The 65,475-nt window shown below is 58.6% G+C and overlaps 5 protein-coding genes across 11 annotated transcripts in view; 3 read left to right on the top strand and 2 right to left on the bottom strand.

Annotated features, from left to right (window-relative positions):
- Nucleotides 1–7,391, top strand: part of PLXNB3 (plexin B3) — a 15,950-nt gene extending 8,559 nt beyond the window's left edge. The window contains exons 15-36 of the mRNA XM_028094391.2: nucleotides 1–88; nucleotides 389–494; nucleotides 978–1,108; nucleotides 1,356–1,532; nucleotides 1,643–1,838; nucleotides 1,969–2,208; nucleotides 2,295–2,456; nucleotides 2,550–2,701; nucleotides 2,832–2,932; nucleotides 3,012–3,235; nucleotides 3,357–3,535; nucleotides 3,840–3,906; nucleotides 4,103–4,430; nucleotides 4,618–4,721; nucleotides 4,814–4,907; nucleotides 5,223–5,401; nucleotides 5,567–5,727; nucleotides 5,919–6,066; nucleotides 6,269–6,333; nucleotides 6,401–6,476; nucleotides 6,594–6,668; nucleotides 6,969–7,391. The exon at nucleotides 1–88 is cut by the window's left edge and continues 64 nt beyond it. Of these exons, the coding sequence (XP_027950192.2) occupies nucleotides 1–88; nucleotides 389–494; nucleotides 978–1,108; nucleotides 1,356–1,532; nucleotides 1,643–1,838; nucleotides 1,969–2,208; nucleotides 2,295–2,456; nucleotides 2,550–2,701; nucleotides 2,832–2,932; nucleotides 3,012–3,235; nucleotides 3,357–3,535; nucleotides 3,840–3,906; nucleotides 4,103–4,430; nucleotides 4,618–4,721; nucleotides 4,814–4,907; nucleotides 5,223–5,401; nucleotides 5,567–5,727; nucleotides 5,919–6,066; nucleotides 6,269–6,333; nucleotides 6,401–6,476; nucleotides 6,594–6,668; nucleotides 6,969–7,073 (3,158 nt within the window). The 3' untranslated portion in view covers nucleotides 7,074–7,391. The remainder of the gene's footprint in view (nucleotides 89–388; nucleotides 495–977; nucleotides 1,109–1,355; nucleotides 1,533–1,642; nucleotides 1,839–1,968; nucleotides 2,209–2,294; nucleotides 2,457–2,549; nucleotides 2,702–2,831; nucleotides 2,933–3,011; nucleotides 3,236–3,356; nucleotides 3,536–3,839; nucleotides 3,907–4,102; nucleotides 4,431–4,617; nucleotides 4,722–4,813; nucleotides 4,908–5,222; nucleotides 5,402–5,566; nucleotides 5,728–5,918; nucleotides 6,067–6,268; nucleotides 6,334–6,400; nucleotides 6,477–6,593; nucleotides 6,669–6,968) is intronic.
- A 1,552-nt stretch (nucleotides 7,392–8,943) lies between these two features.
- SRPK3 (SRSF protein kinase 3) lies at nucleotides 8,944–13,761 on the top strand. 3 transcript variants are annotated; one of them, XM_028094369.2, is made up of 16 exons: nucleotides 9,016–9,068; nucleotides 9,152–9,282; nucleotides 9,492–9,600; nucleotides 9,738–9,825; nucleotides 10,032–10,119; nucleotides 10,522–10,628; nucleotides 10,710–10,875; nucleotides 10,979–11,004; nucleotides 11,695–11,824; nucleotides 11,906–11,953; nucleotides 12,053–12,145; nucleotides 12,263–12,363; nucleotides 12,738–12,845; nucleotides 12,915–12,984; nucleotides 13,065–13,157; nucleotides 13,299–13,761. In XM_028094369.2, exons 1-16 carry the CDS (start codon nucleotides 9,016–9,018, stop codon nucleotides 13,481–13,483), a joined length of 1,596 nt encoding a protein of 531 aa, XP_027950170.1. In that variant the 3' UTR covers nucleotides 13,484–13,761. The 3 variants fall into 3 exon arrangements, with proteins under 3 accessions (XP_027950169.2, XP_087884717.1, XP_027950170.1); XM_028094368.2 differs by having other exon boundaries at nucleotides 8,944–9,068; nucleotides 11,906–12,145; XM_088028591.1 differs by having other exon boundaries at nucleotides 8,944–9,068; nucleotides 11,906–12,145; nucleotides 12,915–13,157.
- A 39-nt stretch (nucleotides 13,762–13,800) lies between these two features.
- On the bottom strand, nucleotides 13,801–23,731 carry IDH3G (isocitrate dehydrogenase (NAD(+)) 3 non-catalytic subunit gamma). 2 transcript variants are annotated; one of them, XM_028094370.2, is made up of 13 exons: nucleotides 23,590–23,731; nucleotides 19,644–19,682; nucleotides 19,306–19,317; nucleotides 18,978–19,075; nucleotides 18,435–18,547; nucleotides 16,903–16,963; nucleotides 16,672–16,804; nucleotides 16,398–16,531; nucleotides 15,957–16,059; nucleotides 15,721–15,867; nucleotides 14,409–14,503; nucleotides 14,265–14,325; nucleotides 13,801–14,000 (listed from the first exon to the last, which is right to left on the bottom strand). In XM_028094370.2, exons 1-13 carry the CDS (start codon nucleotides 23,668–23,670, stop codon nucleotides 13,899–13,901), a joined length of 1,179 nt encoding a protein of 392 aa, XP_027950171.1. In that variant the 5' UTR covers nucleotides 23,671–23,731; the 3' UTR covers nucleotides 13,801–13,898. The 2 variants fall into 2 exon arrangements, with proteins under 2 accessions (XP_027950171.1, XP_087884719.1); XM_088028593.1 differs by lacking the exon at nucleotides 19,306–19,317.
- A 251-nt stretch (nucleotides 23,732–23,982) lies between these two features.
- Nucleotides 23,983–27,987, top strand: SSR4 (signal sequence receptor subunit 4). 2 transcript variants are annotated; one of them, XM_028094397.2, is made up of 6 exons: nucleotides 23,983–24,101; nucleotides 26,061–26,176; nucleotides 26,923–26,997; nucleotides 27,164–27,253; nucleotides 27,561–27,626; nucleotides 27,818–27,987. In XM_028094397.2, the coding sequence occupies exons 1-6, from the start codon at nucleotides 24,035–24,037 to the stop codon at nucleotides 27,920–27,922; spliced, it is 519 nt and encodes a 172-aa protein (XP_027950198.1). In that variant the 5' UTR covers nucleotides 23,983–24,034; the 3' UTR covers nucleotides 27,923–27,987. The 2 variants fall into 2 exon arrangements, with proteins under 2 accessions (XP_027950198.1, XP_027950197.1); XM_028094396.2 differs by having other exon boundaries at nucleotides 23,988–24,101; nucleotides 26,058–26,176.
- A 3,480-nt stretch (nucleotides 27,988–31,467) lies between these two features.
- PDZD4 (PDZ domain containing 4) lies at nucleotides 31,468–59,577 on the bottom strand. 3 transcript variants are annotated; one of them, XM_028094399.1, is made up of 8 exons: nucleotides 59,518–59,577; nucleotides 36,595–36,848; nucleotides 35,514–35,604; nucleotides 34,969–35,067; nucleotides 33,989–34,051; nucleotides 33,548–33,649; nucleotides 33,137–33,247; nucleotides 31,468–32,985 (listed from the first exon to the last, which is right to left on the bottom strand). In XM_028094399.1, the coding sequence occupies exons 1-8, from the start codon at nucleotides 59,575–59,577 to the stop codon at nucleotides 31,468–31,470; spliced, it is 2,298 nt and encodes a 765-aa protein (XP_027950200.1). The 3 variants fall into 3 exon arrangements, with proteins under 3 accessions (XP_027950200.1, XP_027950199.1, XP_027950201.1); XM_028094398.2 differs by having other exon boundaries at nucleotides 36,613–36,848; XM_028094400.1 differs by lacking the exons at nucleotides 35,514–35,604; nucleotides 36,595–36,848.
- Nucleotides 59,578–65,475: the final 5,898 nt, after the last annotated feature.

The raw sequence follows: 65,475 nt of genomic DNA, 5'->3' as shown, positions 1-65,475 counted from the left end.
GCCGGGACTTTGCTGAGGTACAAGATGCCGTGAAGGTGGCTGGCCGCCCCTGCAGCCCTGAGCCCTCTCTCTACCGCACCTCTGCCCGGTGAGGCATCCGAGCTGCCGGGGGCTGAGGGACGCCCTCCCGGGGAAGACCCTCGGAGAGTGGCTACCCAGAGAGAAGGGGGGCTTGCAGCCAAGAAATGCGGGCCCAGGTCAGAAGCGCCAAAGGAAGACCAGCCAGGGGAGGGAGAGAGAGGGGAGCAGGCAGTGAGAGGGGTGGCAGCAGGGGCGGGGCGGGGGGGGGGAGGTTCTGGGCGTTGGCTCGCGGGTGGCCCACGGCTCCCCCTGAAGATGCGTCTGGTCCATGGGAGCCCTGAGCAGCTCCTGGGCCTCCATTCCCCAGGATTGTGTGTGTGACATCCCCCGCCCCTAACGGCACCACAGGGCCAATCCAAGTAGCCATTAAGAATCGGCCACCAGGCATCTCAACCCAGCATTTCACCTACCAGGTCAGCACCACCCCAGGGTGGTACCCATGCAGGGGATAGTAGAAGAGAGGGGCAGGAGGGAAACCTAGGTGACGTCCAGGAGGAACACCATGGGATCTGAGTGATCATCCCGGCCACCAAGTGGAGGACCGGCCGCCAGTGCAGCAGGCGGGAGGTGGGGGGTACTGAGGGAGAGCAGGGACACCTCCAGGCACTAGCCGAAGCCAGGAAGCCCCAGGTTGGCGATTGGATCTCAGGACGTAGGGCTTGGGGGGCCTGGGAGGTGTAAGCCGTGGCGGAGGAGGAGGCCGTCCCGAGGGGCAGAGGCGCAGTGAGGAAAGAAGAGCCCCCTCGGGGGGCCAAGGGCAGCTGGGAGGCTTCCGGGAGGAGGGTGCGGTCAGCTGTGGCCCGCAGGATAAAGCCGCAGTGCCTGGGGACTGGGGCCTAGGTGAACAAGTGTCAGGCCAGGCTGCCATGGCTGCCCCAGCCTGCTCTGTCCCTCAGGACCCCATCCTGCTGAGCCTGAGTCCCCGGTGGGGCCCCCAGGCAGGGGGTACCCGGCTCACTATCCACGGGCAGCACCTCCAGACAGGAGGCAGCATCAAGGCCTTCGTGGGTGGGCAGCCCTGTCCTATGTGAGTATCTCTCCTCCCGGCCCCAAGCTGCTGGCCGTCAGCCCCCCGGGGGCCTCGCTACCTCCTTGCGTACGTGGGGGCAGTGGACTCAGGGCTCCCTAAGGCCCCCACCAAAGTCCAAGAGAAATGGTCACTGTGCCCACCCTTAATGGTCTCTGCCCTCACTGAGGGAGGCAACTTGGGTCTCTGGTGAGGTAGCCAGGCCCAGGCTCGAGCCCAAGATGCCAGACCCCTCTCCACCCTGCAGCCGGGAGCCGGTGTGTCCTGAGGCCATTGTGTGCCACACCATGTCCCAGGCCAGCCCAGGAGAAGCTGTGGTTCGAGTGGTCTTCGGCCACGCCCAGCGCACGCTGCTCACCAGCCCCTTCCAGTACACTGCCAACCCGCAGCTCGCGGCGGCGGAGCCCAGCGTCAGCTTCCGGGGGTGAGGACCTCGTCCGCGGCACGCAGCCTCGGCTCGGGCCGGGGATGTGGGGCTGGCCCGGGCCACCCGCCGCCCCCCACCCGCCGCGGCTAACTACTGTCCTGACATAGGGGCGGGCGGCTGATCCGCGTCAGGGGCACGGGCCTGGACGTGGCGGAGCGGCCCTTGCTGTCTGTGTGGCTGGAGGCCAAGGCGGAGGTGCAGGCGGCAGGGGCCCAGCCCCAGGACCCGACCCTGAGGAGGAGCTGTGGGGCCCCTGCTGCGGCCCCCCAGGCTTGTATCCAGCTCGAGGGGGGCTTGCTGCAGGTGTGCACCCCACCGGCAGGTGGCAGGGCTGCTCTTGCCCAGTGGGCCGGGGGATAGGTGGGGGGGGAGCCACTTTGCCCCCTGGGAGCGAGCCAAGAAGCCCCAGCTCACCCCTCCTTGTCCCTCGCAGTGCTCCACCGTCTGTTCTGTCAACTCGTCCAGCCTCCTCCTGTGTCAGAGCCCCGCTGTGCCAGATGGGGCGCACCCCCGGCGGGTCTTCTTCAGCCTGGACGGCGTCCACGTAGACTTTGCCAGCGCCAGTGGGGGCCAGGACTTCCTGTACCAGCCCAACCCCCGTCTGGCCCCCCTCAGCCGCGAGGAGCCCACCCGCCCCTACCGCCTCAAGCCGGGCAATGTCCTGGACGTGGAGGTGAGGGCGTCCTGCGGGCCGGCTCTGTGCAGGGACCGCGGGCATGGGCCGGGCGCCCCGGCTCAGGCCCCTGGTCTCTCTCCCAGGGCCAGGGCCTCAACCTGGGCATCAGCAAGGAGGAAGTGCGCGTGCACATCGGCGATGGCGAGTGCCTGGTGAAGACACTCACGCTCACCCACCTGTACTGCGAGCCACCCTCCCGGGCCCCGCAGCCCGCAAATGGCTCCGGTACCCTGCCACAGTTCGTGGTGAGGCGGGGCTCCGGGCGCAGAGGGGGCTAGGCAGCCAGGGCCCTGAAGGCCCGCACTCAGGAACCCTGACCGCCCCCCCCCCACCATCAGGTTCAGATGGGCAACGTGCGCCTGGCCCTGGGCCCCGTCCAGTATGAGACTGAGCCCGCTCTGTCCGCCTTCCCCGTGGAGGCCCAAGTGGGCCTGGGTATGGGCGCTGCTGTGCTGATCGCCGCCGTGCTCCTCCTCACCCTCATGTACAGGTGAGAGGCTCCTCCCTGTCATGCACGCGCCTGCGCAAACTTCCCACTGCGCTTTCCGAAAGGCTTGGTGGCCTCGGGGCCCTGGCCGGCGCGGGCCTGTGGCTCACACCTGGTCCCCCCGGGGCTGCAGGCACAAGAGCAAGCAGGCCCTGCGCGACTATCAGAAGGTTCTGGTGCAGCTGGAGAACCTGGAGATTGGTGTGGGCGACCAGTGCCGCAAGGAGTTCACAGGTGGGGAGAGGGCGGTGGGGAGGGGCACAGAGGGCCCACCTGGGCCTGAGCCCACATCTTGGTGGCTCCTGGCCTGCAGACCTGATGACCGAGATGACCGACCTCAGCAGCGACCTGGAGGCCAGTGGGATCCCCTTCCTGGACTACCACACCTACACCGAGCGAGTCTTCTTCCCAGGGCATGGCGGCGGCCCACGGCAGCCAGCACTCGAGGGGTCTGGGGAGGAGGGCCGCCGTGGCCCCGTGCGCCAGGGCCTCACGCAGCTCTCCAACCTGCTCAACAGCAAGCTCTTCCTCCTCACAGTGAGGGCTGTGCGGGTGGGCGGGCCTCGAGGGGCATGGAAGTGGGGCTGGGCGCGGGCTGGGCCGGGCAGCAGGTACGGGCACGAAGGTGGGACGATGTGTGGGACGCCCCTGCCCCCAGCTCATCCACACCCTGGAGGAGCAGCCCGGCTTCTCCCAGCGGGACCGCTGCCACGTGGCTTCTCTGCTGTCTCTGGCACTGCACGGCAAGCTCGAGTACCTGACTGACATCATGAGGACGCTGCTGAGTGACCTGGCCGCCCATTACGTGCACAAGAACCCCAAGCTCATGCTGCGCAGGTCGGCTTGGGCCGGACCACGGGCCCGGAAGCAGGGGTGGTGGCTCCCCGCTGAGCCACACCCCACCCTCCCCCACCCCGGCCCGGTCCTGGGGTGGGCAGGGCCAGGAACGCCCAGGAGGTGGGCTAGGACAGAAGCCACTGGGAGGGAAGCGGACGGGCCTCTCTCCCAGGGACGTGGGCACGAAGGGCTGACAGGTGGAAAAGCTCTGCCTTCCCTTGTTTGCCCAGCTCAGCCCGGTGCCGGGGGGTGGGGGGTGGGGCCTGCAGCAACACCTCTCTGACCTGGGGCCCGCTCCCTGCAGGACAGAGACCATGGTGGAGAAGCTGCTGACCAACTGGCTGTCCATCTGTCTCTATGCCTTCCTGAAGGTGAGGGGCACCCTGGCTGACGCCTTCTCCCCTCGCCCCATTTCAAGGCTGCTGCCTGGGGCCTCACCGACCCAGGCGCGCATTCCCCCGGGGCCCTGGGGTACGAGGCGGCGTGGGAACGGGCAGGGCTGGGGGTGGGGCCGAGGCCGGGCTGTCTTCGTCCTCCCTCCGCACAGCTGACTGCCCCTCCCTGCAGGAGGTGGCTGGTGAGCCGCTGTACATGCTCCTCCGGGCCATACAGTACCAGGTGGACAAGGGCCCCGTGGATGCCGTGACTGGCAAGGCAAAACGGACCCTGAACGACAGCCGCCTGCTTCGGGAGGACGTGGAGTTCCGGCCCCTGACGCTGATGGTGCTGGTGGGCCCCAGGGCCGGCGGGGCGGCGGGGAGCAGTGCTGCGCAGCGCGTGCCCGCGCGGGTGCTCGACACAGACACTATCACCCAGGTCAAAGAGAAGGTGTTGGACCAAGTCTACAAGGGCACCCCCTTCTCCCAGAGGCCCTCAGTGCACACCCTAGATCTTGGTGAGAGAACCAACCACCCGTCCCTGCACGGGGCTGTCCCCACCCGGAGATGCTCAGCCCTGCGCTGCTCCACGCGGTGGGCGGCGGGGCGGGGCGGGGCGGCTCCGGCCTTGTCACCCTGAACGCACGACCAGTGCAGACTCGGGGAACAGGCTGTAGGCTAATCGGCTTCACTGGGTGTCCCCAGAGTGGCGCTCGGGCCTTGCTGGCCACCTAACCCTGTCAGATGAGGACCTGACCTCGGTGACCCAGAACCACTGGAAGCGACTCAACACCCTACAGCACTACAAGGTGCCAGGCTGACAGGGGCTGGGGGGGGGGGCGGGCCCCCACCTCTGGGTCGGCCAGGGAAGGAGCCCAGCCTCCACTCACCTTCCCGCCAGGTCCCGGATGGAGCCACCGTGGGGCTCATCCCCCAGCTGCACAACGGAGGTGCCGTCTCCCAGAGCCTGGCCCAGAACTGCCCCTTGGGGGAGAGTGAGTCCTCTGGCCCCAGAGCTGGAAGTGGGCAGGCAGGAGTCCCGGGCACGCCGTCTGCCTCGCCTGGGTGTCCCCGACACCTTGCCAGGGGGCGAGCCCAACCTCTAGGCTGGGCCAAGGGCCTGGGGCGGATGAGGCCAGCAGGTCGTCCTGGTAGGGGAGCTCTGGGACCATGGGGGGGCGGTGGGCTGAGCTCTTTTCCCCTGCCTTCCTCGGCGCCCGCCACCCTGCCCCGTGGCCAGGTGTCCCCAGCCAGTGGTGTGGGATAGGGGACCGGGGCGGCGGACTGAGGCCAGACGTCTGGGCCCTCAGACATTCCCATGCTGGAGGATGCTGAGGAGGGTGGGGTCCGCCTCTGGCACCTGGTGAAAGCCTCTGACGAGCCGGAGGGAGCGAAGGCGCGGCGCAGCAGCCTGAGGGAGCGGGAGCGAGAGCGGGCGCGGGCCAAGGCGATTCCGGAGATCTACCTCACCCGCCTGCTCTCCATGAAGGTCGGTGTGGCCGGGGGGCTAGGTCCCTGACTGAGCCGTGGGGGAGGGAGTGGTCCTGAGGGCCAGAGAGGTGGCCCGACCCCCTGCCGGGGATCGGCCCTGGCCCACACCTGCCTCCCACACAGACCGTCCCCCCCCCTCCCCCCCCCCCCCCCCGCCTTCCAGGGCACGCTGCAGAAGTTTGTGGATGACACCTTCCAGGCCATTCTCAGCGTGAACAGGCCCGTGCCCATTGCCGTCAAGTACCTGTTTGACTTCCTGGACGAGCTGGCCGAGAAGCATGGCATCGAGGACCCGGAGACCTTGCACATCTGGAAGACAAACAGGTACGTCGCCTGCTGGCCCCCAGCCCATGCAGATGGGACGTGGAGTCGCAGAGGGGTAAGGGCATGGCCCACGAACCCAAGCTTGGTGGCATCCACCCTGCATTTCTGACACGGACCCGCAAGACAGCTCCCTGGGGAACTCAGGTCTGGGGCCCAGGCCAACGGTGCCCATGGCTGGTCTGTGTCCCCAGCCTGCTGTTGCGGTTCTGGGTGAACGCCCTGAAGAACCCACGGCTCATCTTTGACGTGCGGGTGTCAGACAACGTGGACGCCATCCTCGCCGTCATTGCCCAAACCTTCATTGACTCCTGCACTGTCTCAGAGCATAAAGTGGGCAGGGTAAGGAGTGAGGACGAGGGGCTCCCGGGGTAAGCCATGGAGGCTCAGCAAGGAGCCCTGAGTGGGGCTGGGAGGGGTGGTGCATAATGGGGGCCAGGAAGCTGGGGCAAGGGGGCACTGGTGGTGCATTCAGGGTGACAGGGCCGGAGCTCCCCCCCGCCCCGCCCGCCTCCCCGCTCAGGCCCACTCCTACCCGGAGCAGGATTCCCCAGTGAACAAACTGCTCTATGCCCGGGAGATCCCTCGCTACAAGCAGATGGTGGAGAGGTAGGTGTTGGGGCATCAGGGCTGGGGGGTGGCGGCTGCCTGGCCCTAACTGTGTCTCCTCTGCCAGATACTACTCCGACATTCGCCAGAGCTCTCCCGCCAGCTATCAGGAGATGAACTCGGCTCTGGCCGAGCTCTCTGGGGTGAGGCATGGCCCAGGGGGCACACCCCTCCACCTTTGGATGGGTGCAGGGGGGAGGGGGGAGGGTTGGGGTTTAAGGTCCAGGCTGGAGCCTCACCCCTCCATGTGTGGTCCCCAGAACTACACCTCTGCTCCCCACTGCCTGGAAGCTCTGCAAGAACTCTACAACCACATCCACAGGTATTATGACCAGGTGAGGCCCAGGGTCCTCCGGGTGGGGGGGGGGGGAGGGGCACGCCCCCAGAGCCCAGAGGGAGGCCCCGGGAATCTCCCTGGGGATGGAAGGAGGTGTCTAGGCCAATCTGGGCAAGAGGGGAGGAAGGGCCCAGTTTGGGGAAGAGGCGTGGCTTCTGTGCAGATGCCTCAGGGAGGCCTGGGGCGGCCCCTGCCGGATCCCCAAGCCGCTGCTGAGATGGACTCAGGGCTGGGGGGCCCTGGGCTAATGGGCAGAGGGCAGAGGCCTCAAGCGAGGCGCCCTCCTCTGCTCTGGCAGATCATCAGCGCCCTGGAGGAGGACCCTGTGGGTCAGAAGATGCAGCTGGCCTGCCGTCTGCAGCAGGTAGCAGCCCTGGTGGAGAACAAGGTGACTGACCTGTGAGCTTGGGCCCTTGCGGATGCCCAGGGCCCGCCAGCCTGGAGAGGAGCAAGCAGGACCTCCCACCGCAGTGCCTTAGGGCCCCTGGAGGGAGACAGCAACTGAGGAGGGGCCGGCGGAGAGCGGAAGGGGGTTGTGCCCACCGAGGGGCTCCCTGCCGCCTCCCACCCACCGGCCCTTCGCCCGGCTGTTCCCCTACCTGGGCTTCTTTCTAATTTATAGTAGTCCTCACCTCTTCCTCTCCACCTCCCCCACGGTATTTATTTGCTTGCTGGAGAATCACATCTGGAAATAAAATAGAAAAACATCTTTTTAGAAAAAGTCCAATCCCAGCCCCTGCCTTTCCCTGCGAGTCTACTCAGTGCTCCCTTGCTTGGCCCTCCCCTTGGCCCCATGGCTGTGACCTCTGCCTGAGAAAGAGGGATCGTCAGGCACCCCCAGGCCATGCTCTCTCTCCCTCGCCTCCCCTATGCCCCCCCTTCCCTACCAGTTCTTTCCCGGCCCAGGGAAACAGGACCAAGTGTCTCCCACCTTGGGCTAACCACAGTCACTGCCGAGCCCCCTTTGCTTCTTTCGGACTCCCTGACAGTCCCCAGCTGGACTCCCGACTCCACACGTGTCCCCCTCTGTTCCCTCCTGGTCGCAGCCAGAGTGATCTTTCTAAAGAGCAAAAGTGCCCCTCAGCCTCCACGGGAATCTCACACTAGTGCCCACACACACTAGTGCCCACGGGCTCCGGGTAGGACCCTTAGCTGCCCAAGGCCTTCCCGCCTCTCTCCCACCCCCAGCCACTCTGTGGCCAAAGAGGTCTCCCGTCCATCCAGCTGTGGGCCTCGCCCCAGCCAGGCTCTGCGCCACCCTGGAAGCTTACCCACCCATCCCTTTCTGGAGGAGTCGACTCTTTCTGGTCCCTTGTACGTGGCCCCAAAGTCCCAGGCTCCAGAGGGCTCTGCCCGACCCGGAAGTCCCTCTGTCACCAGCCTGCCTGTTAGAGCTAGAGGAGGACCCCTGAGGACAGGGCCAGGGTGGATGGTTCCCTGTGCTTCCCACAAGGACCTGGGAGGGAGGCCACAAGGTGTCAGCGCTAGAGTCCTGAGCGGGCAGGTTCCCAGGATCCGACAGTGTCCGGGCCCCTCCGGGGGGAGGACCCAGTTGCCTTCAGCTCATGCCCCTGACTCAGTCAGCCAGAATCCCCGGCGACAGACACCATGTTCAGAGAGAGGAGAGCTCCAGCCTGTCTAAGGGGTTAATGAGCCTCAAGAGAAGTGGGAACCTGGCTGAGAGGGGGCGGGGAATGGGGTACCCATGGGAATGGGAAGCGTCACCTTTGGAAAGGCTACAACAAAGGCCAAGCAGGAAGCCAGGGAATGTTCCAAGAGTGTCACTGGTGCAGTAGGGCATGTGCGGTGGGGGGCGGGGGGGGGCTCAACATGAAGACCAGGCTGTCCACTGCCCCCCTCAGCTGACTCCAGCTCTGGAGTGTGGGGACGGAGCCCAGGAAGCCGGTCGCTGACACGTCCCCACTCAATGGGCCCCCTCTGCCACCCCTGGGGCACAGGGGCTGAGCCGAGGGACTGGGTAGCTGCATTCTCTCGTGGCTGCCCCCTTGGTCCTGGGGCCCCCCTTGGGACCGTGTGGGGGTCCCCCTTGGCGCAGGGACTTAGCGTGGAGGCTGGGTCGCGCCACGTCCCCACCGTGGCCCCCTATGCCAGCCGTGGGGCGGGGGCGGGGGGGGGGGCGGCTGGTCCTGGGGGCCAGGCTCTCCTGGGCCACCGTGGCCGCACCGCCTCCTCCCCGCCGCATACCTTGCCCACAGCCGAGCAGCTGGGAGGCTATTTATAAAGGCGGGTGAGATCAGCGGCCGAGGCTATAAATGCGCGGGCCGCAGCCGGGCCCCACAGGAGCAGCCGCCTGGGGCGCGGGAGCTGCGGGCCGTGCGGCCGGGATGAGCGCCAGCGCGGGTGGCGGCGGCGGCGGGGACAGCGGCAGCAGCAGCAGGTAGGGCTCGGCCTGGGCGCCCGGGTTGGGGGGGGGTGTGCCCGGCGCCGCGGCCACTCACGGCCCGCTCACCCCACCCGCAGCTCGCAGGCCTCCTGCGGGCCCGAGTCCTCAGGCTCCGAACTCGCCCCCGCCGCGCCGGCGCCGCGGATGCTGCAGGGGCTGCTGGGCTCCGATGACGAGGAGCAGGAGGACCCCAAGGACTACTGCAAGGGTGAGGCCTGGCCTCGGGTGCGAGCGGCCAGGTGGCGGCTGAGGGACACAGGGGCGGCGGCGGAGGAGGAGGGTGCTGAGGCCGGCCCACGTGGGCCCTGGGGCCGGCGGGGCTGGGCTCTGCGGGGGCGGGGCGGGGCGGGGGGACACCCAGGCAGGCGACACCGCCCACCGCGCCACCCACCGTGCCGTCTGGGCTCCCTTCGCCAGGCGGCTACTACCCCGTGAAGATCGGCGACCTGTTCAATGGGCGGTACCACGTGGTGCGCAAGTTGGGCTGGGGCCACTTCTCCACTGTCTGGCTCTGCTGGGACATCCAGTAAGTGCCCCCTCCAGCCCTCCCCCCCAGGGCCCAGGGTCAGCTAGGAGCCTACCCCTGGGCTTGGGTGGGGCCACCACAATGTCCCCATGGGTCGGGCCGGGTGGCAGCCGACGACGCAGAGCTTGGTGTTGCAGGCGCAAGCGCTTCGTGGCCCTGAAAGTGGTGAAGAGCGCGGGGCATTACACGGAGACCGCCGTGGATGAGATCAAGCTCCTGAAATGTGTGAGGCGCCTCCCTCCCGGCTCCCGGCTCCCGGCTCCCGGGCAGGGCGGGGTTCCCGCAGGGGCAGGCTCCAGCTGGCTCAGCCCGCGAGGACCTGCAGGAGCAGGCCAGGGAGGGGGAGAGGAGGGCCAGAGGTGTCCCGGGGGTGCCGAAGGGAGAAGCTGGTGAGGGGCAGGTTGGAGCCATTTGTGGCCCCTTTGCTCCAGGTCCGAGACAGTGACCCCAGTGACCCCAAGAGAGAGACCATTGTCCAGCTCATCGATGACTTCAGGATCTCAGGGGTGAATGGAGTCCGTATCCTTCCCACGATGAGCCGAGCCATGTGGCAACAGCTGCCGTCCCAGCTGCTAGGGCCTCAGTCTCCTGATCTGCACGACGGGGGCTTACCCCTCCCAGGGACACTAGTCTACACACTAGCCCACCGCTTTGGGGGTTTGTGCCTATGTGGCGGGGGTAGGGGGGGCGGATGACCAGGCTGACACCGGTTACCCATGGGCATTGCTGACTTACCCCCACACGGCAGGGGCCGCCTCTGTGGCGGTGCCGTCTCAGGGATGAGCACAGAAGGTCACCATCCCAACTGGCACACGGGAGAGGGACAGGGACGGGGACACTGTAGTGACACCGGAGCCTCGGGTGGGTGGCACCTGCGCCCCAGCTGTGTGTCTGCTGGCCACCCTTCACTCCGGGCCCCAGATGTGTGCATGGTGCTGGAGGTCCTGGGCCACCAGCTCCTCAAGTGGATCATCAAGTCCAACTACCAGGGCCTGCCCGTGCCCTGCGTGAAGAGCATCGTGAGGCAGGTGAGCGTCCTGCACTCTGCGTGAGCAGGGTGGGAGGCAGCCGGCACAGGGCCGCTGAAGTGCAGGGGTGGCTCTCCCCAGGTGCTGCACGGCCTGGACTACCTCCATACCAAGTGCAAGATCATCCACACAGACATCAAGCCCGAGAACATCCTGCTGTGTGTGGGTGACGCCTACATCAGGCGCCTGGCCACCGAGGCCACAGAGTGGCAGCAGTCAGGGGCACCACCCCCATCCCGCTCCACAGGTAGCAAGAGCCTGTGTGGGTCCAGGGTGGGGCCTGTGGGCCTCAGCCCCTGCCTGAGTCTCTGCTCCTTTCTCTCCCCCCAATGCCCCATCTGCCCCCCCAGTCAGCACTGCCCCCCAGGAGGTCTTGGTAAGTTGGGGTGCCCCTCTTTTCCTGGGCCTCATCTCCCCATCTCCTCAGAGCTCCCTCCTCGGCCTCTCTGGTCCCGCCCCCCCCACCCCGGGAGGAAGGTGATACACAGGGTGGGTCATATGCCCTAAACTGCCCTTGGTGGCTGCTGGGCTTGCTACTGCCTCGGTGGAAGGACACTGCATCTAGGGCCAGGAGGGGAGGCCAGCGCCCAGCCAGAGGCAGGCCCATCAGCTCCTCCCCAAACTCGAGCTTTGGGGGGCAGAGTGGGGGAGGGAGGCAGGAGGCAGGTGAAGGGCTAGTGCCAAGGGGTGGGCTGGAGTGGGTTGGCACCACATTTACTCATCCAAAGTAGCCCGGGGGGGGGCGGTGCCTGGGTGGCTACGTAGGTGGAGCGTCTGCTTGTGGCTTGGGGCTCAGGTCATGGTCTCAGGGTCCTGGGATCAAGCCGGCTCCCTGCTCCGCGGGAAGCCTGCTTCTCCCTCTGCCCCTCCCCCTGCTGGTGTTCCCTCTCTCGCTGTGTCTCTCTCTGTCAAATAAATAAATAAAATCTTTAAAATTAAAAAAACAAAGTAGCCCTGGGGCCCGTTGGCCTTGGCCCCCGTGAGGCGAGCAGGCCACAGGTAGAGGCTTGGGCTGGTCAGGGCGTGGGCGACGCGAACCCGGGGCTGACCCTGGCTCTGATGGCAGACTGGTAAGCTGTCGAAAAACAAGAGGAAGAAGATGCGGCGCAAACGGAAGCAACAGAAGCGGCTGCTGGAGGAGCGGCTGCGGGACCTGCAGAGGCTGGAGGCCATGGAGGCGGCGGCCCAGGCTGAGGGTGAGGGGCCGGAGCGCGCGCCCAGCAAGCGCAGGCCACCAGGGCCAACTGCTCACACACCGCCTCTGCCCATCTCCCCAGATGCTGGCTCAAGGCTAGAGGGGGGCAGCGGCTCCACCTCGTCTTCCGGCTGCCACCCTGGGGGGGCCAGGGCCGGCCCCTCCCCCGCCTCCTCCTCCCCGGCGGCCGGGGGCGAGCGCAGCCTCAGCCCAGGCTCCCAGACCTCAGGCTTCTCGGGCTCCCTCTTCTCTCCGGCCTCGTGCTCCATCCTCTCAGGCTCCTCCAACCAGCGGGAGACCGGGGGCCTCCTGTCCCCCAGCAGTAAGTTGGGCAGGGCCTGCGGGAGGGCTTGGTGGGAGGATGGCAGGGAGCTGGCAGAAGGGGCTGGGGGTGGGGCCCGGCCAGCTCAGTCTCTCCCCCCTCCTCTTCCTTCTCCAGCACCGTTTGGTGCCTCGAACCTCCTGGTGAACCCCCTGGAGCCCCAAAACGCAGACAAGATCAAGATCAAGATCGCAGACCTGGGCAACGCCTGCTGGGTGGTATGAGCTGGCCTGGAGAGCAGAGCTGGGCTCCCTGCTGTGAGGGCAGGGCCGCAGGCCCGCTCCTGAGGCGCCCCATGGGGCCTGCAGTGCCACTCGACCAGCCCCCAGGGTCTGCCTCATGACGCAGACCCAAGACTGAGCCCAGACCAGCGTCGGTCCCATCCGGTCAGCGGAACTGGACCCATTGCAAGGGGCGGGGACCACTGGGAAGAGGCCGGTCCCTTTCGGGACCTCTGGGGACCCTGAGGCTCAGAGCGAACCCCACTGAGCTCCTTGGGTACATGGCCCAGAGGAGGTGGGAGATGGTGGGGGCCGGTGGGGGCGGGCCAGCGGTGGCCCCGGCTCCTCCCCAGGGCTCCCCTTGCCTCCAGCACAAGCACTTCACCGAGGACATCCAGACTCGCCAGTACCGGGCCGTGGAAGTGCTGATCGGAGCGGAGTACGGGCCCCCGGCCGACATCTGGAGCACAGCGTGCATGGTACGCCCCAGCTGCTCCAGCCTCGGGCCGGCCCGCCGGCTGGCAGCCTCACCTTCTCCCCCCTTCCAGGCCTTCGAGCTGGCCACCGGCGACTACCTATTCGAGCCTCACTCTGGAGAAGACTACAGTCGCGACGAGGGTAGGGGAAGGCCGGCCCTGGGCTCAGCCTCGGGGCCTCCCAGATGCCCAGCCGTCTCCCAGCCTCCTCTCTGTCCACAGACCACATCGCCCACATTGTGGAGCTTCTGGGAGACATCCCCCCAGCCTTCGCCCTCTCAGGCCGCTATTCCCGAGAGTTCTTCAACCGGAGAGGTAGGGCCGAACAGGCTCAGTTAGCCTGGATGTAGATGGTAGGGCAGGGACCACAGGCTCCAAAGCAGGGGGAACACTGCATCCCGGAGCCAGAGGCCTTCCGGGCAGAGCCTAACACACGGCCCGCTGACCCGCCCCCAGGAGAGCTGCGGCACATCCACAACCTCAAGCACTGGGGCCTGTACGAGGTGCTCATGGAGAAGTACGAGTGGCCCCTGGAGCAGGCCACGCAGTTCAGCGCCTTCCTGCTGCCCATGATGGAATACATCCCGGAAAAGCGGGCTAGCGCGGCCGACTGCCTCCAGCACCCTTGGCTCAACCCCTAGGCCCCACGGGCACTTTGTGCAGCTTGAGGCAGGCCTGGCTCACCCTCAAGCCCCTCCCAGTGCCTTCAGGGAAAGCGGGACGCCTCCTGCCACCCGGCACAAGCTGCCCTCCTCCCCCCACTGGGTGCCAGCTTCCTCACAGCCCGTGGCAGGGCAGAGAGATGCTGGAGCCAGGCCCACCGTTTAGAATTCGTTCTGCCCCCAACCTTCACAACATGCCCTGAGTGGGAAGTGTGCGTATTTCTTTTCTTAATAAAGCGTGAACTGAAACGTTGGCATCCTGGAGTGACAGAAGCGCACCGGCCGAGGTCGAGAGCTGGGACAGAAGCTGATTTATTCTGGGGCTGCCCACCAAAACCGGCCAGAGTGCTGGGAGCAGGAAGGGAGAGTGTGTTGAGATGGTCCCAGGGACAGCCTAGGCCTCCACGGCGCGGCCATTGATGATGCGGATGTGGCGGATGATGTCCTGGATGGCTTCCGATGTAGTGCCTTGGCCCCCGATGTCTGGGGTGTGCATCTGCGGGACACACGCAAACTTGAGCACACACCAGGGGCCCGCCCATGGTCTCCCATGGCTGGCAGGGGCCGGAACTGTCGGCAGGAGGGCAGCGGTACCAGCTAAGGCCCAGAAAGCCCTACCCACCCTGGTCCCACCCTCCCCTTGGGGGCAGCAGGAAGCACCAGGTCACCACCTCCAGCCCCTCAGGTGACACACCAGCTCAACCCCCATTCAAGGAGGGAGTTGGGTGGAAGGCAGGGGAGGGGAGAAGAGAAGCCTCACATTTTCGTTGTCCATGGACGCCAACACGGCCTTACGGATGGACGTGGCATAGGAATGGAGCCTAAGGAGGGAGAGCAGCTTTCAAGCCCTTGGGGCCTAGGGGCTGGCCGGGGGCTGACAGCTAGGCATCAAGAAGTGGCTTACTTGAGGTGGTCAAGCATCATGCAACTCGCCAGCAGCGTGGCTGTGGGGTTGGCAATGTTCTTATTGGCGATACTCTTGCCCGTGTTCCTTGTAGCCTAGAAGGGACCAGACAAAGGTGGTGGTGAAGGTAAGAATGTAGGGTATGTGATTCCACTGGTGTGAAGCATCCAGAACAGGCGAATCCACAGAGACAGAAAGCAGATCAGTGGGTGCCAGGGGCGGGGGCCAGGATTGGGAGTGCTTGCTAACGTGGCCGGAGTCCCCTTTCAGGGTGCCAGGAATGCTCTGGAACTAGACAGAAGTGACGGTTACACAATACTGTGCGTGCACTTAATACCCCTAAATTGCTCACTTTAAGTGGTTTCACCCTGTTACGTAAATTTTGCCTTTTAAAAAAAAAAAAGACTTAAAAACAGAAACTAACCAATAGATCAATAAAATGTGGCCTCTTCATATGACGAAATATTATTCAGCCATCAAAAGGAACGAAGCTCTGAGCCGTGCTACAGTGTGGATGAGCCTTAAAAATACTACGCTGGGGTAAAAAAAAAAAAAAAGTGCCAAGAGAAAGAAGCTAATCATAAAAGCCCACATGGTATAAGACTCCATTTGTAGGGACGCCCGGGTGGCTCAATCCGTTAAGCATCCGACTCTTGATTTTGGTTCAGGTCATGATCTCAGGATCCTGAGATGGAGCCCCCCGTTGTGCTCCATGCTCAGCGTGGAGTCCCCCTTTCCCTCTGTTCCCCCCGCAAGCGTGCGTTCATGCTCTCTCTCTAAAATAAATAAGGGGCGGCTGGGTGGCTCAGTCGGTTAAGCATCTGCCTTGGGTTCAGGTCATGATCCCAGGATGCTGGGATCAAGCCCCACGTTGGGCTCCCTGCTCAGCAGGGAGTCTGCTTCTCCCTCTCCCTCTGCAGCCCCCCCTGCTTGTGTTCCCTCTCTCGCTGTCTGTCAAATAAATAAATAAAATCTTTAAAAATAAATAAAATTAAATAAATGAATACTTTAAAAAACAAAAACAAAAACCCTCCATTTACAGAAGACAGACAGAAGAGGCCAATCCACAGGGACAGAAAGCAGATGAGTGGTGGCCAGGGGCCGGGAGGAGGGGCATGGGAGTGACAATTAACAAGTACAGGGTATTCTTTTTGGGGGGGATGACAACATTCTGGAATGAGACAGTGGTGATGGTTGCACAACCCTGAATAACCTGAAAGCACCGAACCCTTACACTTTCAGTGAACTGGATGATACACGAGCTATACGGCACAAAGGGTCCAGGAGCCCCGGCGCCACCGGTGCCACTCACCGTCTCGAACACAGCGTACACGTGGCCATAGTTGGCCCCAGCCACGAGGCCAGGGCCCCCGACCAGTCCTGCGCAGACATTGTTGACAATGTTACCATAGAGATTGGGCATCACCATGACATCGAACTGCTGGGGCCGGGACACCAGCTGCAGGACAAGGAGACAGACGGGAGCTCGAGCCCGGGCGGCCCACGGTGCCCGAGGCAGGTGGCTAGGGAGCCCAGCAGGCCAACTACCTGCATGGTGGTGTTGTCCACGATCATATTCTCAAAGGTGATCTGGGGATAGCGGGCTGCCACCTCCCTGCAGCACTGGAGGAAGAGCCCGTCGCCCAGTTTCCTAGGAGGGGGGCATAAGACACCAGCTTGGCCACTGTTAATAATTGCCACCTGGAGGACTGGGGCGTGCAGATGGCCACAGAAGCGGGGCTGTAACCTCTAACCAGTCCCCCGTCTGTAAGACAGGCATGATCCCACTCCCCCTCCCTGAAGCGCACACTGTGGTAAACCCGTATCTAGGAAACAGGCAAGAGGGCAGAGCCCTGAGCATGGCCCCTCAGCGGGCAGCCGGTGTTCTGGGCCCCAAGTCCCTGAGAGCAGGCCCAAGGAGGGTGTTCAATTCAGCGGTTTCACAACTGCTTGCAGAACAGGCAGGAGCACAGCAGGGGTGGGGCATACATGATGTTGGCCTTGTGTACAGCTGTCACTTTCTTGCGCCCACTCTCCTGGGCCAGTTTGAACGCATATTCAGCAATGCGCAGGGACTTGGCCTTGGTGATGATCTTCAGGCTCTCCACCACTCCAGCCACACTCTGGGACAGGGACAGGGAAAAGAGACCCTCTGGCACAGGTTTCTCTTTGGGTCTGGCCTTCCTTACTGTAGACCCTAGCAAGGCTCATCCCCAGCCCCCACGACCCAAGGGGTAAGGGGACAAGCCCAGGCCTCACCCACCTCGTGTTCTAAGCTGCTGTACTCGCCCTCTGTGTTTTCCCGCACAATGAGGATATCTATGTCCCTGTGCCGGGTCACCACTCCTGGCAGGCTCTTACAGTGGATGACATTGGCATAGAGGTCCAGGCTGGTGCTGGGGACACAGAGAGAAGAAAAGCTGGCCAATGCCACAGCTGTCTGCTGGCACGCTCCACCCGCACTGAGCCCCGACCCCGTGCACCGGGTTCTCACCGAAGGATGTTGTTTCGGGATTTGTGGGACGGTGGCAGGTTATGGTTTGTTTCGATGTTGCCTGCCAAGACAAAAAGAAGACAGGCTGGAGAGGGGGCCCCCAGGATCAGCCACGCCACCATACTCCCCTTCCTGAGCAAGGGAACACGTGCCAAAGGCAGCTCCAACCCAGGCAGAAGATGGCTTTCATCAGCAGGAAGACTTCACAGAACGCCCGAGTGTAACATCCACCGTAAGCCCTGCGAGGACGGGGGGGAGGGGGGTGCGCGCGCTTCGTTCGCTGATGGCTTCAAAGGACCTAGAGCAGCACCTGGCATGTAGCAGGCACTTGACAAATACTGACTGACTGAATGAACGAACAAATGAATGAACAAGGGTTGGCAGCTAGCCAAGAGATCTTGCCAGACCCTGGGCAGGAAATGGCAAGATCAGGGTCTGGCTGGCTAGAAAGTGACCACTCCTGCTTACTAACAGGCTGGCTAGCCAGGCTGGCGCCAGCAATGTGACCTTGGCCAGCGTCACTGTTAGGCCCCACGTCGAGGTGCCACGTGAGCCCCAGCTCAGGGGCAGGTGGGGGCTGCCTGGGAAACACTATAGCTTAGCCTGGGCTGCACCCAAGGCAAAAAGAACAGGAGCAGCAGGGGGCCAGCAGTCGCCAGGAAAAGGCGGTCCATCAGAGGGTGCCAAGTAGAGCAGGCTTTTCTCAGGGCCCCTTGGGGCCATCACCCCCTCCGAGTCACACCCTGCCTACACTGCCTTCGCCCAGTGTCTTAGGCACCTTGCAGTTGCCACGTCAGCCCCTCCCTCTGGACTGCCAGGGCCTGGGACTCAAGCTGGATTCAGCTTTGCTCACACAGAGCAGGTGATGGGCTCTAGTTTACAAAATGAGTAATACAAAGAGTTTAAGAACGTGTACCAGGGCGCCTGGGTGGCTCAGTTGGTTAAGCGACTGCCTTTGGCTCAGGTCATGATCCCGGAGTCCCGGGATCGAGTCCCGCATCGGGCTCCCTGCTCGGCAGGGAGTCTGCTTCTCCCTCTGACCCTCCCCCTCTCATGCTCTCTCTCTCTCTCATTCTCTCTCTCAAATAAATAAAATCTTAAAAAAAAAAAAAAAATGTGTACCAAACCACAGCAAACTCAGGAAGAGCTAAAATTCCTGTCTGTGACACCCACAGTTATGCTGGCTGGAGCTGAGGCAGCGGGCGGAGGGCTAAAACTGCATCTCTGTGACAGCTGGTTTATGAAAAAGGTTCTGAGGGTCAAAGCTGACCCCAGCAGAGGGGCTGCCCCAGGAGAGAAGGGAGTGGGAGGAAGCCCTTTACTGAACAGGCTCCCATAGAGTCTACTGCCACCAAGATCCCAGAATCGCAGCACGGACTGGATCCCAGAAGCTTCTGTTCACTCTCCAAGCACAAGGGTCCTCTCTAGCCAGAAAAGCCCTGAAGTCGCAGTTGGGCGGCCCCAGGGACAAGCATTAGCTTGCAAGTGAAAGGAACTGCGCATGGTGTCCCATCCTGGCGCCCCGCACTCACCCTTCAGGGCCACACGGTTCCGACGGATGGCCATGATGGCGTTGCGGATGTCCTCTTCATCAGCATTGGAGCTCACGTGTACTTCTTCAAAGTCCACTGGCACACATGCGTGCCTGGGGCAGAACTGGGTCAAGGTGGCTGGCCCCAGGCGCCCCCCATGCGTCCTCTAGGAAGCCTGCCTGGACCACTGGGTGCAGAGGCCTCTCCACTGCTGCTGCCCACCCTGACCTGGCTCTGGCTGAGAGGAGACTGGGCCCACCTGTGCCAACTAATGAAGAGATACTTGAACTCTACAACCATTAGCAGGACGGAGAGCACCTTCCCCATGCCCAGGCCAGCCTGACAGGATCATAGGCACAGGGATGAAAAGCCTGGGCTTACCGCTCTCCTGCCACTGGCTCACTGGGTGCTCAGGCGAAGCCCCAGGCAGTGGGCTTCTGGGCTTACTGCCCCTCTCGGCACAGTTCTCAAGCCATCCCCCCTAGGTGGGCCTGGGGTATAACCTCCCCTAGGGGTACAGGAGGTGGGCCAGGGGCTGTGTACCTGAACACAGACTTGACATGCAACATGAGCTCTGGCCCGATGCCATCCCCCGGGATCATGGTCACTGTGTGCCGCCCACCATACTTAGCCGACGGAGGCTGGAAGGAGGGGAGGGTGAAAGTGGCCCAAAGGGCCAGCCAATCATGAGGTGCCAACTCAGGGTATCTTACCCCACCCGCCCCACCCCACCCCAGACAGGGCTGCTCATGGGGGCTCCTTGTTCAGAAGGGCAGCAGCAGAAGCAGTCTCCACCCCCGCCTGGACTTGGGTCAATCCCAAAGCAACTAAAAGCCCCAAAACTTAACAGGCAGATGAGAAAAATACTTACAATTGTTTGTTGCTAGAGGGGGAACAGGAAGGAAGAAGACACCAATCAGCCAAGGTTGGAGGAACAAGGTTGTGCCCAGAGAACAGGGCCTTTTCCCTGGGGATACTGTGTAGTACAGTTTGGGTAAGGAGGAGGGGTGGGCTACCTCTGGAGACCATCCTCAGAGGGAAGGACATGGAGAGCCAGAGAACAAAGGCACAGTACGCACACATACACGCCTCTACACACACCTGCTCACACATACACGTGCACAGACGGGGCATACATGCGTAGACGTGTGTATACACACGTGCAAGCACACACAGACACACACACGCAACACGCTGGCAGGAACTTACTGAGACGCTCCTCCGGGGGGCCTCATGGGCACTGAGAACCTGGCAAAGAGAACCCAGATGCCAGCGGTTGTTGTCCAGCCCAGAAAGCCAATTTGGCAAAGGCCAGCTGCAATCTTGGCAGGGGAGAGGGACCGTCCCCACCATACCCAGACAGGTGCCACATGTCATCCCCTCACCCCCACCATACGCCACCATCTGGGAACAGCACACAGCACGTGCCCGGACGAATGGCCCCAGAGCCTCCATTCCCCAAGGAGCAGCCAGTCAAAGCACCATGGAGGGGCGCCGCAACCCTTTATGCTTCCTTCAGCCCCACAGTCAGTGGTTGAAGAAATGTTTGCCTCCCTCCCCCTCCTTTGTTGTTTGATTCTTTTTCAGCCAATTACTCCTGCTCAGTGATGTTTGTTGTCTATAACACGGAGGAGTTGGCACAGTAAACATGGCACAATAGGGAAATCATTACAACCAAGCACAGGGCCGTCCAGACTATCATTTTATCATTTTTAAAATCTTTTTTTCCTTATTGCAAAAGCAGCATACCGTCCTAACACAGAGATCAGGAGAAAAAGAGAGCACCCAGCCGCCTGTCCACCCAGAGACAATCATTGTTGGCACTGCAGGGAACAGCCCTCCAGAATCACAAGTCCAGAGCAAACATGGCACAGAAAACCCAACCATTTTTACAAGAATAACAGACTCCTGGGGCGCCTGGGTGGCTCAGTTGGTTAAGCAACTGCCTTGGGCTCAGGTCATGATCCCAGGCTCCTGGGATCGGGCCCCACATCGGGATCCCTGCTCACTGGGGAGTCTGCTTCTCCCTCTCCCGCTCCCCCTGCTTGCGCGTGCACGCGCTCTGTCAAACAAATAAATAAAATCTTAAAAAAAAAAAAAAAGGAATAACAGACTCCAATCTCTTAGAAGGCTTTCATAAAGGATTGCAAAACTGCTTCGTGGCCTACATGGGAGATGAATGTCCCCAACCCCCTAACTCAGAAACAGCCACGTTTGGCCACACCAAAGCCATGTCTGACAGCTTCGGAGTAAAAGCCGTCCAAGCCAAAGGGGACAGGTGTTGAGAAGTGATCCATCTAGAGTCCCCACATTATCCTGGGGGTAGAAGCTTGTGTCCCAGGCCCCACTGTAGTGGGGCTACGGGTCCTTACACTTTCCTCCCTGCTACGCCCCACCTGGGAACACACCCAGGTGTCCCTCAATCCAAAGAGGAAGGGACAGAACCAAGGTCCCTTTTGTCACTTGGAGGTGCCCTGCCACTTGCCTACTGGGACAGCAGCAGAGTGTTCCAGGCAATAACATAGTCACCATGGCCATTCTGCAAAGAGCCATGCCTTCCTGCTAGAAACCTAGAAAGCTCAGACAGAGACTGACCACCTCTTAGGCTCTCCCTGGCTGGTATTCATGAGGCACCCACCTGCACAAGCTCTGGGAGCACTGGTGTGCTGGTCACCCGCCCCGTCCAAGCCTGGGGCCCGAAAGGGAGTGACTACTGGGACGAAAGGCTCCAGGTATCAGCTCATCCCTGTGGTCCCTGGGTCTGCAGGGACAGGCACACTTGGCGGCTTTCCCGTTTTTCTTTCCACCACTTGTCAGTATCTGGATTCATCTTATTTGTAGGCTCTTGATACGACTTGTGGAAGGAGGCTTCCACTGCCCTTCTTCCAGGAAGCCTTCCCTGATGCCTTAAGGCTGTGGAACTGTAGGTCCCCCCGGGTCCCCAAAGCCCTACCTACTCCCTCCCCCACCAACCACAATCTCCCTAGGCTGTCCCTAGCAACTGCCTTGCTCCCTCCCCAACTCCAAAATTCCTGAGAGTGGAAGCCATGTCTGACCAGCTCCTTACTGTCATCCCAAGACCTAGCAGAATGCCTGGTCCAGAGCTTGGACATAAGAAACACTTCCCAAATTAATGAGCACATCAGAAAATGGAAGAAGGGACGGTGGGTTTGGGGGCCAGGGAGGCCTCGGTCCAAATCCACCATCCACTATTTTTGGTAGCAAACAGCTTAACCTTGCTGAGCTTCCTGTCCTCACCTGAAACCCATGGAATAGAGATGCCCACTTTCTGTGGCTGCTGGGAGGATGCAGCAAGCCCTTTGGTCCCCAGCAGGGCACACCCACCTCTTCACCCCACCAGCTCCTTAGGCCGGTGTTCGGCACTGGGTAGACCCCTATGGCTCCCAGCAGTAATTCCTCCTGGAGTCCACTGGCACTAGGCAAGTAACTCGGCCATGGTGGTGAGCCACCACCTGCACCTAGCTCTGTATCTGGGCAACCACCCCCACCCTCCTCCCTTGGATCACATCACCACCTGACCTAAACCTTTCCTTCATCTGGTCCCCATACTAGAGGTTTCTTCAGGCTTTAGCCAAAGACCCAGAGAGCTCTCAAGATAGACTTACTTCCCTACCTTGCTCTGGACAGATACAGGTACGTTCTTCCTTCAGGGGGTTACACGGGTTCTGCCTCACACCTACGCTGCCCTGTGAAGCCACCCATCAAAGAAGCCCAGTTTAAGGCAGGATGGGATACATGCACAGGCCTACTGCTCATTCATTAAGCAGGAGGATGGATTGTCAGTCATCCTTTGATAATGCCACAGAAAGAGAGGAGTCCAGGGTGGTATGTGTTCCTGTCAAAGGATTCCCACACTCCAAATCTTAGTGAGATTTCTTTCTTCAGCATGTTCTGTTAGATCAAGTGCCAATGGTGGCTGCATGTTTTCCCACAAGACCCCAAATGGTGGGACCAAAGACCTGGGGTTCATCTCTAAAGCTTCCCATACCCAGGACAACCAGTCTCAGGGCAAGGCACTGCCCAGCTACCAAATGTCCCCTGCCCCCACCCCCCCCAACACGGACACAAGCACACACAGGAGAGGTCAGGGAGGAGACAAATGTCTTCACCAAGACCCCATGGGAGCCTAGCTGCCAGAACCGCCAGGCCTCTGGAAAGCCCCTCATCAGCAAGTTTGGAGAAATCAGAATTTCATAAAGTATAAGCTGCCACAGGGTAGGCTTCCTGAGGGGTCAGAGGGCAGAAGCATACCAGATGCGTCCACAAGGAGTGTCAGCAAAGTCACAGGATTCTGGAAGGTCAGGGTTGGCTAGATCCTTTGAGACAGAGGGGAAACTGGAGCCCAGAGACAGGAGGGTGGCCATACTGTGGATCAGTGGGGGCAGGTAGGCCTGGAGGTCATACCTCTTGACCCCTAGAGCCAGTCCCGGCTCTCTGATACTTCGGATGGCTTCCGATCCACCCAGGGACTAAATTATCCTTGCCCAGGTGTGTAAACAAAAAGGAATGAGACCTGAATAAACAAGATCCTAAACGGAAAACTGAGGAAGCAAAGCCCCCACGGCCTCCCACCTCATCAGTCTCAGAAAATCTAGCTCCCTCCCATTCCAGAAGGCTGGGGGGGGGGGGGGAAGACATCTGGGGCTATAAAAATGTCCGGGGGTGGGGTGTGGTATCGGGGGTGCCGGCAAAATCTGGTTCTCCAACTCCACTGGGACAAGTGACAAGGCGGTCCGCAACAAAAAAAACCCGAGGACGAACTGGGGCTGGGAACCGGATTCCTAAGGCGGCAAGAACGAGGGGGGCCGGGACACGTGACCACCTCAGGAGGGCTCCCACCATGACACTAGGGAAGTGACACTCGGTCCGCTGCTGCCCACTCTCCCCGCTTGTCCGGAGCTCCCCCCGCCCGCCCAAGATGCAGACCCTTGGGGAAGCCGGACAAGGGCCAACTTCACCCAAGCCCCTCACTGACAGCGGAGAAGACAGCCAATCAACTCCGGCGCGTAGCCCTCTCCCCGCCCCTCGAGCGGCCCACAGCCAATCGGGCTCCAAAACAAGCTGCAAGCCCGCGGTCTCCGGACCGGCCCAGCAAGCGCTGAGGCTGTCCCCGCGGACCGCTGCCCCTTCTCACCTCCCAAGGGCGGCATAGGAGGGCCGGTCTGAGCACCGCCTTCGCAGCGCCGCCGACGACCGCTGCCACCTTCAGCGCCATGACGGAAAGTGAGAGCAGCCCCACGTTCAGAGACGCAGACACCGCTCTCGCGAGAGTTAGGCAGGGTGCGAAGTGCCGGAAGTGGGCACGGACCCAGCAGTGCGCACGCGCACGGCCGCGCCGGTTCCCACGCCCCTTTCCGGCGCCGAGAGCGCCGCCGCCGCCGCCGCCGCCATCTTGATGGGGCGGCCACCTGGGCCTCTGGTCTGGGGAGGGGACACGTCAGTGCCGTCAGTGACGTCACAGGCCCGCCCAGCCCGCCGGCGCCTGATTGGCTGCCACTGCTGCTTACGCGTCGCGCTTCCTCGTCTGCCCCTCGTGCTCTGGGGAGTCGCTCTCTTTTTCCCTCGGCAGAGAAGAGGCGATGGCGGCGCTGGCATCTATCGGCGCCCTGGCGCTACTCCTGCTGTCCAGCCTCTCCTGCTGCTCAGGTAGCGGCCTGGCCGGAGCTCCTTTCTGGCGAGCCTCTCTCCCACGACTGGTGGTGCGTGGGGGGAGGAGGGGTGCGGGCGAAGCAGGGTTCTGGGCCTTCTTCCTCCGAGAGGCAGGTGGCCTCGTGGCGCGGCGACCGAGGCCACCACGCGCTCTTGCACCACACACGTTTACCCAGCAGCCAGGCTTCTGGAAGAAACAGCCAAAGCTCCCCCCCCCGTCTGCTCCCGCGAGGAAGAGTCCCAGAGTCCGACCCGTGCGCCCGCTTCCCAGCTCCAGCAGGGAAAGTGACACACGTCCCTGCTCCCCTTCCGGAGCTCCCAGTCCCGGAACGGGGGTCGGACAAGAGCAAAACTCTGCAGCGTAGGGCGATCGGAGTGAGAAAGTAGGCTGGTGGGAGAGGAGCCACCGACCCGGTGAGGTGGGACCAGGCCTCCCCGGGCAGGGAGCTGTAAGTGAAGAGAGGAAGCAGAGATGTGCCGGGCAGAGGGACCACGAGCGTGGGCAAGTTAGATAGAAGCAGCAGAAGAGGAAAGAAAAGGTAAAAGGGGTTGGGAGGGGCGGAGGGCTTGGGTGCCAGGCCGGACTGTTGACTTCTTACCTAAGGCCCTGGTGTATTCTTAAGGGGCTTTTCAGCAGAGCCGAGCCACAGTCAGATCAGTGAACATTCTTGAGAGATTCTTAACACCTGGTGGCAGGGTTGAGCTCAGACTGGAGTCCAGAAATGTGTTTAGGTGGAGCTCCTTGCCAGAACCAGCGCTAAGCTTGGGGGGGGTGCCTAGAGTCGGTCCGGGATGCCTTCTACACGTTCACTTTACCTGCCCTGCTCAGGTCAGAGCCTTTGGTGCCTGGAGTGTTTCATCAGCCTAACTGCCTTTCCTGCCTGCACCCTCCTCACCTACCCCTTGGGAATTACCCATGGTGTAGCCAGTGATGTCTGGAAAGGACAAACCTGGCTGTAAAACCCTCTGGTGCTCCACAGGGTCCATAGGAAAACGGCCAAGCTTAGTGGGACACAGACGTGGCTCCTGAGAACCACCCCCCACTGATGTTCCCAGGCATCTTCCTTCTGCTGCTCGGACCCAAAGCTTCTCTGTCTCAGTCTAATGCATGGCTGTGCCAGCTCACATCCGGAGGGCAGCTGGCTGAGAACTTTCCCACTGGTAGCATCTGCTTGGCACCCTGTGATTTAGGCAGTGCCTTTCGTATAACCTGTAGGAGTTAGGCCTCTAGCAGTATGGAGGTGGCAGAGGCAGAGCGTCCTTTCTCTCCAGGCAGCCCTGTTAAAGGGGACAAACTGTGCCCATTTCCTTCCCTTGGGCAATGCTGGGTCCAGTCTTGGCCTTCTGTCAACTGTGGCTGGAGGCAGAGAGCCCTTCGGCTCAAGTCCTCATGCATTGCAAGCAGCACCATGCTTGGTTTCTGCAGAGGATGCCTTCAGTAAACTGTCCAGGGCCATGCATGTCACTGAATTGAAGTCCGTCTGCCCCCTGGGCTTCTGGGGTGCTCCAAGGCAGGCTGGAGCCCCAAATCATTGCATGGCTTCCCTGTCCACAGGTCCAGGTCCAGGTCCAGGTACCAGTTGTGCAGTGCATCCATCCAGCTGCTGCCCTTTCCGCCAATAAACACACACTTTGTACCTCTCCCTCCCTCCCTCCCTCCCTCCCTCAGGCTCTTTTGCCCTCACATTTAGGCTCCACCTATACAAAGCCTTTCTACCCATCCCACGTCCCCAGCCTGCCTCAGGGCCATCCCACCCTATCCCCCCCCCACCCTTACTGCTGCATTTCCGACTAAGCATTTTTATCTGTCTCCCACAGCCCACCCGACAGGTTGCAGAGGGCCCTGTGTGTCAGCTGACAAGGTCTGGGAAGTGGGTCTGGGTGGTCCCTTCTGCCCCCAGCCCCGCACGTTTAATTGGGCTTTACGTAGACATGTCTACCTCCTCCCCACAGCAGAAGCCTGCGTGGAGCCCCAGATCACCCCTTCCTACTACACCACCTCGGATGCCGTCATTTCCACTGAGACTGTTTTCATCGTGGAGATCTCCCTGACGTGCAAGAACAGGGTCCAGGTGAGGCAGTGGGGGTTCAGCCAGCAGGTGCTGGGCCAAGAGGCAGGCAGTGAGCCTGGGACCTGGGGCATCAGTTCCTCACTGGCAGCTGATGGGGTCAGACCCATGTACCCATGCAGACAGAATGAGGATTTTGAGTTAACAGGTATAGGAGAGAGAGGTCAGGGTATAGCCAGGCCAGACGGTTTAAAGCAGATGTTAAAAGAACGTTTTCCTGATCTGTTCTGCCTAGGTGCGAAAATGTAGGTAGACGTCTTTGCTGTGCCTGGTGAGAGCATATGCTGAAGTGAGAAACAGCAGGAGTTTAGCCCCCAGGCTCCTGTATCCCTTTTTCTGGTTGCTGTCTGCCAAGGTGTGGCCTTTCCGGTCTGGGTACAACATTCCTTGGGTGGCTCATTGGGCACCCCCTGACCCCAACACCCGCTTCCAGACTCAGAGGCATTACGAGTACACTTTAGTCATCCTGCCTCTGTTCACAGTTCACAGGCTAGCTGTGGGTTAGGGAGGCTAGGCCACAGGGGGTACGTGCCCCCCACACACACACACAGGGGAGACATGCAGAGAGGCAGTAACAGCATCGGTGGGTGTTGGCTTCCTGGCATGGCCCTGAGCTGTGGCAGGCTACCTCCATGGATCTCCCGTGGTGCTCTCTGCCCATAGGCCATGGGGGCTGCTGTGGGCAGCACAGTGGGGCTTCTGCTGAGCGCCAGAGAAGGGAGAAGGTGACTGTCTGTTCCCTCTCCCAGAACATGGCTCTTTATGCTGATGTCAGTGGAAAACAATTTCCTGTCACCCGGGGCCAGGATGTGGGGCGTTATCAGGTAAGGGATGCCATAGTTGTCATTTTGAGGGGAGGCCTCTCGCTCCCTGGCATGACTTTGAAGCCCTAGGGGCGGCCCGGTGGAGGAGGATTGAGGTTCTCTGACGTGGGCGGCCGGCGGCGGTACTGCCCGCTGCACCCACCCCTGCTGGACATCCCCAACCCAGGTGTCCTGGAGCCTAGACCACAAGAGCGCCCACGCAGGTACCTACGAGGTCAGATTCTTTGATGAGGAGTCCTACAGCCTCCTGAGGAAGGTGAGGGTCCATCACCTGGAGCCCCTCCCAGGCCTCCAGGAGGGAGGGTACCCCCCCACTTCCACAGCCGCCTCCACCCTGCAGCCCCTTCTCACTGAAGCTCCAGGCCCGTAGGGGCCTCACTTTCGCAGCACAGGATGGCCGGGTGGGCACCTCCCTGACCACTTGCCTCACCTGTCCCTGCACCTCCCATGCTCCTCTCTTGCCCGGTTCTCCTCTCTTCCATGACTCAGGCCAATGTTACTGCCTGTCCAACCCCTCCCCACCCCACCTGGCAGCACCCCTGACGCCAGCATCTCCCTTGCAGGCTCAGAGAAATAATGAGGACATTTCCGTCATCCCGCCCCTGTTCACAGTCAGTGTGGACCATCGGGTGAGTGGGCTGAAGAGGCTGCCTGGTCTCTGGGAAAGCAGGGAGCACACAGCAAGCCTCGCCCTTTTTGAGCGGTGGGATTGGGCTGTAGTTGGCCAGTGTGCCTTCGTGCCCTAGAGGGAGAGTGACTGGGGCGGGCTGGCTCCCTGCCCAGCTCTCCCCTGAGCTGGCTTTGGTCTCCTTTCTTGCAGGGCACCTGGAACGGGCCCTGGGTCTCTACCGAGGTGTTGGCTGCAGCCATCGGCCTAGTGATCTACTACCTGGCCTTCAGCGCCAAGAGTCACATCCAGGCCTGAAGGTGGCACCCCTGGGCTATTGCTACTTTCAATAAACAGTTGCTGGCTATAACCAGTATTCAGGACAGGGGGTCCTGACTCGCATTGTCGTGCCTTCTACACACGGGCAGAGCCGGGCAGCGGGCACCCGCATTCACCTGGACAGCGCAGGCACTGAGTACGGACGGGGCTGGAGCTCCTGAGCCTCGCGTGTTTGCTCTGCACTCTGCCATCGCAGGCTTTCCTTCCTTGGCCCCCGGTTCAGCCTTCCCTGCCCGCCTCCCCGAGTTCTGCCTCCTATCTCTCGTGGCTGCCTGCGCGGGTTTGGGCAGGGCGTGGGGTCGCTCTTCCACCCCACACGTGCTGTCTTTGGGCAGAGAGGACTGCCCCGTCCCGTCCTGCCCTCACCCAGCCACTGGCTGGACAGCTGCCCAGAGAAGGCCGGGCCGCCCCCAACTTCCCTGAAGTCCAGCAGCCACGGCACAGGTAGATGCAGGCCCAGCTGCCTTCAGAATGCCTCTGGGGTGGAGTCCTGGGTGGGAGCCAGTACTTCCCTTGCTGTTGCCGAGCAACACCCTGCCGGGGGGGGGGGGGGCGCCCTAGCTTGTGGCGGAGCTGAAGCCGCTAGCCAGGCAGCTGAGGAGCGCTCAGTCCACGCCCTACACACCGCTGCCTCTGTGTCCTCACTTCAGAGGCCCTGGGCAAGAACTGCCTCCTTACTCCCAAGGGCAGGGCTACAGCACACTTGGGGCTGAGTCCCCTGCTGATGGGCCAGGCTAGGAGTACTGGTGGGTGGGCTTTCTGGAGTTCAAGGGATGCCTGCTGCCCACCCCTCACTGCCAGGGAGTAAAGGGTCCCCACGTTCTGCCAACAGCCTTTGTGGGGGCAGACAGGGTGGACGATGGCAGCTGTCGGCCACTCAGTGGCTCTTGATTCTGCTCATTGGCAGTAGGACCCAAATGTGAAGTCACTGTTCCAGGGCATCAGTAGCTAAGGGTTGCTAGCCCTCCCGGTACCGCCTTTCACAGAGTCCCAGTGTTGGCTTCTACGTGGCAAGGGACTCCAGTTTATGGGCCTGTCTTGGCCCCACATCCCAAGAGCACTGGGTCTCCAGCACTCCCCTCTCCCCCACGGCAAGAATGGAGTGCCTCTAGTGCCCACAGGGTGAGCCCCCGCAGCCACTGAAGAGGGATGCCAGGGCAACAGTTGGCCTCCGTCTCCAGCTGACCTCCAGCCAGTATCCTGCAGCAGGGACTGGGCCCTTGGAGTCCCATCCTTCTCCACAAGGCCTGCTTGGGGCCCGGGTATCCCCTCCAGACGAAGAGATGTGCCCAGTGCTGGACTCCAGAGGCCTCAGAGGGCAGAGGAAGCCGACAGCTCCAGAACCAGCCCCCACCCCTTGGGCTCCCATGTGCTCCTCACCGACAAGCACTTTCCTCCCTTCCTGCTTGCTGATGTTCCAGACCTACCTTGTGATGTGCTGGGCCTTCCCTCCCAGCTCCTCAGGCAGCAGCTCACAGATGTGGCCAGCCTTCCCCGCAGAGCAGTTGGCTTCTGGGAACACTTGCTCGAATTTCTAGCTCATGCCCATCTCAGCAAATCAGGGAAATTAACGAAAGGCCTGTGCTGATGTTTCAACAGAATCTTCATGCGTCCTTGCTCGCTTCAGCTGCTGGCGGTGTCCTGTGTGTGTCAGGAGACTGAGCTCCTTCACTGCTGTACTGCCCAGCGCAGGGGGTGACACACACACACACACACACACACACACACACACACACACACACACACACACACACACACACACACACACACACACACACACACACACACACACACACACACACACACACACACACACACACACACACACACACACACACACACACACACCCCAAGCTGGAGCCCCGGGACCCCACCTAACACTTAGTGTAGTTTCTGGCACTTAGCAGAAGCCCCGTGGTTTGCTGCACTGAATGGGACCTCGAGCATCTGGCTGCCCCTCTGGGAGTTCCCAACATGGAAGGGTCCTCTGTGGCCACCTGGATGTTCATTTACTCGGCAGTCTCCGTGCTCGGCACTGTGGGAGCCCCCAAACAAGGAGGGTAGTTTGTGCCTTTCATAAGTTCCCAACTCTGTGCCCCTTCTAGGGCTCTTCCTGAGCTGGAGGGTAGAGGAGGGTAGAACCCGCTTCTCAAGGGTTCCACTGGACCAGTGTTGGCCTCATCCACATGGCGGAGGCCTGGCTTAGCACTGGTGGCAAGGCCTGCCTCTGGGCATCACCCCTGTGACTTCACACTTCTGAGACAATTCCAGTGACTGTCCCGCCTCTCAGAGTAGAAAAGGGACTTCAGAAGACCTGGCAGTTCCTCAGTGACAGAAAACACAGAGGCACAGCTTTCAATTGGCCCATGCCTTGCCCATGCCCGCCCTGCCACCCCCACCAAAACCCACATCTCTTTCCCCAGCCCGATGAAGATGAAAATGAACACAAGAGAGGCCAAGAGTCACCTCAAAAAGGCAGCTTGCTTTATTCCCTCGATGCTGACGGGGGGCAGGGGTGGGCAGCCTGTCTGCCTCCAGTCTGAGGCTCTCTGAGCTAGAGGGGCCCTGGGGTCTGGGCCTGGTTCACATTTGCAGAGTGGGGTGCAGAGCACCTTCTCCCATGTCAGCCCAGCTGGCCAGGCCCGGCTCTCTCCGGTCCAGGCCTCTCCCTCAGCTCGGCGTGGGTCTTGTCACCAAGGTCTTCCCCTGCTACTTATGTCTTGGCTCTCCCTCCGTCATCGGGGAAGGAAGTGGCCCCCAGGGTGGGCCTCACAAGCCACATCAGAGGCTCCCCGTCCCCATACCTCAGAGTGGAGACCACCAAGAAAGCTGCTTCCCATTTTCCCCTTCCCCAACCCTTCCCCTCCCCCTGCCCCAGCCCTCCCTCTCTTCCTCCCCCCCCCCACCTCCTCCCCAGCCATCACTGCGGGTTCCACTTTTGTCAGGCTGCCTGAAGGAGCTGCCAGCCCCCGGAGCAGGTCCACAAAACAGAAAAACAACAATTGGCAAGCACAGAAAGGAGAAAAAAACCACAAAACTCAGGGTTGCCTTTGTCTACAAATAACCAAGGCTCCCGGCAGGGGGCGAGGCTGCTCCAAAGCCAGGGATTCTCTTGTGCTTAGGGCAGTCCTCTTGGCTCTGCTTTCCAGGTCGCCCTTCCTGTCCCCGAGCACCCGCACAGAGAGCTCTGGAGGGCGCGTGCGCGCGTGCACGTCCATGTGCCAGGGCCTGTGATGCGCACACCCGCCAGCACGAAGCTGAAGGGGTGCCTGCTACGGGTCTGCCCCCCATGCCAGCTGTCGCCGTGGTCGCTGTACTTGGAGAGCAGGAAGTAGCCGACGGAGAGAAGCGTCCCTTCTCCTGGGGGCTTCTCTCTGGTCACAAAATCCCATGCGCACACACACACACACAGGTGCACACACACAGACACACACTAGATTCTAAGGGAGAGTAGGGGACAGGGTCTTGGGAGGCTCACTGGACCTGGGCTGGAGCAGAGGGCCTGCACTGGAGCACAGCGGGGCTCAGACAGTGGTGACGGAGAGCAGAGGGTTGTAGACCCGCTTGCCGTCGGCAGAGCGAGTGCCGTGGGCCAGCATCTCCTGGATGGTGATCCAGTTGTCCAGGATCTTCTTGTTCCGCTTTTTCATGGTCTTGCGGTGGCTCAAGGCAATGATGTTGAGCTCAGCCTTGCTGTCGCCGTTCTGCTGCTCCCTCAGGCACTCCAGCCGGCTCTGCATCATGAACTCGCGCCGCTTCCGCTGCTCCCGGGCCCGGATCAGGTGCTGCTTCCGCTCCTCCTTGCTCCAGTAGCGGCCCATCTTCATCTCGCTCACCGCGTCATCATCCGTGGTCATGCCGCTGCGTTCCTCACGGATCTTCAGGGCCCGGGCTTTGAGGAGGCGATCACGCACGGGCCGCTTGGCCACATAGCGGGTCCCATCGCTGCGCACCTTAACCTTCCACTCCATGCGGGGTGCTTCGGGGGCCACCGCTGCCCCACCCACCCGAGGACCAGCAGCCAAACTCAGGGGGCCACGGCCCAGCTCTTCCAGGCCGCGCGGCGGGGCCAACTGCACGCAGCTGTGGTAGTGCTCGCTCTCCTGGCCCTGGCCGCGGTGGCGCCGAGAGAGGTAAGGGCTGCCTTCGGGGCCCACGCGCTCCAGGGTCACGCCCGTCTTGGGGCTTCGGCGGACACGCTCCTCTGAGTGCTGTCTCCTGCCCCCCTCGGGATCCCGGGAGAGAGATCGGAACTTGGCGGGGCTCCCCTGCGGGGCAGCTGCCTTGGGGTGGGCGGTGACCGTGGGGCCGGAGGGGGTCCGGTTCAAGTTGGAGTTGCCGGCAGCAGCCCGCCTCAGGGGGCTCTCTGGCAAGGGCTCGGCGAGCAGTGGGGTGCTGCGGCAGCTCTCCCCCGTGTTGTAGGCGCTGGTGCTGTCCTTGTCCGACTTCTCGGGCAGCTCGGAGATGTCAGACAGCTCGTGCTTCTTGGGCTCACTGGCCCCCAGGTCATAGAGACTCTCCTCCTCCAGCAGCCAGGCCTTCATGCAGCGCTCCCGCAGCTGCTGCATCTTCTGCGCCCGCAGGATGTTGCGGCACTTGAACTCCAGGTGCCGTAGCTCCTCCTCCAGCATGGCCATCTCGTGGCCCAGGCTCTCGTTGCGGTTCACATCCAGGGCGCCGTTGCCGCCCGAGGCTCGGGGAAAGAGCAGGCCCAGCTGGTTACCATTCTCCAGGTGGCCCCTGATCTCCAGCAGCTCCCGGTAGCGCTCATACTCCTCGTCGGTGAGGCCCGGGATGTCGCCAGCCCCCAGCCCTGCCCCCTCTGCCAGCAGCGAGTCCATGCTGAAGTGGAGGTCCCGGCTCTTGCGCAGGGCACCGGGTGTGTTGGCGGCGCTGGCGGGCTCATCCCCCAGCAGGTCATGCTCGGAGCTCTCCTCGGTGCGGGTGCTCTCATCGGTGCGGCCCACCCCACTGTCCAGCTCCTGGCTATTGCTCAGGCCCGTGCCCGCATCGGGGACCCCTTTCTCCTCTTCATTGCCAAGCTGGGGCAGAAAGATGAGCCCCACTCAGTATGGGTCCCACAGGCCAGGGTCGGGATCAGAAGGGCCTTTGGGTCCAGTCCATCTCCCTCATGCCCCAGCCCCCTGGCCTCCCACCGGCGCTCCCCGCTGCCCGCCCTGCCTCCTTCCTCACCTGCTGGGCAGGGGGGGATTTCAGCTTCCGTGCACGCAGCTCCCCCTCATGGTCAGAGCCAAAGTCATCCAGAAAGTCATCCCGGTCACTGTCCTTCCACCGCTTTGCCAGCTGCAGAGACAGAACTGTGCTGTCCCCACCGCTTTGAGGACTGCCCCAGACACCACCCCACCGATGACCTTTTTAGGTCCCATACCCGGTCTCCTGGTTTCAATTAAGTTGAATAACCCGAGAGAGGGTGGCCCCGGTACACTCGGCCAGAGGCCCAAGGGGAAATGGGCCCCAAAGACACCACCCACCCTTCATCAGTGCCAGGTTGCTGGCATGCCTGTGCCCTTGTCACAGACCAGCAGCTCCCACAGAAAGCCCGACGTCAGGGGTCCCAGAATATCCTGCCTGGCGCACACACACCTGGCTCTCAGGCCGGGCCACCAGCAGGGAGATGTTGGTGTTCTCCTCCTGGCTCAGAATGGCCACTGCCTCCTCCCGGTTCTGGACGTCCACACCATTTATCTGTGACAAGCCAAGGGACCATCACAAAGAATGCCAGGGCTGGCTCTGGGGTGGACCCTGCCCTGATGGAGCTGCAGGGACCCCCTCGTGGGGAGCTCCAAGCAGAGCACCCTGGCCTAGAAAAGGCTCTTGAGCTCTGACAGGATGGAAACCAACTGAGCATGTGGCCTCTTCCTGGGAGCCCCCCGGGGCAGTTGTACGGGAGAGGAGACCCAGCCCCGGGTTCAGGCACAGCAGGAGAGAGCTGGGACTGGCTAAGGAGAAGTCACTGAGCAGCCAGTAGAGTGTGGGGCCTCAGTCAGGCCTCCCCGCCCCGCCCCCCGCCCCCCGCCCACTCACCTGGATGATACGGTCTCCCTCACGGATCCGGCCGTCTTTGGCTGCAATGCTATTGGGGTTCACCTGTAAGGCAGATGCATCATGGGGACCGGACGCCCTTCGCTCCGGTTCCTTTTCAGTAGCAAGGGGCAGCCTCACCTTGGGGAGGTCCCAAAGCAAACTAAAGTCTCCTTGCTTGCTCCCTCTTCAGCTCAGACTGGAAGCTTCCGAGCCCCAGGCGGCAGGGACAAAACAGTGGGTCTTGAGCTAGTCACCTCTCCCCAGCACGAGCCAGCCAAAAGCTCCCCAGCCTCTGCCACCACCCCCAGGTCCAGGCCCACCCCCAGCCGGCACTCGTATGCTCCTGTGCAGGGAAGCCTGTTCTTTTCCATGTCAGAGGCTGGGTGAATGCAGGAAACCAAACAGTTACACACACACACACACACACACACACACCAGCCTTGGGGCTCGATGGGCAGTAAGATATTCGTACAAAGGTAGACTTGATGAGAGTGTGGGGGCAGCTGGCGAGCCATCCGCCCTCCTGTGGACACACACGCGTCTGCCACGGACAGGTGGGGAAGCACAACCCTGTGACTACCAGGAGGGGCTTAGCATCACAGGGCCCAGACCTCAGCCTTGCTCACCGTCCCAGCCTGGGCACAAGTCTCCTGGGGAGGACGGCCTGGCCGAACACACACTGAAGCCGCTAGCTGCCCCGTATGATGCTAAGCAGGCCCCGCCCCTGGCAGCCGGGGCTTTCCGGGCAGCCTCAGAGCCCTGGGCGGCATGGAGAGGCCACAGAGATCGGACAGCGTGCGGACTCTCCGTGTGTCAGACCCCACCTCCGCACCTGCCACCACAGTGCCCTCCCCTCCCCGCTGCCGGTGCCGTACAGATGGATGCCATCCGCGTCCAGCCCAGATGTCCTAGCACACAAAGAGGAGGCATGGAGCCCCACTGCCTCCTAGAAGAGCCACTCCCGCACCCTGCCTTCATACCTCTCCAACGTAGATGCCCAGGTCCTCCTCATCATCCGTGCGGTAGCAAACCATCAGGCCGAGCTTGTCCCGGTGGTTGGTCTTATACAGCTCCACCTCCTGCCACAGGGGCCATGCGGGAAGCAAAGGAAGAAAGCCCCCAAAACGTGTGAGCGAGGAGGCATGCTACGGGGGTGGCAGCCACGGCCCAGCCCCAACCCCAGCAGCACGCCCCCGGAGCCAAGTTTCCTGCCTCCAGCTTGGAGGGTCTCTCTTACCACCCCGAGTGGCACACGTGTGCCGTGGTCTCCCCTGCCAGGAAATGCCTGAGACACACACGAGACACACAGGACACGCAGGACACAGACATGCGTGGGACACAGACTCGCTTACACAGACTGACTAAGGGACCTCACCCATGCCCTCCCCAACTCAGCCCGTGAGCCTGAGTAAGCAGCCGCGCTTCGGCAAGGGCCACGAGGCTCGGCTGCCTGGGGACAAGAGGAGCCAGGCCTGAGCTGGGCTGCCGACAGCCATCCCTGCCCTGGCCTGGCCACCTGGCTCACCTCATACTCCAGCTCGTCCATACGGTCTGCCTCCTGCGGGCCGCCCTCCATGAACTCCGCCGGGTCATAATACTCATGGCTGATGGGGGGGCTGCCCAGGAGAAGGGGGGTCAGGCCAGCCATCTGCTCCTCTAGTGCCCTAGCCCCGGCTCCCGGGCTGGCCGGTCCCAGTGAGCTCGGCATGGAGCCCCTCCTTCTGAGCTACATGCATCCATGCAAAGACCAGGAATGCTTCTTGAACGGGAGTGTGCAGGGGTCTGCACTGAGGACACAGGCATGCCTAGCTCTCCCCACCCCATGCCACCCTGTCGCCCAGCCCAGCCCAGCCGGCAGGGTACCAACTTCTCCAAACTGCAGGTTCCCCTCCCACCCGGCACCGGCCCCCCCGCCCCCCCTCATGCAACGCCCCCAGGAGTTATCCAGGCCCCAGAGGACTGCTGGGGAGTAGAGGAGGACCCACTCTACCTCCAGGGGCAGCCCTCCTTGCCCCAAGGCTAAGCGTGCCTGCTGGCGGCCAGGGGCCTCACTCTCTGCGGAGGAGGGGATCCCGGGACCACCCCTCTGCAGCACGGGTTTAGAGGAGCGGAATGAGCCACCGGGCCTGGATGAGAGGCCCTTCTTCCGACTGGGCCAGAAAGAAGCCGAAGAGATGGAGGAAGTTCAGAGCAGGGGAGGGTGGGACAGACAAGGATGTGAGAAGATTCAAGGAGGCAGAAGACGATGGACGGCAGAGGAGAAGAGAGGATGGAGGACGGGGAGGGGCTGAGGCCCTCAACCTTCCAGGAGCAGGCTCCCAGGATGCTCCTCCCTTGGCCCTGGGGGGTAGATACCAAAGGGAGCCTGGGTGTGAAGCCTCCCCCCCTCCACCGCCCCCGGGCCCTAGCCTGAGGCGGTAGAGGCCTAGAGATTGCTGAGCCCTTGGATGCCACAGTCAGCTCTGGAGGCCAAGGAGCCTGCTTCCTGCCTGAGAGGGCGGGCCAGTCGGGGTCTCCCTGCCACGCCCAGAGCTGCGGCGACGTAGCCTCTGGGGGGCGTGCCCTCTCCGGAGGCAGGGCCCGGGGCCCTCCTGAGGGCGACTCACAGCTCAGACAGGACGTACGGCTCCAGGATGACCATGGGCGGGGTGGGCGGGCGCAGCTTGCCCAGCGCCATGATATGCTCAAAGGTGATGTCGGTCTGAGTGCCACTGTCCACCAGCTGCAGGTCATGGCATGAGCTGTCCCCCCGGAGGCGGGGGCTGCGTCTCAGCACCTGGATCACTAGAGGCTCCTTGGAGGAGCGCAGGGCCTCCAGGGTTTGCTCCTGAGACAGCTTGGAGAGCTCCTTCCCGTTCACCTGCGGCAGAGACACGCCCCCGTGAGAACCCGTCGACCCACACCCCAGTCTCCTCAACCAACGAGTGTGCTCTCCACCCTCATTCCCGGGTGAGCCCCGCTTCTCAGCCCTACCCCTACACAGTGCTGTCTGGGGATGAGGGAGCCCCCATGACTAGGCACTGGGTCTGGGGGCTCGGCCCCCGCCCTAGAACATCCTCCAGCAGGAGCCACCCACACTTCCATCCTCCTTACTCCAGGACCTGCTTCTCGTTCTGGCAGCACCGAGGCCAGAGCACTAGGAGATCTGCAGAGTCCCCCTTGGCAATGACTGCGCATCCTGACATCAGGGCTGGAGGAAGACCTTGACCCCTCTCCCAGTGGGAGTCAGTCCATAAATGGGTTCAGGCAGGAGGACAGAAAAGAGTATGTAGCCATGAAGGACAGCATCTCTGTCCTCAAGGCAATGACGGAGTCGCTGAAGAGAAAAGGTGACACACACAGAGCCTCCTGACATGGCAAGACAACCTAAGGGAGGTGCCAAGGAAGTGAGCCTTCTAAGATCACCGCCATTTCTTGGGCACTGATGTGCATCTCCCCCGAATCCTGATCTCAACAACCCATTATGCAGATGAGAAAACCGAAGTTCAGCAAAATGAAGGGAGTGAGTCAAGGTCACGAGCCCGCCCGGGCTGCATAGTGGTCTGAGCCAGGGAGAAGGCTGGCCTGGTGAAGCCTCACGGGAAGAGCAGGGCCACAACGGGCGGAGGGTGGAGGGTGGAGGGTGGAGGGTGGAGGGTGGAGTGCTTTCTGGGGCCAGCTGGGTGGAGCAAGGTGTGCCCTCAAGGGACTTGGGGGGGCCCAAGGCTGGCCCCAGCCCAGCCACTGATTTCTGCAGCAGCCTGTATGCCTTGGGCCCTGGGATGGTCACTTTTGGGCGAGTGAATCAGGTACCACAAGCTGTGACCTCAGGGTGCTCCTTGGTGTGGAGGCAAGTAGACTAAGGACCAAACAGACACAGCCAGCATTCAGGGAAGGTGCCATGAGAGCAGTGAGGGGCGGGAGGCAGGGATCAGGAAGCAGCTCCTGGAGGAAGGGGATGGCAGGGTCTCCTAATCCACTCAGCAGCTCGTGGAAGGGCTGTTCTGGGCCCAGGGAGGACACACACCAGCGGGGATACTCCAAATGGCTACACCCGGTGGGTAACCATGGAACCAGACCTTTGAGAGGCTGCTAAGGAAGCAGAGGGCCGGCCACACCCCATCTAGGAAGGGGGTAGGGAAGGCCCCCTGAGCAGAGGGCACCTGGCCCGCATCAGAGGAAGGGAGAGAGGGAGGCTTGTGAGTCCCTGCCAGTCCGCGCGGAGAGTGCAGGGCCCGCGGACCCAACACCTGCCCACCGAAAAAGGGGAGAAGGGCCGCACTTGGGCACAGTGGCCGGGTTGTCCCGGTCTCCGAATTCCCACAGTGCCATCTCTGTCCCTGGGTGTCTCAGGGGTTTGGGAGTTCTGCAGAGAGATGCCCAATCCAACTGCAAAATCGTGTCTCCAGGCTGCTACGTAAGAGACTAACCCCTGGGTGTCATCCCAGGGAGAGGTCTGTCTTAGGAAAGCAAATAATTACCTATCTGCTACTTCATTATGTCCTTGTAGATAAGAATCTCAGTACTGACGTCTCCCCTCTCCACAAACTCACCGTGGTCAGAAAAAAATGTTTTAGCCAATCTGGTCTACTTATAAAAGAAACACAGGTTCATCGTAGAACATTTGAAAAATAGAGAAAACCATAAGGAAGAGCACAAGCATCTGCCAAGAAGGTATTAGTTGCCAACTAAGGGTAAGTGTGAGAATGTGGTCGGTACCACCGGAGAGGAGGCAGTATAAAGGCGGGGGGTGGGGGGGTGAAGGCTGAGTGCACGGGAGAAATTCTTCGGGAAGCTGCAGGCCGGGCAGTGTGGGAAAGGCTGTAGACAGAGGGAATGTGAGGGATGGCCTGGAAGACCCTAGAAGAGGCGATTGTGAAGCTGTCTGGAAATCTGTGAGCCAGCCGTTACCAACACTTTGATGGACTGATCTTACAACGGAATGCATTATATTCAAAACAAAAGCAGTAAGTACTCCAAGCTCATGACTTTCTAATTATCTTACTACACTCTCGTATTTGTGCCTAGCGTGTCTGGGGACAGGAGATGCTATATAATGGCGTGTGCCTGTGCGTCTCTTCCCGTGCTGGGTGACATCATGCCGCGATGGGGATATTTACACCACGGAAATCAGCAACTGCTCCAAACCAGGGCTTTTTGTCTCGGACATTGACCAGCTCCCCACTGCCCTTAAGTCAAGGGCTCCCCTAAAATGCAGAAGGGGCTGGGCTGTCCTCAGTATCTCCAAGGGCTACGTGTCCCCCTGAAACTCCCGCAGCAGGGCCACAAGTGTGCAACAGGAGGGCTCAGGTGACATTGAGAAACGCAGGAATGTCTTTCTCCCTGGAATCTGTTGGTTAGCCTGCGGCCATGTTGCTATGGAAACTGGGCCCAGAGAGTGGGGAGGGGGGTGCAGGGTGGGCTGGGACGTCAAGAGGAGGGTGGGCACCTGCAGAGATGGGGTCATCACAGGGAGGCCGGGGGTGCCCAGCAGCCTTCCCCTTGACCCACATGCTCTTTCAGCTTCCTCTCTCCTCTTCCTCAGTCAGTGGAGGCTCCCAAGCTAATGAAGATAAGTGGGGCAGAGACAGGCCGTGACCAGTTAGAAATGAGCCCCTCCCAGAGCAGGTGAGGGCTACGGGCAAGGTGGGGAAGTGTGGGGTGATGAGCAAAGTAGCCCGGGGCCAGGCACACAGTACCGACCCAGTGCTCTGCCTCAAGCCCTGCCCTCGTCCTGCCAACATGAGTTACAGAAAGACCACAGGTGCCTGCTCGTCTCAGCACGTCTGAACCCAGGCCGGCTTGCCCTCAGATTCGCCACCTTGAGTCACATGCAAATGTCTCCACAGGCCCAGAGGCTCTCCCCACCAAGACACCCAAGACCCACTCCCGCTCACCACCTCCCTCCCCTGCTGCCACCACTCCAAGCCCCTGACAAACTATCCAAACTGGAATCAAAATCCTAAATGGACAAAGCAAAACTGCCTACCGTGGAGGTGAGAGAACAATGTCCATGATGTTGGAATAGAGAATTCTTAAGATGAACAATGGGAAAGCAAGAATGGAAGACATAAATTTGACTATGTTAAAAGTAAAACTTCCGAACAAGGGACAGAAACACACTGAAAAGATAAGACAGGTTAAGAGAGGATGCTTACAATGCCTAGAACTGATAAAGGATTATCCAGAATATTCTATAAAGAATTCCAACAAAACGCTAAGAAAATACAAACAACACAGTAGGAAAACCAGCGCAAACAGAAGAGGGAGCCCAAACCAAGCCACGGGCTGTGAGCAGCATCGTCCTAATAGCCAACACTGGAAGCAGCCCAAGGAACCACCAGGGGCAGAACGTATCAAAAGCTCATGCTGGGGCGCCTGGGTGGCTCAGTTGGTTAAGCGACTGCCTTCGGCTCAGGTCATGATCCTGGAGTCGCGGGATCGGGTCCCATACCGGGCTCCCTGCTCAGCGGGGAGTCTGCTTCTCCCTCTGACCCTCTTCCCTCTCGTGCTCTCTATCTCTCATTCTCTCTCTCTCAAATAAATACATAAAATCTTTAAAACAAACAAAAGCTCATGCTATGTTCCTCCGTGTGGTATATGGAAGCACTCCTGCTCATTAATGGCATAAATAGGAGAAAACGTGCATCAGAAGGACAAACCGAAATCCCTCCGGCGAGGGAAGGAAAAGAATGGGGTCAGGAACGGGTGTGCACAGGCGGCTTCAAATCTGCCTTTTTAAGGAAAAGATGCTGAGACCAACGGGCCAAAATCGAGGTGGGTGGCAGTACGCGGCCGATGCCAAACTGATGCGCCATACTTTTCTGTATTTGAGAAATATTTCAGAACAGTTGCACGTGGAGGGGCAGCCAGGGGCAGGGAGGCCAGTCCCCTACTTGGGGGGGGCTAGGTCCGCGGGAGAAAATGGCCTGTTAGTACTAAGGAGAGCGGCTCCCGTCGGCTCGCGGGCCCCTCTGCCAGGCTGGGGGCCCAGGGCTCTGCGCAAGCGCGTCACGCGTCGAAGCGGCGGAAGTGCAGGCCCCGGGGGGTGAGGAACGCGCCCCGGCCCTCGGCGCCCCGGCCCTCGGCGCCCCGGCCCTCGGCAGCCGGGAGTGGAGCGGCCGGGGGCACGCCTCCTGTGGAGCAGCGCTGAGGAGCCCCGTGGGAGAAACCCCTCCCTGCCACAGAAGCAAGAGTTGGGGACATTGGGAAGGGGGTGCCCGTGAGGGTGGGAGGGGTGAGGGCAGAGGGCATGGGAGTGTGGGCGCGTGGGAACGGGCACAGAGGTGTGGGTACAGTGTTGTGAGGGTGGCCTCTGCGCATGGGGTGGGTGTGGGATCGGGGAGTGGGTGGCTTGTGTGGGTGGGCGGTAGGGCTTGGTGGTAACAGGAGCAGGTCCATGACCCTGTGTTGGACCCCCTTCCTCTAGAGGGTCTCCTCTTGCCCTCCGCCCCCGGCCACCTCCCCACTTAAGCTCTAAACGTCAGCCTCTATCATTCCCCCTCCTTCATGTACCCTTCTCTCCTCCCTCAATAGCTGCTCAGCACTTCCCGCCCGCCTCCTGTCACCTACACCCACTCAGGGACAGGTGCCCAGGTGTATCCATCCCTGGCCAAAGAGTCACACTTGCTGGCAAGCACACACATGCCGAGGGAGCCGGGAGAGGCCCAGTGGACACCCAGGGAGAAAGCGGAGCATGCTAAGCATGTAGCACAGAGGGGACCCTAGTAGACCCAGCACGTGGGCATGGCTTGACAGCCCTGAGCCTTGACTCCCCTCAGGCTGCCAAGCAGGCTGGCTGCAAGACTCATTCACTTACCCGCCTGAGAAGGCCTGAGGGGGCCCGGCGGAGGTCAAAGGCTCAGCATGGGCCGGAGGAAAGACAGCAAGCACATCCTCTTCCTCAGCTTAGAGGGGAAGCCAGGCCCTGAGGGGCCCCACCCAAGCTTCCAAGCCCTCAGCTCTGCTTCTGTGTCTGCCGTCTCCCACCAGGCCAGGGCACCTTCTTTTTTTTTTTTTTTTTTTTTAATTTTTTTAATTAAAAAAATTTTTAAGATGTATCTATTTATGAGAGAGACAGACACAGAGTGAGCATGCACACTCGAGTGGGGCGAGGGGCAGAGGGAGAGGCTGTCCAAGCAGACTCCCCACTGAGAGCACAGCTGACAAGAGGACGAGAGAGGGGGGCTCAATCCCAAGACCGGAGATCATGAGATCTTCCCAATACCCCCATGATCATGAGATCATGACCCAGGGCGCCTTCTTATATCCAGAAGGAATCCAGAATTAGGATCACATTGGGAACATCATTTCCAGTTCAGGGAGAGCAATACCTGCTGGCTATGCCCATTGTCAGAACGTCTCATTATTAGAAGATGTTGCCTTCAAGTACAAACCTCCCTCCTTTGGAACAATCCAGAAGAAATCCACTTTGTCTTCCAACACTCCACGTATGCCTGAAGCCCACTTGAATGTCCCACATCCTCCCTCGCCCCAGTTCCTGATGACTCTCAACTCTAGCACTCCGGGGCAGGCTGGGCTGGCCTTGCCATGTGCCAGGCATCATTCTTTGCCTTAGCTGGAACCATCTTTTGGCAGCCGATCCTGTTGGTTTCATAGCGTGCTTGCAGAGCAAGCAAACCCTCAAGCACTGCCTCGCCCGAGATAGACTTTGTTTGTAACTCACTACTCAGGAACTCTCCGAGCGCGGATCCATTTCCTGCTGCCCACATGAGCCCAAGTGGGTTGACCTGAGACCCACAGCTCTAATGCAGTCCCAGGTGAGCTGGAAGTCACTTCATTTCCACTGTGGGGAGAGGGGACCCAAGCTTTAGAGACATCCCTTTGCTCAAATGTGGCCCAGGTGGCCTGGTTCCCATCTACACACCGGGAGATCACTCACTGCCCTAGGTCCCCAGACACTGAAACACCTTACCAGCCCAGCCTCCACAGGACCCAAGGGCAGTGGCCACCTCCAGACTCCAGGGTGCTCAGCAGCCCTTATGTTGGCTGACCCTGTCACCCAGTCACTCACTCTTGGTCTGAACCTTACGCACTGTAAAGTGGTAAACTTTCTGCAAGAATTTGTCAGTAACTATGAAGAATCTTGAAAATGTTCATCATACCCCCTTTGATCCAATAAATTTGCTCTAAGTAATAGATTTTAAATAGTAATAATAATAGATACCATGTGAATTACAGGGATGGCCAGAGCAGCTTTTTTGTTGTGGTAAAATACGCCTAACATAAAATTTGCCGTTTGACCATCTGAAAGTGCACACTTCAGTGGCATTTAGCTCCTTCAACATTGTTCTTCAGCCATCACCTCCATCTCGTTCTGGGACATTTTCGTCCCTGCAAAAGGTGACCCTACCCATTCTCTCCACATTACCCTAAGCCCCAGCCCCCACCACTCCCTTTTCTGTCCAGATATCAATGGAATCATACAGTACGTGCTCTGATGTGTCTGGCATCGTTCCTTAACACATTTTCTAGGTTCATCCATAGTGCAGTAAGCATTAGTGTTTCATTAGTACTTTATGGCTGAATAATATTCCATTGTATCCCATAATGTTCCTTTATATGGATGGACCACATTTTGTTTACCCATTTATATCTGTCAATAGACTGGGTTGTTTCCACTTTTTGGCCACTGTGAATAATGCTGCTATGAATATTTGTGTGCAAGTTTTTGAGACCCCGTTTTCAAATCTTTGGGCTAGGAGTGGAAGTGCCAGGCCCTATGTTCCATCTACGTTTAACTCAGTGAGGTACCAGCATTATTTTTATTTTTATTTTTATTTTTTTTAAAGATTTTATTTATTTATTTGACAGAGAGAGACACAGCGAGAGAGGGAACACAAGCAGGGGGAGTGGGAGAGGGAGAAGCAGGCTTCCCGCGGAGCAGGGAGCCCGATGCGGGGCTCCATCCCAGGACCCTGGGACCATGACCTGAGCCGAAGGCAGACGCTTAACAACTGAGCCACCCAGGTGCCCCTACCAGCATTATTTTTAATGCCAACAACTTCACAACAATCTTAAGCATTAAGTGTCTTCTTCATTAAAGCATACAGCTGCCCTCCCAAAGTCTTCCAGTAAAATGCCTTTTTCTCAAAAAAGATATAATGGGGCGCCTGGGTGGCCCAGTGGGTGAAGCGTCGGATTCCTAGTTTCGGCTCAGGGTCAGGAGATCCAGCATGGTGTTGGGCTCCACGCTCACCCTGCGTGAGACTCTCTCCCTCTGCCCCTCCCGCCCCTCAAATAAATAAATAAATCTTTTTTTAAGATTTATTTATTTATTTTTTGAGAGAGAGAAAGAGAAAGAGCAGGAGCAGGAGGGGCAGATGGAGAGGGAGACAGAAACTCAAGCAGACTTCACTGAGTGGAGAGCCTGATGTGGGGCTCAGTCTCACGACCCTGAGATCATGACCGGAGCTGAAACCAAGAGTCCGATGCTTCACTGACCGCGCCACCCAGGCACCCCAATAAATATATCTTTTAAAAAAAGATATAAAATGACATGTGAACTAGGATGATTACCATATAAAATGTTTATGGAAAAAGGCTGGAAAAGAATATATACAAACATTGTGTGAGGGAAATCTGAGATTTTTCCCCTTTTCTTCCAAACTTTATATAACATGGCTATTTTTTTTTTTTTTAAAGATTTTATAATCTATTGGACAGAGAGAGAGACAACGAGAGAGGGAACACAAGCAGGGGGAAGGGCAGAGGGAGAAGCAGGCTTCCCGCCGAGCAGGGAGCCCGATGCGGGGCTCGATCCCAGGACCCCGGGATCATGACCTGAGCCGAAGGCAGACGCTTAACGACTGAGCCACCCAGGAGCCCTGGCTATACTTTTTGAAAAAAATAAATAAATGTTTATGAACTGCAAAATAAAAAACACCATTGCTGGAAAATTCTCATGATAAAACATTAAGCAAAAAGGACTGTTTAGACCAGTGCGACCTCAATTCTGGGAGCATGGATCTGGGCGTATGTTACATATATTCATTCATTGGTATGTGCATATGTGTTCAACACAATATTTTTTTTTTAATTTTTTTTAAGATTTTATTTATTTATTTGAGAGAGCGAGAATGAGAGAGAGAGCGCACATGAGAGGGGGGAGGGTCAGAGGGAGAAGCAGACTCCCCGCCGAGCAGGGAGCCCTGATGCGGGACTCGATCCCGGGACTCCAGGATCATGACCCGAGCCGAAGGCAGTCGCCCAACCAACTGAGCCACCCAGGCGCCCACAATACTTTCTTTAAAGACTGGGAGAAAATTCATGGGAGATAGTATTTACAGGTGACTTTTCTCTTGTTCTTTCTAGTATTTTCTCCAATGAACATCGCTTTTATAATCACAGAGAAAATATACAAAAGCAATCTAGCCCATGATATATTCTGACCTGTTCTCAGTTTCCCCAAGGCTCCAGACTCTGTGGCAGGTGACAGGTTTGTTCTGGGCAGCCCAGGATGGGACGGCAGCCTCCGGGCCCAGGCCCCTTGGGTGCCCATTAAAGGAGAGCAGCGGTAATGAAGTCACATCAGACTCCACATCCACACCTGGTCTGAGGAGGCTCAGGAGAGGCACTGCTTTCTCCCTCTACTGCCTTCCATTTCCGGCCCGGGTGTCCCAAAAAATGGGCCTGGAGTCCCAGAGGGAGTGAAGGAGGCCCCGGGGGGACGCTCGGGCTGTGGGCTCCAGGTGAGCGGGGGGGGGGGGGGGGGGGGATGAATCACAGCCACCCACCCCCTAGAGGAGGTGACCGCGAGGGCCCGGCCCCATGCCCACCCCAGGGGCCACTGGGAGACTGGCCTGACCACGGGGCCGGCCAGTTAGGCTTAATGGGCCTCAGGCCCAGGGGCAAGACTGAGCAGATACGTTCCCCATTCCCCCAGCGCAGCCCTCCTCTGCCGGCCCCCTACTGGCCCCCTCTAAGGTGGGTGATCAAGGTATGGGCCCCAGGGTCCGAGCAGAAGAGGACAGGAGGCCCCTGGGGTCGGGGGGAGCACTGACCCCATAAGCACCAGCCAACGAGGCAAGGAGGCACAGCAGACAGGCCCCCAGGTCTGCCTTCACAAGGAGCCTGTGGCCACCCCACACACAATGCCCCCCCCCAGCCCCTCAATGCAAGCCAGGTCACAAGGGTGGGGCCCTTCCCCACCAGGGGGTGGACAGGCACAGAGTAGCCAATCAGGTGGTGGGGTGAGGAGACAGGACACAAGCTAGGGCAGGGACCTACCTCAACCCAGGCTCTAAAGGAGAGTGGGGGGTGGGGGGCGGAGTTGTAACGGTGGAAGAACTTTCTAACAATCAGGGGTGTTGGGAGTGAGCAAGGAAGGTGAAGGGGGATGTCAGAGGCTGTAGTGGGGATGGATCTGGGGGACTGGGCCACTGCCCCCTGGTCTCTCCCGTTCCAGGGGGCTCCAGACAAGGGACTCATGGGACAGACCTGTGTGGTCTTGCACACGGCTTCTCCAGGGAGCAGGGAGACAGTAGGAATGAGCCCTGGAAGCAGGGAGGGCTCCCCTCTGCCCCAGGGCACCCTTCTGGAAGCTGAGAGGCAGACTGCTTCAAGCCTGGTTGGAAGGTGGGAGGGGGAGGGGGCAAAGCTGTATTTCAGAAGGTCCGCAGCAGGGAGCGCAGGAGATGAGGTCAGCACAGGGGTTATGGGTGCACAAGTGACCCTCTGTGTCCCCAGGCAGCTGGGAACCACTGGAAGGAAGACGTGTTCTGTCTCCCGCCGAGCACTGGGAGAACAGGAAGAACAGCCAGGAATAAGACAGACGTGATCTCTCTGCTCAGGGAGGCTAGTGCCAGGGGCGGAACTCAGGCAAGAAACAAGCAAGTAAGGCCTTTTTGGACTGCATTCAGAGCAGTGAGTTATGTGGTCGAAAATGCTAAAGCGGGGACTGCTTTCGATCGAGTGTGCAGGGACAGCCTCCCCGGGGATACTTGACCTAAGACCTAAATGATGACAAGGAGCCCCCCCACGGTAGGGACTTTGAAGAACATTCCAGCCAGTGCTAAGCCCTTGATGCTCTCTGGAGAATAATGTGCACATCACCCCGGCCTCTACTGAGGAGCGTGCAGGAGGGGACCAAGCGGAGGCAGGGGAAAGAGCAGCAGGGAACCACAGTGGCCCAGACCAGAGATCATGGCGCCTTGGCCTGGGATGGAGGTGGCAGTGGTTGCGAGGGCCCAGGGGAAGGGAGAATGGGGAGTGCCTGCTTAATGGGTATGAAGTTCCCTTTTGGGGTGATGAACATGTTCTGGAAATAAATAGTGGTGATGCGAATGTACATGTCACTAATGGTAAATTTGATGTCATAGACTTTCCCACAATAAAAATAAGACTGCCATCCAGATCCACAGAGACAACAAAGGTGAGGGTCACTGTGGATGACGCAGGGGTTGGGGTAAACACGGGAAACGGGCATGTTTTATTAATGGAAATTATTTCTCAGATTTAAAGTTCCTGAGACATGCAAACATCCTCAATGCCCCACTCCACCTACAGGTGTCCCAAACCATGAGATGGAGGGGGAGGGTGCCTGGGTGGTGCAGCCAGTTTAGAGACCACTCTTGGTTTCGGGTCAGGTCTGATCTCAGGGTCGTGAGATTGAGCCCCCTAGCAGGCTCTGCCCTCAGCAGGGAGTCTGCTTGGGTTTCTCTCTCCCTCTTCCTCTGCCCCCATCTTTCTCTCGAAGATAAATAAATCTTAAAGAAAAAAAAAAGCAGGGTGCCTGGATGGCTCAGTCGGATAAGCGCCTGCCTTCGGCTCAGGTCATGATCCCAGGTCGCAGTCACACATCGGGCTTTCTGCTCAGCAGGGAGCCTGCTTCTCCCTCTGCCCACCCCCCCACCCCCCACCCCCGCCGCTCGTGTTCCCTCTCTGGGCTCCCAGCTCAGCGGGGAACCTGCTTCTCCCTCTCCACTCCCCCTCCTTGTGTGCTCTCTCTGTGTCTCTCTGTCAAATAAATACATAAAATCTTTAAAAAAAAAAAAAAAAGCCTGAGATGGGGCACCTGGCCGACTCAGACGGTAGAACATGCGACCCTTGATGTCAGGGTTGTGGGTTCGAGCCCCGTGTTGTGCTAGAGATTACTTTAACATAAAATAAATTATAGGGCGCCTGGGTGGCTCAGTTGGTTAAGCGACTACCTTCGGCTCAGGTCATGATCCTGGAGTCCCGGAATCGAGTCCCGCATCGGGCTCCCTGCTCGGCGGGGAGTCTGCTTCTCCCTCTGACCCTCTTCCTTCTCGTCCTCTCTGTCTCTCACTCTCTCTCTCTCAAATAAATAAATAAAATCTTAAAAAAATAAATTATAAACAAAAATCATGAGATGGAGGAGCTAACGGGGAACTGAATGTAGACAGAAGAGGCCCACAAAGGACCATGAGGCGCGCTTACATTAAGCAGTTGGAGACAGAGACCCAGAGTTTACAGTCAGCCAGAGAGAAGCTAAGGAGGAAAGCTGAACAAGACAGTGCATCGAGGGGCATCTGCTAAGAGGTGGACCATCGCAGAGGGGGACACTCAGCAGGCTGGGCTGGGCGGGGTGTGAAGCTCGGGAACTTTTGCAGAGAATGGGGTTGGAGTGGCTGGGGGCTGGGGGAGAGCGCTGCCTTTGGGTTTTACCAGGCGTAGAGACACCTGAGAGTTCTGAATGCTGACGCGAGGTTTACAAGAGGGAAAATTCAGGCCAAAGAGCGTGGGGAGCGGGGGGGGGGGGGGGGGCAGGCACCAAGACCTTGGGGGACATTGGGAGTAGGCGCGGGGAACACGGGGGAAGAGAAGAAACACCAGCGGCAGGTGAAGGAGACATAGGGGCAACGAGGGGACGCAGGGGCCGGCGAGAGCTCCGCGGGAATCCCAGCGGCTAGTCGTGATCCCGCAGGGGCCGACCGGCCGCGGGGAAGGCGCCGAGCCCGCTCCGCCCCCGAGGGCGGAGCGGCGGCGCCCCGGGCGGCGGAGGGCGGGGCCCCGGCGCGCTCGCCCCGCCCACCCCCACCCCCACCCCCCGGGCCCTGAGCAGCAGACAAAGAGGGCGGCGGCGGTGCGAGCAGGGCTGGCCGTCGACTCCCGCACGGGCGGTGGGCGCGAGTCCTCTCCCACCCTCGGCTGAAGCGAGTCTCCGGGCCCTGACCTAGGGAGGCTGGCGCAGCTGTGCGGGGGATCCACAGGAGGCCCTCGCCGTACTTCCCAGCTGCTGTGATGCGGGCCGTCTCGGCGGGCGGGGAGGAGGGAGGGAGGAAGGGGCCGAGAGAAGAGCCCTGACTGGGTGGAGGCCTGCGAAAGGCCCCTTGCACTCGTGGTAAGGCGGGGAGCAGGGGGTTACCTACATAAATGACTAGTGGGGACCAAGGCTGCTACATTAGGACTCTCCTAACCCCACTCTGCGGATGGAGAAACAGACAAGGAGACAACAGACACCGGAAGTTGCCCTCTGCCCTGGCGCCGTGAGTCTTGACTGATGGCTCTCAGCTCTGCTGACAGGAGTGTCCAAGGGACACTTTGGATGTAACCTGTGTCTCTGGCTTCCCAGGTTCGGACAAGTGTTATGGGGACCCCCAAACCGACAGAGCAGGCTCTCCGTCTTTTCAATGGCCCAGCACAAGTCCTCACCTATTTTCCCAACTCTGGATTTTGAAAATGGTCAACCCACAGGGACGTTGCAACATCTGACAGTGGATACCTGCATTCCCTTCAGGCAGATCTCTCCCAGAGTGCACATTCCCACACCTGCTCTCCCCTTTCTACACACACATTTTGCAAGCAAGATGCCAACACCAATGCTCCCATTCCAGCAGAAACCACATCACCCTTAATGTGCTCATGGATTTAGCACTGATGTAATCATCAGCCACCCCCACATCTCTACAAACGTACCACTAATACCCTTACAGCTTGTTTGTTTTTGTTTCTGAACCCAGGATCCAATCAAGGACCCCACACATCACATTTGGTTGTTAGGTTCTTTTTTCTTTAACGTTCATGGCATTGACCTCTTGGAAGAGTCCAGGGCAGCTGCTTTGCACAATGCCTGAGTCTGGAACTGCCCTCATTAGATTCAGCTTAAGTGCTTTGACAAATTGCTGGGTCCTACCCCCTCCCCACCACCAGCATCAGGAGGCACTGGGATCAGATCGTCCCACTGCTGGGGATGCTTGATTTGGTTTAGTCACATGGTCAAAATCATGGCTGCCAGGTCTCTCCCTTTCCCTCCCTAATTTACAAGACACCTGGGGTAATGCCTTGAGACCCTGTGACCATCTTGTTCCGGACAACCTTTATGTAATGGTTTTACCATCCGAGGATGATCCTTGCCTAAATGGATTGCATCAGTGGCTACGAAATGCCTTAATTTGTAAGAATTCTAGCAGGGCACAGCAGTACATTCCATCATCATGTGACTGGTCCAGCGAACAGCATGGCCCCAGTCGTGGCTACCTGGACAAACCACACCATTCAACCCCCTACCTGTACCCACCTCTTCTTGCCCAGGGGCAGGAGAAAGAAAAGGAAGCATGGGAGGGCTTCATCTCAAAAGCCTTTTTAGTAGGGCGCCTGGGTGGCTCAGTTGGTTAAGCGACTGCCTTCGGCTCAGGTCATGATCCTGGAGTCCCGGGATCGAGTCCCGCATTGGGATCCCTGCTCAGCGGGGAGTCTGCTTCTCCCTCTGACCCTCTCCCCTCTCATGCTCTCTATCTTATTCTCTCCCTCAGATAAATAAATAAAATTTAAAAAAAAAAAACAGCCTTTTTAGTAGTTTGGGAGTGGTGTGTATGTCTGGGTGCCCACGTGAGCTGATTGTGTGTTGGTGAGGGTGTGGGAGATGGGAAAGGAGGCTTGCTTAGCTAGAACACAGTATGTCCCTTGGGAACCTCAGTGGGGCAAAGACCCCTGGAAATTGATTTGGTAGGTCTCAGGTGATGCCTCGCCTCTTAGTTGTAGCAAACTCACTTCCTAGGTCATGTTGATGTGATTCAGGGCTTCACTGATTTATCCCAAGTTCCTTCCTGAGGTCTTTGCTCTTGGCGTGGTTGGTGCAAAGCCCAGCAGTGTGGACGTGGCCTGGGAGCTTGTGAGAAATGCAGACTCTCGGGCCCTGGACCTGCTCCAATTCTGCATTTTAACAAGAGCCTTAGGGTTGAGTTGTGCTGGCCCAGAGCACCCCCTCAAGGAACCAGGAAGGATGCACACATACCTGAATGGGGTTCAGACACCAGACAAGTGACTCAAAGGGTCTCTCCTTCCCTCTTACCCCTTCCCTCCCCAAAGCTGCTGAGTGGATGGTGGTGCCACCCAGGGTCTGCTGAAATCCATCGGCCCTGCCTTTCTAGGTGAGATCAGGTCTCTCAGGGCACCTCTGAAGTCTGCCTGGAAAGAGTGGCTAGGAAGGAAGGATACCCCAGATGGCCTGTGTGAAAAAGCAAAGCAATTCTTGAGGTCATCATCAAGATCAACTTTGCAGGGGGTGGGGGGTGCGCCTGGGTGGCTCAGCCGATTGGGCGTCTGCCTTCGGCTCAGGTCATGATCCCAGGGTCCTGGGATGGAGCCGCACGACGCATTGAGCCCCACAACACATCAGGCTCCCAGCTTAGCCGGGAGCCTGCTTCTCCCTCTCCCACTCCCCCTGCTTGTGTTCCCTCTCTTGCTGTGTCTCTGTCAAATAAATAAAATCTTAAAAAAAAAAAAAAAAAAAAAATCAACCTTCAGGGGTAAGCTCACAACTAAAAACATCCACCCGCCCACCTCTGGGCTAACCTGACTGGCCCAAGAGCATGATCCAAGTCTAGCAGTAATCAGAATGATATTCTTTATGAGATGCTCTTCATTTCCGCTGCTCAAAGCAAGCATGAGCAAGAGGCAGGCTGCACTACAAAGAAGCCCCTGAGCCCCAACTTCTCAGTCTTTCCTCCTCTGGCTCCTCACTAATCTTAGACCTTACAGTTCACAACTCGGGCTCCTCTTCCTGTGTAAAGTTTTCTCTCCTTTCTTTCACATACAGAAATCCTCAGAATAATACTGAACATTCTTCTGTCACTGGACATTAACTGTGTCATGTCCACGAGTAAGGCTGTCTCCACCCAACTGCCACGCCTTAACCACTGACCAAATGGCCTGATGGCAACAACTCCACCCCCTTGCCAAATGAGATCCCAGGGGACCCAGTGCCTGATGAGCAAAGGTTGCTGATTTCCCCATGGCAATGACCCTGGGAGGCAGGCACTCTTTATTCCCACATGGTACCGTCTTCCCTGTGGGGACCCAGAAACAGACGGAGGGAAAGACCCACCCAATCCCACTAGAGCCCCATGCTGGGCTAAGTACTCTCAAGTGTTTTTCCTTTGGTATGTGTGTGTTACGTGTATTTCTTGTTTTTAAAGCTTTACTGAGGTATAATTGCCATATAATCAAATGCACATATTTAGAGCATAACACTTTATAAAGTTTTTTTTTTTAAGATTTTATTTATTTGACAGAGAGAGACACAGCAAGAGAGGGAACACAAGCAGGGAGAGTGGGAGAGGGAGAGAGAGAAGCAGGCTTCCTGCTGAGCAGGGAACCTGATGTGGGGCTCGATCCCAGGACCCTGGGATCATGACCTGAGCCAAAGGCAGACGCTTAAACATCTGAGCCACCCAGGCGCCCCAACACTTTAAAGTTTTGTAAATAAACACCTGTGAAACCATCATCACCATCAAGATAGTGACCATTTCCTCAAGTATCCTCATGCCCCTTTCCGCCCACCCGTGCAAATGCTGATCTGCCTTCCAGTCACTAGAGATTAGTTTGCATTTTCTAGAATTTTCTACCCCAATGGCTCAGGTAGTCCTTGGAACTGAGGTAAGGGAGGAAGGGCACTTTAAAATGTTGAGACAATGGAAAAACATGGTGATCCTGTGTAGGTCATGGTTACTGGGATTCAGGGCCCCGTTCAAGCGCTCCGGTTACTTCCAGAGGGCCTACTTCGGGACAGGCGGGGCACTCAGCAGCAAGGCACAATGACAGAACCAAACCCTGCTCACAGGAAGCCCCCACTCAAGGGGCAGGGAGCACGTCAGGGTGAGGAGAGCCGCCGCGGAGGATGAGCATGGAGAGAGGGGGCAGCTGTGGGCCCGCTGCCCTCCACTCTGCTCTTGCAGCACACTGGGCCCTTCTCTCCCCAACTGTTGCCTCTTCGTTCCCCGCCCGTCTCTCCCATTACAAAAAGGCGGGGGCGGGCGGGAGGGAGGGAGGGAGGGGTCTCTGATCCTCCTCGGCACAAGGAAGGATGGCTGGCACAGCGGGGGGCTCCGCCAGCAGGCGCCCGAGGAAAAAAGACCTGGGGGGGCGTCACAAGGAGACCTGGGGGGCTTTCCTTTGACCTCTCTGGATATGGACAGAGGGGAGCCGGATGGTGGTCCTGACTCACTCGAGGCTGAAAGAAGGGATTAGAGCAGAGGTCTGGCCAAGCCCTGTAGGGAATGGGTGCAGTGGGCCAGGGGCCACTCTCCTTTGTCACATAGGTCTCCTGTGCACCAGGCCGGCCAGCAAGCATGTGATGGTGTCAGAGAGGGGGGACCAAGATCTAGAAGACTGGGGTGGCAGGGGAAAGACAAAGAGGCAGAGAGAAGCCCAACAGAGTGGGGCGTGATTAGACCCACGACAGAGGGGTCAAGGTGCCCCAGGGCAGGGCAGCGGCCCCCAGCCTGCAAGGGCACCAGGAAGGGCTCTCAGCAGGCATCGCGCGCCTTGGTGCTGACTCAGCTTCCTGCCCACCTTTCACCCTCTGGCACCCGGTTGCTGCCTCTTCCTAACTCAACGTGCAAGACCACCCACCCCCAGGATCCTTCTACCTTTTCTGAGCTTGTCGAGCTTGTTGGTGTGTGGCACCCCGCCCCCACCCCAGCGCCCGCCCGGTTCACTACTGGTCCGGTTCAATACTGACCGGACAGAAGTGGGGCTGGAGCTCTGCGGGGCTGGAGCTCTGCGGGGCTGCACTTGGCACACGGTGCTGGGCCACATCAGTAGCGTAAAGGGCCCAAGCCAGGGAATGTCCCAGTAGCCACCCAGAAAACATCTGACAACGTCTAACAACACTTCATCATAAAAACACCCAAACTACGAATAGAAGGGAACTTCCTTGACTTGATAAAGAGTATTTATGAGAAACCTACAGCTAACTTCCAACTCACTGGTGAAAGACTGGAAGCTTCCCCTCTTAGATCAGGAGCAAGGCAAAGATGTCTGCTCTCACTTCTTTCCAACAAGGTACTGGAGATGCTAGACTGAGCAAATAGGCAAGAACAAGAAACAAAAGGTATCCAGATTGGAATGGCAGACGTAAAAGTATCTCTATTCGCTCATGACATAATCCCACATATAGAAGATCCTCAAGAATTCACTAAGAAACAATGAAAGCTAATAAATGAGTTGAGTAAGGTTGCAGCATTCAGGATCAATATATAAAAATCAACTGCCTTTCTACACAGTGGCAATGAGAAAGATGAAAAGGAAGTTAAGAAAACAATTCCCGGGACGTCTGGGTGGCTCAGCTGGTTAAGCATCTGACTCTTGGTTTTGGCTCATGTCATGATCCCGGAATCCTGGGATCCACCCCAAGCACTGGGCTCCCTGCTCAGCGGGGAGCCTACTTCTCCCTCTCCCTCTGCTGCTCCCGCCCCCGCCCCGCTTGTGCTCTATCAAATAAATAAATAAAATCTTTAAAAGATTTTAATAAGATCTTTAAAAGCCACCCATCAAAAAAAATCTTTAAAAAAATAACAGGAGCACCTGGGTGGCTCAGTCGGTTAAGCGTCTGCCTTCGGCTCGGGTCGTGATCCCGGGGTCCTGGGATCAAGCCCCGTATCGGGCTCCCTGCTCCGCGGGAAGCCTGCTTCTCCCTCTCCCACTCCCCCTGCTTGTGTTCCCTCTCTCACATCGTGTCTCTCTCTGTCAAATAAATAAATAAAATCTTTAAAAATAATAATAAAAAAGAAAACAATTCAACTCACAATAGCATCATAAAGAATAAATCACTCAGCAGTAAATGTAACAAAAGTGCAAAACACTGTTTAAATAAATTGAAGACCCATGTGGAAAGACATCCCATGTTCATGGGTAATACTCCACCCAAATCGATGTACAAATTCAATTCAATTCCTACAAAACTGCAGCTGGCTTCTTTTTAGAAACTGGCAAGCTGATCCTAAAATTCGTATAGAAACTTAAGGGACCCAGAATAACCAGAACAATCTTGAAGAGTACAAAATTGGAGGGCTCACACTTGCTGATTTTAAAATTTACTTACAGGGGCACCCGGGTGGCTCAATTGGTTAAAATGTTGGACTCTTGGTTTCGGCTCAGGTCATGATTTCAGGGTCATGAGATTGAGCCCTGCATCAGGCTCCTTGCCTAGCACAGAGTCGGCTTGAGATTCTTTCTCCCTCTCCCTCTGCCCCTCCTTCTGCTCGTGCGTGCTCTCCCTCTCCCTCAAATAAATAAATATTTTAAAAATTCACAAAAATAAAATTTACTTACAAAGCTACAGTAAAAGCAGAGTGGTACTGGCATAAAGATAGACATTTCTCCAGAAAAGACATACTAATGGACAATGGCATATGAAAAGATACTCAACATCACTCAGGAACTGCAAATCAAAACCACAGTGATACCACCTCATGCGCAGGCTATAATCAAAAACATGCGTTGGGGGCATGCGGAGAAAGCGGAACCCTCTTACGTTCCTGGTAGGAATGTAAAGTGGCCCAGCCCCTGTGGAAAAGAGTTCGGCAGCTCCTCAAAAAATGAAACAGAATTACCATATGATCCAGCAATTCCATTTCGGGGTATATACCAAAAAAAATTAAATTATTTTTTAATTTAACTATTAAATTAAAAGGGACTGAGGGTGCCTGGCTGGCTCAGCTGGTAGAGCATGTGACTCTTGATCTCAGAGTTGTGGGTTTGAGCGCCACGTTGGGTGTAGAGATTACTTAAAAATAAAATCTTTAAAAAATAAAGATAAAAAAATTAAATAAAATCTTTTTAAAAATAAAATAAAAGCAGGGACTCAAACAGATACTTGTATACCCATGTTCACAACCGCATTATTCACAATAGTCAAAAGGTGGAAGCAACACCAGTGTCCATCAATGGGTAAATGGATAAATACTATGTGGTATAGTCACACAATGGGATATTACTCAGCAATAAAAAGAAATTTAGGGGCGCCTGGGTAGCTCAGTTGGTTAGGCGACTGCCTTCGGCTCAGGTCATGACCCTGGAGTCCCGGGATCGAGTCCCGCATCAGGCTCCCTGCTCAGCAGGGAGTCTGCTTCTCCCTCTGACCCTCCCCCCTCTCGTGTGCTCTCTCTCTCATTCTCCCTCTCAAATAAATAAAAAATAAAAAAAAATCTTTAAAAAAAAAGAAAAGAAATTTAGGGGGTGCCTGGCTGGCTCAGTCGGAAGAGCGTGCAACTCTTGATCTTAGGTCATGGGTTTGAGCCCCACATTGGGGGTAGAGAGTACTTAAAAAAAAAAAATTAAAAAAAAAAGGAAAACATGATAAATGAAAGAAGCCGCACATTAAAAAAATCATATATTGTATGGTTCCTATGGTTCATTAAGATGAAATGTCTGGGACAGGCAAATCCATACAGAGATTATTAGTGGTTGCCAGGGGCTAGGAGGTGCTGGGGGAAATGGGTACATGACTGCTAAAGACAGGGTTTCTTTTTGGAGTGATGACAATGTTCTGGAATGAGATAGTGGTGATGGTTGCACAACTCCCTGAATATATTACAAACCACCGATTGCACACTTTATCAGGGTATGCTCAATAAAGCTGTAGTTTGTTTTGTGCCATCAGGAGAAAAGGGCCTGGAGCTCAAGGGTAGGACAGACACTTGGGAGTTCTTAACCTGGGGGTTGAAGAATCTAAGGCACAAGGAAGTCCCGTGGCAAGTGGTGTAGGCGTGCATGTGCATTTCTCTGGGCTGCACTGTGCCCCACCCGGGTCCCTCACTCTCATGAGGTGCAGAGGCCACAGGCAGGTACAGACTGGACTGGGAGAAGCACCATTGAGGCTAGGGGAATGCCAGTGTTTAGGGGAGTACGGGAGCCAGGCAAGGAGTCTGACTGGTCTTTTGGGACAAAAGCTTCTTTCTGCTCTGAGAAGAGGACCGGACTGGGCCAGGAAAGGCTCACCCCGCTGTGCCTGGGACTCCAGCCCCCAGAAACAGGGTCATCTGGGACCACTAATGGTTTTCCCTGCTTTCCAGCTTTTTATTCAATCTTCTTGTCTTCCCTTAATTTTATTTTATTTACTTATTTACTTTTGGGGGGGAGGTGCAGAGGGAGAGAGAGAGAGAAAATCTTAAGCAGACTCCACACCCAGCACACGAGCCCCGCACTGGGGCTCGATCTCACTACCCTGAGATCAGGACCTGAGCCAGAATGGAGTCAGTGGCTTAAGGGACTGAGCCACCCAGGCGCCCCTCCCCTTCATTTTAAAGGATCATTCCTCTTTTAAAACTGCACCCAGGCTCTGGTTCTGCCCAAACTTCTGCAGGAGCTTTAAAAGGGAGCAGCATCCCCAGAGAGGGCAGCTGGCATGCGGGCCCCTCCTCCTGGGGACCTATCGCCCCAAGGCTTGGGGCTCTCTCTCAAGGAAAGCCTGGCTCTGAACTTTCCTGCCCAGGTTCATCTCAAGCCCTCTTCCAACATGGAGCCTCCCTGAAGGCAGTCCCAACCCCAACTGTGGCAGCCTCCCCTCACTCACTGCCAGGGGGAGCCAGAAGGGTCACCTCAGTGTCGCCCCTCGACCCGGCTCATTTCAAGCCTGTAGGCAGCGCAGGTCGCCCTCTGCTTTCCACACACCCCCATGAGGTCGGCCTTAAATGAAATACTACCTCAATCCCTCTCTGAGGAAGTCAAGAGCCAAGAGCTTTGGAATCGCTTGCCATTTGGTGGCATAATTCCAAGAAAGGAAGAAGGAGTGAGGGTGGGATCCCACGGCGCCACCAACCAACCAGTGCAGCGCAACCTTCCGCCTGCAGCCCCGGTGCCCACCACTGGGATTCCAAGGGACTGCCTTTCGGTCCCAGCGCGAGTTATTACCGAGCCCGATTCCACGAGCGGGCAATGACAATGGCCAGGCAAGATTTCCAGACAGCGGGAACAAGACAAGAGGCACAGCCCGGGGGCGGACGGCGAGAATGGAAGAAAGGCGAGGGACAGCGAGCGGGAAAAGCGCAGGGCCGCGCGCGCCCCGGGAGACAGAGCCTCAGAGAGGAGCTGAGTGGCGCGGCCAGGGCAGAGCAAGATTCCCCGTCGTGCCCCCTCCCGCTCACAGTGGCCAGAACCAGGCTCACAGCACCAAATGTGGGCTCCCGCGGCCTCCCCAACCCCCCGAGACGCTGATTCCTCCCCCACTCCCCCACACACCGCGCCCCCGTGGATGCTTACAGGAGTTCCCCCTATTCTTCTAAGGAGACCCCATTGCCCCCGGCCAACACCGCACGGACCAGCGCCTGCTCCCCAGCCCTGACCCATAAACCCTGAGTTGAAGTGCATACCTGTCTGCGCCGGGTCTGCCCCTGGGTCCCGACTCCCTCCGACCTTGAACTCCCTCACCTTAGCCCCGGGGGCGTCTCAGGCCACACCATGCGGGACATTTCCCTAGACACACCTCTCTGAGCGCACACAGAAAGTACACACACGCGGGGCCCGAGGAGCCTCCGCGCACACACAGACGGGGCACAAGCACGCACTCACGAAGTCACGCCACGCACAAGCAAGAAAGCCCCGCTCCGGGCCACCGGGCTGGGCTTGGGTTCCGAGCGCGCGGCCGGGCGTATCCCCGCCTGCCCCGCCGAACATCTCCCGGTCCACGCCCCCCGCGGCTCTGGACCCGAGGCCCCGCAGGGCAGGGACCGAGCCGGGCACCGCTACCTGCAGACAGCCCTCCCCTCCCTGAGCCCGCGGCACCCCAGCCTGGGAGCCCACCATTTGGGCAGGGCCGGGGCGGAGAGTGGGCGCCGGGATAAGCGCCCCAGCCCCAGACCGCCCGCGTATTCCTGCGCCCCTGGCCCTCCGGGCCCTGGATGTGGCCGACCCCCGCGCCGCGGGTGCCCAACTGCCTCCCCCGCCCTGGGTCCAGCGGGGCGAGCGTGTACAGGGAACGGATCCCGTTGCTATGCAACCTCCATCCCGCGCCGGCGCCGGCAACACCGCGCCTCCGGGCTCCCGGGCCCGGGGTGCAAGCGCGCCGGACCGGGCCGAGCCCAACTTCCGGAGCCAGGCCGATCTGGACCCAGGATTCACGTCCCCATCTACTCCGGGCGCCCAAGGGATGCGCCCTACACCCCATCCCCACGCAGCTCCCCCCATCTGTGACTGGTTCCCACGGAGCGCCCACACCCAGCAGCCCCAGAAATTGAGGGCAGGAATGGCTCCCTACCTCTTCTTCTTCGAGCCCTTCAGCCCTCCCAGGTTTGCGACCAGCTTCTTCCCCAGGTGGCGCCCACGCCCCCCGCCCCAACGGCCCCTACCTGAAGCATCACTTTGTACTGCTCCTCCGGTTTCTGAACCACGCACATATTACATCCCATGGTGCTGGCCAGCGAGGGGAGGAGGGCGGGAACGGGAAAACGCCTTTCACTGGCCGGAGTGCGGGACCTCGGGTCCCGGGCCGGGGCCGGGGGCCATACCCTAGCGCAGGGGGCGGGCCGCTTAGCGGGGGAGGGGAGGACGCCCCCGAGGGAGGGGCAGCTCCACGCCCCTCGGGTTAACTCCGCTGGCTGAGGCCAGGCGCGGGCATGCTCCCTCGCACCCGGCCAGGAAAAAAAGGGCAGCGGGGGGATGGGCGGGCGCGCCGGGCGTTGCTGGGCGACGGCCCCCCAGGAGGCGCGGGGGCGCGCCGGGCCGCCGGGGGCCGTCAGGGGCCGTGGGCCGCGCGCCTCCCCGCTCGCGGGGCCCGCCGCTGCCGCTGCCGCTGCCGCTGCCGCTGCCGCTGCCGCCTCCGGCTCCCACCCATGGCCACCGGCCCCGGGAGCCCGGCCCTCGCGCTCGGCGCCGCGGCCCGGCCCGCCGACTGGGGCGCGGCGGCTCGGCGGCGGCCCCCGCCCGCGGCCAGGCCCGCGCCCACGCTCCCGCCTCGCCCGGCCGCGCTCACGGCGCTCCCGGCGCCCGCTCTCTGGCCCGCAGTCGGCCCCGCAGTCTCCGGCTCCCGCCCGGGACGACGAGCACGCGCGCGCGCCCGCGGCGGCGGCGGGGGTGGGGGGAGGGGCGCGGGGACGGGGCGCACGCGCGCGGGGGAGGGGAGCTGGGCGGGGTGGAAGCGCGAGCCGCGGGGGCCGCGGGAGCCGGCGCGCCAAGCCGGGGGCGGGGCCTTGGCTGGGGTGGTAGGGGGGCTCCTGGCTCCCCGCTCCCGCGGGCATCGGGTCTCCGGGCTCTCGGCTCTGGACGCGCGGCCGACGCGGTGCGGGCCCAGGAGACAGGGGTCCTGTTTGGAAAAGCGCCTCCCGGGATCGCCCAAAGAGCTCGGGGCCTCGGGAGGGGGGGCGCAATCTCAGCCCAGTTCCCAGGGCCTCCACGCTGCAGTCCGAATACCTCTACCCCTTCCTCCGACTTCCCTTTAATGACCGCTTCTCTCCTTCAACTCAGCCGTTCTCTCGCTGTCGTTTAAATGGACACCTTTGTTAAAATAAGATAAAAAGAATGGGGAAACAAGAGGTGGTGGAGAGGCCGCCACATGGCTTGGGATGCCCTGGGACACTCGCGTGCGCACAGAACTGACCCACCTGAGTCCCCTGCCTACCTGTGTCTCAGCCCCAGCCCACCGCTTTGACGTTCCCTCCATCTCTTCCTCTTCTCTCCCACAGCCTGCCCTCTCGGACAAGCCTGGGGAGAGAAGGCCTTTGCCTGGAAAGCAGCATCGGGGTGGCTTCCCATGGGGTGCCCGGGAGAGTTGCTGAGCCCAAGCCCCCTGGCTGCAGAAGATCGCTTGATTAAATTGCCGCACGCTTCATTTCCAGGCTTTGGCAAGTGACAGAATCATTAACCACACAGAGCTGTTGAATTCCAAGGCAGCGGTTGGGGAAGGCCCCTCCAAAGCCCTTCTTCCTCCCTGACTCCTGGGTTAGAGGCTAGGGATCTGGAATGATGGGCCCGCTCCGAGTCTGGAGAAGAGATAGGAGTGTCTGGAAAAGCAGACCTTGAGACAAGGGCTGGTGTACAAGTTGCTTATGTTGGACAGTGATCTCGGGATGAAAGCCAGTACAAGGGTACATTCTCAAGTTGGTGGGCAGTCAGAGCTGCTGGAACTTGACCTTGCTAGGAGGTGGATAGAGTGCATCTCAGAATTGTCTGCCCCAAACCCAAAGAGGATACTGCCATACTATGAAGGACCACAGACCTGGTGGCTTAAAATAACAGAAATGTGTTTTTCACAGTTCTGGAGGTTCCATGTCCAAAATCAAGGTGTTGGTAGGGCCATGCTCCCTCTGAAGGCTCTGGGGGAGGATCCTTCTTTGCCTCTTCCTAGCTTCTTGGTGGCTCCCAGCAATCTTTGCTGTTCCTTGGCTTGTAGCTGCATCACTCCAGTTTTTGCATCTGTCCTTACGTGGCCTTCTAACCCTTGGGTCTCCTCTGTGTCTCCAACTTTCCCTTTTCTTATGACACTGGTCATTGGATTTAGTGCTCACCCTACTCCAGCATGACCTCCTCTTAACTTGGTTACATCTACAAGGACTCTAATTCCAAATAAGATCACATTCACAGATACGAGGGATTGGAACTTGAAATTTTTGGAGGACATAATTCTACCTACCACACATAGCGGAAGTCCAGATTCAAGGACTGCATAGACTGCTTCTTGATGGGAGGAGTGACAAAGTCACATTGCATACGAATGTAAATGTCTGCGAATACACGAATGGGAAGACTTTGTGGCCATTTTACCATTGACCATACCTCCATCACCCATTCTAGATTTCTCCCATCCCTGGAAAGCACCACTGCCAGTCTAGGTTTTTTTCCTGGAGGGCTCAACCGGATCTTCATCCTACGTAGGTCTGAACCTTTCATTGGTTTCCTCCTTGTCAGGCCACAGTTGTGCAATTGTCTGTTTATGAAACACAGAGACACTCTATTGAATGTTCTCAGTTGCAGGCATTCTTCTTGCTCTCCTTAGAGAGCAGCAATGCTAGCTCCTAATGGACACAGGATCAATTGCCCCACCAATATGACAATCTTTTCATGGCTGGATGGTCCATGGGCATGAGGAGCCTACGTTGACCAGATGGTAACTTTTGTTTCAAGTTCAACAGAACACTTACCATGACCCCTGACAGAAGCAATGCCCCTATCCCAAGAACCAGGAAGGCTTAAGGTTTCAGAAATAGGAAACACCAATTCCTCAAATGGGTCACTGGAAATGATGGGGAGAGCAGCCAATCCTACTCCCACTTCTTGGCTCATAGCACCATGTATTGACTATTAATTCCCTGCATTTGTCACATTATAGAGTAACATCCCCCAACACCACAGGGTGCTTTCCCCAAGGCAGAATCTTTGCTGAGTCTTCAATAGGCTCTGGGTGCTTCTGAGTGATGCAGTGTAGGGCAGGGCCAGTGGCTCCCAAGCACGTGTGCTTATTGTCACACCCCCTTTCTTGGAAAAAGAGTCCCTTGCTCCGAAGTATTGTGTGGCATACCATGTCAATAGATCAAGTGTTGTGTAAGCCCTCAGATGGACTGCTAGCAGAGATGCTGTGCATAGGGAAGGCAAATCCAAATCCGAGGTGTGACTAACTACTGCCCCTTCCAGCATGGGAGGAATCCTGATGTAACCCTCTTGCTACCAAATTGGCTGGCTGGTCCTTTTGAGAAATGGCATCATACCAAGAGATCACCATTGATCTCTGCTGCCGGTGGGTTGGGCATTCCGTAGCGGCAGTATCAAGATCATCCTTGGGGAGAGAAAACCCTTCCTTTTCGACCCGTGCAGAACCTCCAGCCCTTGCACCAAGACCACTGCCTTCATGGATCCATCGCACCATGGAGAGAAGCTGGCTGACCTCCACCACAAGGTTTCCTCTATTTGCCTGGTGGTTGAGTTTGAGTTCCCATTCTGCTGGGGGCCATTGACAGAGACACAGGAATCCACGTACCCTTCTTATGCACTCCCCTAGGTACATTAGATAACCACACACCTCTCCTCCGAACCTTCTGGTCTCTGATTGTAACATTGTGATTTATAAAGAAAAATATATATATTTGGTCTTTGTCCCTGTTTTTGGCCCAGAGCTCCTAAAACGCTTGGAATTTCCTGTGAGGAGAGCAATAAAGATGTCTTTTGTTATGTGAATGAGGTGACTTTGGGACCACACAAAGGATGGGGGCTGGTTGCGAGGAGAACCAACTGAATAATTAGAGGGTTGGAACTTTCAGTCCTCCTTCCCTGACCTCCATAGAGGGAAGAGGGGCTGGAGGTTGAATCAATGGCCAATGGCCAGTGTCCTGATCAATCATGTCTTTGTAGGGGCACCTGGGTGATTCAGTCAGTTAAGCATCTGCCTTGGGCTCAGCTCATGATTCCGGGGTCCTGGGATCAAGCCCCCGGGCAGGCTCCCTGCTCAGTGGGAAGTTTGTTTCTCCCTCTCCCTCTGCCCCTGCTGGCGTGTGCTCTCGCTTGCTCACTCTCTCTCTCAAATAAATAAATAAATAAAATCTTTTGAAAACAATCATGCCTTTGTAATGAAGCCTCCTTTAAAACCCAAAAGGAACAGTGTTTGAAGACCTGCGTTGGAGGTACGGGAGAGTGGCATGCCTGGAAAGAACATGGAAGCTCCGTGCCTTTTTCCCATACCTTGTCAATCAGGCTGTTGCTGAGTTATAATAAACTGGTGATCTAGTAAGCATCCTGTGAGCTGCTCCAGCAAATTAATCCAACCCGCAGAGGGGGTCTTGGGACCTCTGATTTATAGCCAGTCCGTAAGAAGTACAAGTAATAACCTGGATTTGACGGGTGCCTGGGTGGCTCAGTCGGTTGAGCGTCTGCCTTGAGCTCAGATCATGGTCTCAGGGTCCTGGGATCCAGCCCTGCATCGTCCTCCATCATCGGGCTCTCTGTTCAGCAGGGAGCATGCTTCTCCTTCTCCTTCTGCCTCTCCCCTGCTTGTGTGCTTTCTCTCTCTGTGTCAAATAAATGTATAAAATCTTAAAAAAAAAAAAAAAAGACCTAGATTTGAGACTGGTGTCTGAAGTGGGGTGAGGTCTTAAAAGAGTGAATGCTCAACTAGTGGGATCTGATGCTGTCTCCAGGTAGATACAGTCAGAATTAAGCTAAACTATAGGACACCACATGGTGGACAAGAATTGCTTGGTGCTCTGGAAAAACTCCCACCACACATTGGAATTGGGTACAGAATGTTTTTTACTGACCTTCCAATCTTATTCCTCCTAGGTCCCTGACCAATCTTCCAAGTCATTTTTCATGGACATCTTTATCTCAGGCCATTTCTCTCTCTCTACCAAGTAGAAAACCAAGTGCACTGCTCACTGGGAGGATTTCTCCTCATCACTATCCCTAGGGCCACCCTGAATGGGACTGTAGCTAGGCAGCAGTCTGTTTTTACTAGTACCGACATGATAAGATGACCCTCTTCAATAAGCCAGGTCTAAATGTTTCCCTGTCATCAGTCAGTCTTCCTGACTCCCGCCCCCACCACTCCTGAGTGCATAGGTGTGAACTAGCTGAGGGGGGAGGACCAGTGTGATGGAGGCAGAAGACTTGGGGTCTAGACTACGGGACCACGTACCTGACTTGAGCCTCTGATTCCAGTTAGGCCTGGTCCTGAAGGTGCCATCTTCACCATCTTGCTTCTGTGCCTGCCTGGCCACATGACTTGGAGAGTCTGCCAATACTTAGCTTACAATGGGCAGCTCCAGTCACATAGGTACTAGATGTCCCATGGTCGGCGTCTAAGTCTGTACCAAAGCCCAGTAGCATGACAGCAGCTGCCTTTTGAATAGTAAGTAGCTCTGCCACGGAAGACAGGGCCTTGTTCCTGACCTTTATGGGTCTGTGCCTGGATCCTTCTTTTGAGGCTTCCCACAGACTCTTCACAGCATCATTGTCTACCATGGACAGATCCTCTCGAGCCTTTAGGTTGGCTGTATCTTACGACTGTAATGGCCGAGCAGCTTGCCCTGCAGACCAGACCTTCTGCGGGATCCTTTCTTGCTCTGGGCCACACTCCAAACACGTCATACCTGTGCATCCCAAGACCTGCTTGATCAAACATTCCACCATTTCAGTGATCTACTCAGCATCATGCCAAATACACCCCTCTTCTTGCCTGAGTTAATGTCAGTTTCTTTTTGCAATCAGAAAATCCTGAGAAAATTGGCAAACCGTAAGAGACTCCTAACTATAGGAAACAAACAAGGGTTGCTGGAGGGGAGGTGGGTGAAGAGAAGGGGTAACTGGGTGAGGGACATTAAGAG

This window comes from Eumetopias jubatus, unplaced genomic scaffold, assembly GCF_037043125.1.
Source record: "Eumetopias jubatus isolate StellerSeaLion01/CBP00866 unplaced genomic scaffold, mEumJub1_p1.0 scaffold_11, whole genome shotgun sequence".
NCBI classification, from domain to species: Eukaryota; Metazoa; Chordata; class Mammalia; order Carnivora; family Otariidae; genus Eumetopias; species Eumetopias jubatus.
This window is presented reverse-complemented; position numbering and strand designations above follow the sequence as displayed.

Excerpts from the sequence above, each read along its gene's own strand:
- SRPK3 (XM_088028591.1), top strand. The coding sequence starts at position 8,944 with ATGCGCGGGCCGCAGCCGGGCCCCACAGGAGCAGCCGCCTGGGGCGCG. Across the intron at positions 10,120-10,521 it reads CTCAGGGGTGAATGGAGTCC|ATGTGTGCATGGTGCTGGAG; the intron begins GTATCCTTCCCA and ends TCCGGGCCCCAG. Across the intron at positions 12,846-12,914 it reads TCTGGAGCACAGCGTGCATG|GCCTTCGAGCTGGCCACCGG; the intron begins GTACGCCCCAGC and ends CCCCCCTTCCAG.
- IDH3G (XM_028094370.2), bottom strand. The coding sequence starts at position 23,670 with ATGGCGCTGAAGGTGGCAGCGGTCGTCGGCGGCGCTGCGAAGGCGGTG. Across the intron at positions 16,805-16,902 it reads TCCCGAAACAACATCCTTCG|CACCAGCCTGGACCTCTATG; the intron begins GTGAGAACCCGG and ends CTGTGTCCCCAG. Across the intron at positions 14,001-14,264 it reads CGTCCATGGACAACGAAAAT|ATGCACACCCCAGACATCGG; the intron begins GTGAGGCTTCTC and ends TGTGTCCCGCAG.
- SSR4 (XM_028094396.2), top strand. The coding sequence starts at position 24,035 with ATGGCGGCGCTGGCATCTATCGGCGCCCTGGCGCTACTCCTGCTGTCC. Across the intron at positions 24,102-26,057 it reads CAGCCTCTCCTGCTGCTCAG|CAGAAGCCTGCGTGGAGCCC; the intron begins GTAGCGGCCTGG and ends TCCTCCCCACAG. Across the intron at positions 27,254-27,560 it reads CCTACAGCCTCCTGAGGAAG|GCTCAGAGAAATAATGAGGA; the intron begins GTGAGGGTCCAT and ends TCTCCCTTGCAG.
- PDZD4 (XM_028094399.1), bottom strand. The coding sequence starts at position 59,577 with ATGGGATGTAATATGTGCGTGGTTCAGAAACCGGAGGAGCAGTACAAA. Across the intron at positions 35,605-36,594 it reads CCGTACGTCCTGTCTGAGCT|CCCCCCCATCAGCCATGAGT; the intron begins GTGAGTCGCCCT and ends TCTCCTGGGCAG. Across the intron at positions 35,068-35,513 it reads TGGACGAGCTGGAGTATGAG|GAGGTGGAGCTGTATAAGAC; the intron begins GTGAGCCAGGTG and ends CCCCTGTGGCAG.